The following is a 68,900-nucleotide window of genomic DNA, read 5'->3' on the forward strand; positions in this document are numbered from 1 at the left end:
GAATGTCTTGAACTTCATATTTTATACAGAAAGATAAAACTGCCCTTGGACTTGGAGCTGAGATATGGCACATGGATCTGGGTAGGGTCCAAGCACCTCTTTTAATCCCTAGGTGACAGCAGTCAGTGTTTTAGGTGCTACTTCTCTGCTTCTCACTTTCTCCAGCTATAACCATGGTCATAATTCTAGTCACATGTAATTTCACCCATGGAAATGCATAAATCCTGAGGGGAGTGGGAAAAGTCTCATGGGGTGACACTGGAGAAGCTCAGGGATGCTTCCTTCCCTCTTTCTGGTTGGAGATGGGTGATGCCAAGCTGCTTCATGATTGTAGAACCAACTAGGACGTTTATTGTTTTAATTCATCTTAGTAAGGATAGATTATATCCAGATCAAGGCTATGATAAAGCCAAATACACAAATATCAGAATTTACACCACTGGGTGAACTTTTATGGGAAGGATGCTCCTGAAAAACAAATGACAGCAAATTCTCCACCACGGGAATTTTGTTCTCAATTTTGATGAATAAGAACAATTTGAAAATACAATGGTTGTTGTTTTTGTCTTGTTAGAGAGCTAAAAGTGCCCAGAATCTCTTTTCAAAAAGCAGATTCTCTCATGTTTTTTTTTATTTGTTGTCATATTCTTTTTACATCTTCTGACCACTTATCCTCAAGTTGTACCTCCCATGTTTTATAATGACAAGCTGGATCAACATGGGAAAAGGTTGAACTGGCAGTGATTTCACCAGCCCTGACATCCTTGCATCCACCAGCATGCTCCTTTAAGTTCAGCCCATTCCGTCAACTCATCTTCAAGTGTCATCCTCTGCAAAATTTTCTTCAAGACTTCCTGGAGCCTCTCTACAGAATCAGCTAGGTTTCAAGGGATAATTAAATGACTGGAGAAAGAAAAGGGCTTGGTAAGCCTCCCTGCCCACTTTCACTTGCATTCTTTGAGGTGATTGAAACAGTAAAGAGCCATTTAATCAGTTTTGGTTGCATCCTGAGTGGGTCTAGGTGAGACTTGCCCTAGGAAATCTGTTGGGCTCAATGATTGCTTCTGTTGGATGGAATCAAAACTCTTCAACCTAGCATTCACCAACTAGTTGTGCATCTGCAGCAAGTTACTTAATGTTTCTGTGCCTCAGCATCCTCTCTGTAAAATGAGAGCATTAGTCTTGCTCCAACTTTGAGGGCCTGGATAGCTCTGGGATTTCATATCCAAGACCCTTAAACATCCCACAATTCTTCCCCCAAAGACTTCTCCTCCTAATATGTCCCTCAGTTTGGGTCAGGCCTGTAATAAAAAGGCATAAGAAATGGTAGAAAAAGTGTCCATGACTACTTCTGACTTAGATGAAGAGACCAATGAAAATAGTAATGACTCTGCTTGCTTCAGCAGGGCATATACTAAAATAGGAGCTATACAAAGAAGATTAACATGGCCCCTGTGCAAGAACGACACACAAATTTGTGAAACATTCCATATATTAAAAATAAATACATAATAAAGAAAAAAGAAAAAATTAAAAAGAAAATAGTGATAGCTGTGTCCATCTCAAAGAAAAGCCCAGGAGATTTCCTTTAATTAACCCCCTTTTAAGATAGAACATTAGGAGACCAGAACATATGATACAGGAGGTACTGGGAGGGTCCCTCTTTGTCAGTGTTTTGTCTTGGGGTGGGGAATCGATGTCTTCTGAAAGTTTCGGAAACACCATCCACTTACTGAGCATTCAAGGAGGAAGAGGAGAATGGCAGCCACATTTGTCGATTGGGTGAGTTTGGGGAGAAATAGATACACAAAGGTCAAACATAACTCCCCTCCATTCACGATTCCCTTCTCCCATTCTTCTCTCCTTTCTTTTACTGAAAAGAAAGGTAAGATTTTAAATAGCTTAAGGATAGTAAACCCAGTTTTTCCTGAAACTATAAAAAGACCCCAGTATTTTTACATAATTTACACCTCAAAGATTAGAAACCAGAAATAGGGACCTTTTTCAACCCTTCCTGAAGCAAAGTGCATCATCCCTCTGGCCACATGTCTCAAATCTTGATGCATCAGAATCATCTGGGTGCTTTGAAATTCAAGATGATTCCTACGAGCCACCATAAATCAACTCAGAATCCCCTGGAGTGGGGCCCAGGGATCTGTATTTCTGACAAGTTCCCACAGGTGATTTCTTTCCCCATAGCATTTGAGAACTCCACCTAATCAGAGTCCTGCCATTGCTAATAACTGGTCTCATTTTTTTTCATATATATATATATATATATATATATATATATATATATATAGTATTTTTAGTAGAGATGGGATTTTGCCATGTTGCCCAGGCTGGTATTGAACTCCTAAGCTAAAGCGATCTTCCTGTCTCTACCTCCCAAAATGTTGGGATTACAGGTGTAAACCACTGTGCCTGGCCAATAGCTGGTTTCATATACTCTATTTTTTGACCACTCTGATCCATTTTGAAGAAAAAATGCTCCAATTATTATGCTGTTTTAGAACACGGTAAGCATGTCATGTGCTAATTATAGCCAGTGACATCATAAAAGAAAAGTGCGTTAGTGAATGCTTTCAATTTCTTATAATGATGGTAAGGTGGCATGTCATGGGGCCTTTTTAGCCCCAGACATCACTCCAAAGAATTCCAAACAGATATAGACAAGTGCCCTTAGGGCCCAGATCCCTTCCCCTCAGGCTGTTTACCCAGAGAATAGGATGTCCTGAGGCAAGTTTCCCCTAAGAGAAGTGTTGATAAGTCTGCTTATCGGAAAGATATTACTGGGGGTGTGATATGTAGGGCATCTACATTTTCTTGATAGGTAGTCATATGAAAGCTGACAAAAAAAAAAAGGGCAGTGATGTGGTGCAATGTCAACAGACAGCTGTCCCCTGCCTCTTGACAAATAGGATGACTTGCATTGCTGAGCGGTGTGATCACCACCAAAGGAATGGCCCTCTCACATTTCTTCCTGATTCACATATTCAGCGGGGTTAGCTTGTCCTCCCCTCCCTCTTCAGCTTCCCAGACACTGAGTCTGGAATGAAAATTCACCTGCCTCTGAGTTGGCTCCTAATGGGGGCGGGAGTGTTACTTGGGTTCCCAGGTTGGAAGATTATCTCACCCGGCCCCAGCTATATAAGCTGACCGGTGTGGAGGGGTCCAGCAGGGCCAACTTCAGGGATTCCTTCCACGACAGAAAAACATACAAGACTCCTTCAGCCAACATGATGGTACTGAAAGTAGAGGAACTGGTATGTAAGATGCATTAATTTTATAAAATGAAAACTGGTTCATCTTCGTTTTTATTTGAAAATTGAAATGCCCTTTGCTTTCAGGTGTAATGCAAGGGAACTCTGAAAATGTCATATATGGAAAAAGGTTGATGTGATGAAACAAGTGAAATTGGAAAAAAAATGGAGCTACCAGTAATGAATTCTCTGCATATTTCCTATTTAATATCTTCTCCTTTGGTTTTATTACTACAGTGTGGAATCACATGTAGTCATCAAAATGTCTTAGGGAAGAAGTGTTATTGAAAGAATGTAAGCCTGGAAACTTTACAATAAGGCAAATCTCATCAAAAGCACCTAAAGTTGAGTTTTAATTAAGTAGAGAAGGTTTGTGATTTTCCTAAAAGAAATGTGATTAAGCAGATTAAAAGTAGATGTAAATATGTCAACCTAACCCAAGCTTTGATTTAACCAAGAGAGTAGGACAAGCACCTGAAGGTAATTCTGGGACAATTGTAGCAGTGTGCGTTGCAGCTTGAGATCTGAGAGTGCATTGCTCAAAGGTGGCTGTTCCCAGGGGAGAAGAACCAAGCGCCTCCTGCAGCATTGTCTGTGAAGAATGACCCAGGACGAGGCTGCTGCTTCTTACGCTGCCATCTTCTTCCCTCATAGGTCACTGGGAAGAAGAATGGCAATGGGGAGGCAGGGGAATTCCTTCCTGAGGATTTCAGAGATGGAGAGTATGAAGCTGCTGTTACTTTAGAGAAGCAGGAGGATCTGAAGACACTTCCAGCCCACCCTGTGACCCTGGGGGAGCAACAGTGGAAAAGCGAGAAACAACGAGAGGCAGAGGTGAGAGCCATCTGTGGAATCCACTAGTAGGATGTTGGGGCTGGGGTAGGGAATGGAAATGTTAGGGAAGGAGAAGAGAGAAACAAACCCAATCATTAAGATGTTTCTTTACCAGATTCTAACCCATAAAGAGGCAACCTGCATGGAACAGGTTATGGGAAATAATTCTTTGACAAGACTATGACCTCTAAATTCTGAATCAATGAATAAATGTGCTGTGACCATGTTTTGATTGAAAGATACACATGTCCAGTGAATTCCTGATGTTACACACCATGTAGTTAATCCCAAGCAAGGGAGATCTCTTTTTCTCAGTAACATGGTCTGTGGTCCATAGATCATTGTTTAACTCTCTGCTGTCTGTGTTGACACAATCTGTGTTTCTGGGTGAATTTTCCTTAATTACTAACACAGATAAAATTTGCTTTAGTTAGCTGCGGTCCCTGGACAGTCTGTTTTAGAAGGCTCTGCTTAGTGAAAGAGAATGACATTGGTATTTCAGAGCTTAACATTTATTGTTAGATTCTTTTTATCATGCTCAAAAATTAAACCAAGTTTTGAGCATAATTTTAAAAATCCTTTAAAAATATAGGACTTGCTTATGACATTAATTACAAAGTCATCACTTAGAGACCAGATCATGTCCTCAGTTAGTCAAGGGCTGATTCTACATGCAACAGAAGTAAAGATGATTGCAATTAGCTGAAAATTAGACCCCCAGATAAATATCTGAATAAGAAATCCCTAAAATGAAGTCAAAGATTTATATAATTTTTTAAAAATGTTTTTGCTCAAACTGTTCACATGTTTATCTCAGACCTTGCAGATTTAGTTTAGATACAACCAGAATGCTTGTCAGTAGAACTCACCATATTTTTGAAATACAAATTTCTTTTTTAGCTTAAAAAGAAAAAACTAGAACAAAGATCAAAGCTTGAAAATTTAGAAGACCTTGAAATAATCATTCAACTGAAGAAAAGGAAAAAATACAGGAAAACTAAAGTTCCAGTTGTAAAGGAACCAGAACCTGAAATCATTGTAAGGGCTTTTTTTTTGGTTTCCAGTAATACATGTCCAGTGTTGTGCTACAGGGGAGCAAATATCTGTGGAGGGTTTGATTGAATGTTGGCAAGCTCACGGTAACTCTCATGCTATATATGTATCTATATTTTTTTGGCTTTAGACAGAACCTGTGGATGTGCCTACATTTCTGAAGGCTGCTCTGGAGAATAAACTGCCAGTAGTAGAAAAATTCTTGTCAGACAAGAACAACCCAGATGTTTGTGATGAGGTAAGACTCATGCAAAGCACTGCAAAATCCAGCTCATTAATTTTATGTTTCTCATGCGTTACTCTAGTCTTGCTAATATAGTGCCAAAGTCCTTCCACCTGAAACAGTTTCCCCAGCTGTTGCTGTGTATGCCAGGAGCCTAATAGGAGAGTTCAGTGGTCCAAAAAATAAATAGATATTGGACCAGTGCTACGGATTGCATTGTTTTTTGCACTCACATACATCTGGCTGGTTTTTCAGTTTTTCTTTAACTTCTTAGATCCTTGTGATAAGACTTTTAATGTGGGCCAAAAAGTCACATTTAGAGATATATTATTAGCATCATCTTTGATTAAAACCAAACACATCAACACTAGACAAGAAATCTGGAGATTGGAGTTCAGGGGCCAGTTGTACCACTACTTGGCTGTTTGGTTTTGAGCAGCTAATTTGCATCCTCTGGGCCATGGTTTCCTTATCTGTAAACATGGGGCATTGGAGTGAAATAATGCCTAAAGTTGTTCCAGCTCTAATAGTTAATTGGCCCATTCAAATAAAGCCAACTTATCAGAAATCACTAATCTTTTTGTATTCTTTCCCCCATGAAGTGAAATTGGGGATCACTTCTGAAGTTGAACTAAAAACATGTCTCCCATTCTCCTAAAAATGAATGGAAACTTTTTGATAGTCAGTCTAGCAACAGTCCCAGATGCAAGAAAACTGTCTGATCTGCATGGTAATGCTACATGAACAAGGAAGGTGCAAGATAGAAGAAACGGAGATGTCAGCATTTAGATAGTTTTGAGCCTTTAAGTTCACACCCCTCAACGTAACGTAGGCCTTTGAGCCCTTAGAAATGCATGTTGAAGGAAGCTCAAATATTAGTTGCAGGATAATTGTTTTGATTCTGCAATTTTAGTTAACTTTGACATTTCTATTCATAAAGAAGCACTTGAGTTTCTATCAGTTAGGTCATCAGAATCTCCAGCTTCATAGCTCTTAAAAGGGTTTACGCACATTTTTATATTTATTGCTATCTCTGTTTAAAATCTCTGTTCTGATAGTATAAACGGACAGCTCTTCATAGAGCATGCTTGGAAGGACATTTGGCAATTGTGGAGAAGTTAATGGAAGCTGGAGCCCAGATCGAATTCCGTGATATGGTAAATATATTTCTTTGCTTGGGAATGAGCCAAAAGAAGTAGACTATATGAAGCTCCGGAAAACCTCCAATGCAAAACCGAGCTGATTGGATTGAAAATTGATCTGAGAGAACTAGGCAAAAGCTCATTTCTCCAAATAAAGAAAAGTTGGGAGATGAGAGTAGGTCATGTGAAAATATTTTCCATACAAACTGAAAATAGAGGAATATTTCAAGGAAAAGAAGGAAGTGAAAGTTGTTAAACTGAATTCAATATCCTCATCAGTGAGTTAGTCATTCATTTTCGACACTTGCCTTTCAACAGCCTTGTCCCTCCATTGTTCACAGGGCAGCTGGCTCGTGGTTGGCTGCCAGCAACATATACAAATTCTCTAGCTGCACACTTTATATGATAGATGCCAATTGTTACCAATGAGATTTGGGGCTAGACTGCATATGAAATGAATTGCATCTATGGAAAGTAGCTGCTATTCAGACCTCAATAATTCAATCACTGTGATTTCTACAAAGACCAGTATGCAGCATATGAACTGAAGATTGAGCTGGGAAAATTCTTTATGTATTTAAATGCAGCTCATTTTGACTTTATAGCAAAGCGGAAATGGGATATCAAAGAAATCCAAAAGACTTGGCCAAAATTGAATCCAAAACATAAACACATTGAAAAAAAATCAAGAAACAAAATATGAAGTTTGCATGGAAACTAAAAATCATGAGTGTGGGATTAAGGGCAGGGGCATACCAACCACATAGATCAGTGAGGAGAGGGTCTCCTAGGGGTAACTATACACGTTACAACTGTAGACACAAGTGACTACAGTTGAGATACAGAGGCTGTGCTAGCAAAAATAAGAGCAGAAAACCCACAGAGGTAGAGAAAGAGTGACAGGGACCCTAGATGAGTTATCAGATCCAGATTAAAATATTTTGGAAGGGACTACTTTTATTCTGCCAAAATTTTTAAATACATGTGTTTAGAACTTTGGCGTACATTTGACAAAAGAAGTTAGAAGTTCCAGGCAGAGGGGAGTTTGACTATGTATTCTGCCTCTTATTAATTGTGTTTCCTTGGGCTAGAAACTTGAACTTTTTGGAACCTGGTTTCTCTTATCTGCAAAATGTGCATAGTAACACCTACCTCAAAATGTTGCTGGAAGAATCAACGTGTCTAGAGTGTAGCACCATGTCGGCATGAGAAATGTCTCAATAAATGGCCATTCTTATTCTTTTAAAACATTATTAGATTTATTAAGAGCCTCCTAATAAGACGCACATATGCACACACACACACATGTAATTTAGCTAACACATTTGGTAAGAACCTTCGACTCCAGTTAGAATTGTCAATCTAGATGGGGACAACTCATTATTATCACGGATGCCCTAGCAACCAGGTTCTAATTCCCCAGACCACATTCTCCTTCACATTGTCGGGTCTTCTTCCTTCCCGGTATAGCTTGAATCCACAGCCATCCACTGGGCAAGCCGTGGAGGAAACCTGGATGTTTTAAAATTGTTGCTGAACAAAGGAGCAAAAATTAGCGCCCGAGATAAGGTATTTCTTCTTCTCCTTCTCCCTTCATTCACCCCTTCCCCCTCCCTGCCCCATCCTTCTCCACTTCTCCCACTCTTCCCCCTCCCCCTCCTCCTTCTACCCCACCCGCCCTCCCCTCCTCCCCGACCCGCCCTCCCCTCCTCCCCCACCCCTCCATCTCCTAACTCGCCTCTCCATTAAAGTCATCTGGAGGCCTATGCTGTATGAAGGCACCCTAGTGACCACTTCTCCCCCTCGCACATGTCTTGGGGTCTGGGACAGCCTCTGTCCTCATTCCTAGCGAATCAGCAGCGTTTTCCAATTTTCCAGTTGCTCAGCACAGCGCTGCATGTGGCGGTGAGGACTGGCCACTATGAGTGCGCGGAGCATCTTATCGCCTGTGAGGCAGACCTCAACGCCAAAGACAGAGTGAGTAGCTGGACACGCTCGGGTTTCCCAAAGCTTCATTGCTTTTGTATTTGGAATCACTCCCCCAAGCCTGGGTGCCCTTGCAGGACCCACTTCCTGGCCTCAGACCCACTTTGAACCTGTTGACTCTGCTTCTCTAGGAAGGAGATACCCCGTTGCATGATGCAGTGAGACTGAACCGCTATAAGATGATCCGACTCCTGATTATGTATGGCGCGGATCTCAACATCAAGAACTGTGTAAGTACTGGAAACAAGAAACGCCGCTTGCAAGCTTTCCAATTTCCAGGAGCATTTCTTAAATAGGTGAAACGACTCCCACAATGGCAGTATTTGAGGGGTCTTCGATGGTCTAAATGCCCCTACCCATTTCCCCGAGGACAGTGTTTATCTTGGCTAGGACTCAGGTCACATGGCCAGAGATGGGGGAAGCCATAGATACTGCTATGACCTCAGTGCCTGATACGGTGCATAAAAATTATTTTACAATTTGGTCTTGGAAATGAAAGATAGTCAAAATTTGCTCATCCCCACAAACACCTAGAAGTCCAATCTGCCTTGGCCATTTCTGTCTGTGCAAGCCTGAGGAAGTTAGAAATAAAGGCATCCACCGTTTCCAAAATGTCCTAAAATTCCACAAGGGTCAGTGCAGCCAGTGAACTAAGGTTAATCAATATCCAATCTGAGTAATTCAGAAAGTCCCTTTCCTCCTTACAGCAATGTGAAATGTCACCATTTTCTTCCAGGGGTAGCTGTGCTTTTGCCTGTATTTTTTTCAGATAATTTCTATCCATTCTCCACTTGGATTTGTCTTCACATCTCTCAAAATAATTTCCTATATTTAGGCCCTGAAAATTCTTGTATAAGTACATATTAATTTAACTTCATCTGTAAGCAGGGAACATAACCAACTTTCCCTCATGGTCTCAATTTCCAGACAAACACCATCTAATATAAGCTTAAAAAATATTGCCCAGAGGAGCAGGTATAAATTTCTGAAGAAATAATTTTGAAGAAGCTTTTGAAGAATCACTACAAAAAAGAGTGGGGGGAGGGTAGGGAAACTCAGTCATCATATAAATGCAAATAATTTTCTCCCTTTATTTCTGTTGCAAAGACTAAGAAGAATATCTTATCATTTAAAACAAATCTGGCTTGGTGACAGGATCAAAGAATGGTGATAAATGAAGATTGCTTGGGATGGGAGTGTTAACAGTAGGGCTTCCTCAGTCTAGATATTGGAATTGAGCCTATCTAATAATTTTTTAAACTATCAGAAAAAGAGCAGGTTCAATGAAGTCTTGAAAGCTGCAGAAAATGTGAAGATTTTTTTTCAGGCAGTGAGACACTACCAGCAGAGACAAATAGCATACAGGTTTAGGGAGACTGTGTAAGTAGCCAGAAAAGTCACAATATAAATTTCAATGGAGAGAAGTGCAAGGAATTTATGGAAGAGTAGCCCAAAATATACAAATAGGGCTCAGGGTTCTGAATTATCAGTTAGATCTTAGCATCAGGTTTATGGAACTATTAATGTCATTGACCCAATGGATTGATGTTTCCCTCAAAGATCAATAACCTATTGATGCCATCTTAAGGAGATTGGGAGCAGCATACAATATTTTCTCATTATCCAAAACTGTATATTCATGTCTAGTGATTATCGTTCCTAGAGAAAGACACTACAGAGGTGGGGAAGTTCCAAAATGAAGGTTATAGGGCCACTAATTTAAATACCTACAGGTCTCATAATCTGACTGCAGACTGACCTCACCGTGCCGGGCAGATGGCATAAGTGACTTCAATGTGTGGCTGTCAGGGTCTGTGCACATAACTCTTTTAAAGGTGGCCCTTCTCCAACCCAGTCTATGTTGCTCTGTGGAACCATGGGTACCATATTGTTAACTCTTCCAATTTTTTCATAGAAGTCACAAATTCAGTTGGGAAATCTCTTGGTTTCCAACTGTTGCCAATTCATACTAATCTTAACAAAAATCTAAGTTCTGTTTGGGTCAAAACAAAACAGGTCTCTATTCTGGTTTGCATCTCAAAGCTGCCAATTTGCAGTCACTGGGTTAAAAAGAAACTTCTCAATGAATAGAGATAGAAAAACTTAGGACTTCTCAGATCTATAGATAAGAATTGAGAGATGACATGGTTTTAATATTTTTAAATCTTGAGACATGTGCATAAGGGAAATCAAAATTTCGTCTCAAAAATTATTTATTCACACATATCATTGCCATCAACTCCAAGAAAAATACATTTCCTGGGAGAGTCCATTGAAAATTCTGACAAGTTATGAAAAATCTGCTCCCAGGAGCAGTAATAGTACCCAAGCAGTACCTGAGTCCTTAAGCCAAGTTATTGATGCAGCTCATTTACCATCATTTCCTGTCAAATAACTATTGTTCAAATGGATAGGCACTGTCTTGGTCCAAGAGGCACGCTCCCACCTCCGGGAGCTCATTCCACAGGATAGTGGAAGATGTATGGAGGCATTTTATAAATTTCAAAATGACTTGAGGTGCTCTTGACACTTAGTGTCTCGGGCAAGGGATTTTACCAATACCTGGGATGGTCCCGCGTGAAAAAGATTGCTGCTCTAAAATGGCAAAAGCATCCCTCTGAGAAACAGTGAAGGGCTGGTTTGAGTATAAACTGCAGATCACTCCTAGTGGAAATCATAAAACACTGTTATAACATATACCTAATCCTTATCTCATGAAACACACACAGAGAATGTGAATTTACAGATGTCACCCACCTGAAAGTCAAGTTTCCTTATCTCATTTGATTAGGCTGGGAAGATGCCGATGGATCTGGTGCTACACTGGCAGAATGGAACCAAAGCAATATTCGACAGCCTCAAAGAGAACTCCTACAAGACCTCTCGCATAGCTACTTTCTGAGGCAAACATTTTGAAGGCATGGCCCAAGAGAAGAGACACTAGCCATAAAATCTAGTTTCTATTTATCAACATGTTGTGAAGATGTACCTAATGAAGTTCTGAGAAAGCACAGGGTTATAGGTGTTAAAATTTCCTTTAGTGAAACTATTTATTTTTATGTATTTCTGTTTATTTATTTACTGCCACACTACTGATATTCAGACCTTCATGATCATCCATTTGGTGAGCAGAGCTTCATTTGTATATAACACTTTCAGAGCCTTCCCACCCATAGGTAGTTCTTAAACCAGGTGAAAGAGCAAAGTTCAAGTGCCTAATGAGTCATTCGCTCATGTAAGAGTTTTTAAGAGAGGGCTGATTATTGCAGCCCTCTTCTCCTGAATTTTTAATGCAGAAGTTTGAATGAAGCAAGGGAAGGCATGTAGGGACAGGAAAGGAAACAATGGAAGGAAAGTGATTCTGTGAAAAGGACAGTGAAGCCAGCTATTTTACCCCCAGGCTGGATTTTTTTTTTTTTTTTTTTTTTTTTTTTTTTTTTTTTTTACCGAGTACACAGAGTACCCAGGTGAAGAGAACGTCATGAGTGTAAGTGCAAGTCAGTGGAAGCAGCGGCAAACTGGGACATGCAGAATTGAATTTGCTCAAAAAAGATGAAAGGAAATGCAAACTGTAAATGTATAAATGTATATTGTATTGTACGTACATTTTATATTCATAATAAAGGCAATGAAACTCTAAACCTCTAAGTCCTTCTATAAGTGTGGTGGAAACGTCCTATGTGAAAAAAAAAAAGCTACATAGGAGGGTTTTTTTCCCATTGTTTTCCAAGTTTTCCAGATTAGAAATGTCCCGTACAACAGCACTCCCAGTATTTAATATGTATACAGATCACCTGGGGATCTGGTTAAAATGCAGATTTCTGATTCAGCTGGTCTCAGGTGGGGCCTGAGATTCTGCTCTTCTGATAAGCTCCCAGGTGACAGGCCACGAAATGCCACCACCACACTGAGCAGCTAGGCCGAGAGCCATAAAGACACAAAGGAATTCTAGCGAGCTTTCAGTCCCAGTGGTGTGTAGAAAGAGACCCCTGGTGGTCAGAATGATTTCTGCATGGTAAACCCGCATTCCTTAAGCAGTTCCCATTAAGGCTTAACCAGTGATTTTTTTTTTTTTAATTTAAATTTAAAGTTCTGGGGTACTTGTGCAGTATGTGCAGGGGTGTTACATAGGTAAACGTGTGCCATGGTGGTTTGCTGCACCTATCAACCCATCACTTAGGTATTAAGCCCAGCATGCATTAGCTATTTTTCCTAATGCTCTCCCTCCTCCCACCCCACTCCCCATACAGGTCCCAGTGTATTTTGTTCCCCTCCCTGTGTCCGTGTGTTCTCATTGTTCAGCTCCCACTTATAAGTGAGAACATGCAGTGCTTGGTTTTCTGCTCCTGTGTTAATTTGCTAAGAATAATGGCCTCTAGCTGCATCCATGTCCCTGCCAAGGACATGATCTCATTCTTTTTATGACTGCATAGTATTCCATGGTGTATATCTACCACATTTTCTTTATCCAATCTATTATTGATGGGCATTTGGGTTGGTTCCATGTCTTTGCAATTGTGAATAGTGCTTCAATGAACATATGCATGCATGTATCTTTGTAGCAGAATGATTTATATTCCTTTGGGTATATACCCAACAATGGGATTGCTAGGTCAAATGGTATTTTTGGTTCTAGATCTTTGAGGAATCACCACACCATTTTCCACAATGGATGAACTAATTTACATTCCCATCAACAGCGTAAAAGTGTTCCTATTTTTCTGCAACCTCGCCAACGTCTGTTATTTCTTGACTTTTTAAATAATTGCTATTCAGACTCTATCCATCTGACGAAGCTCTAACATCCAGAATCTACGAGGAACTTAAATTTACAAGAAAAAACAACTCCATCAAAAAAGTGGGCAAAGGACATGAACAGACACTTCTCAAAAGAAGACATTCATGCGGCCAACAAACATCTGGAAAAGAAAGCTCAATATCACTGATCATTAGAAAAATGCAAATTAACTAGAGATTTAACAATTCTTGTGGACAGGGACTGGCAATGTCAAAGACCTCCCAGGAGAGAACACACAGGTCCATGATTTTTGACCTCCAAACCACCACAATAAAACTAATATCACAATAAAGTGAGTCACAATTTTTTTTTGGTTTTCTAGTGCATACAAAAGTTATGTTTACATAACTGTGGTTTAATAATTGTGCTATAGCACGATGTCTAAAAAACACTGTACCTACCTTAACTTAAAAATACTTTATTGCTAAAAAAACTGCTAACGATCATCTGAGCCTTCAGTGAGTCATAATCGTTTTACTGGTGGAGGGTCTTCCCTCCATGTGGATGGCTGACTGATGAGGGTGGTAGTTGATGAAGATTGGGATGGCTACGTCAATTTACTGAAAGAAAACAACAATGAGCTTACCACATCAATTAACTCTTTCTTTCATAAAAAATTAACCTGTAGCATCTGATGCTATTTGATAGCATGTTACTATCAATAGAACATCTTTCAAAATTGGAGTACATACTCTCAAACCCTGTTACTGCTTTATTAACTAAGTTGATGTAATATTCAAAATCCTTTTTTTTTGTCATTTCAACAATGTTTACAGCATCTTCACTAGGAGTAGATTCCATCTCAAGAACCACTTTCTTTGCTCATCCTTAGGAAGCAACTTCTCAACTGTTCAAGTTTTATGACAAGATTGCAACAATTCAGTCACATGTTCAGGCTCCACTTCTAGTTTTCTTGCTATTTCCACCACATCAACAGTTACTTACTCCACTGAAGTCTTGAACCCCTCCAAGTCATCCACACAGGTTGGAATTAACTTCTTTCAAATTCCAGTTAATGATATTTTTACCTCCTCCAATGACCCATGAATGTTCTTAATGGCATCTAGCATGGTGAATCCTTTCCAGAAGGTTTTGAATTTACTTTGCCCAGATCCATCAAAGGAATCGTTATCTACGGCATATAGCCTTATGAAATGTGTTTCTTGGTAAGACTTGATTCAAAATGACTCCTTGATCCATGGGCTACAGAACGGATGTTGTGTAAGCAGGTATGAGACTAAGATTTATCTCCTTGTACATCCTCATCAGATGCACATCTCCATCAGAAATCTTGGGTGACCAGGTGCATTTTCAATTAGCAGTAATGTTGTGAAAGGAATATTTTTTTTTTTCCTGAACAGTAGGTTTCAATGATGGGCTTAAAATGTTCAATAAACTATGATGTAAAAAGATATGCTATCATCAAGGCTTTGTGGTACAATTTATACAGCACAGGCAAAGTAGATTTAGCATAATTCTTAACAACCCTAGGATTTTCAGAATGGTCAATGAGCATTGGTTTCAACTTAAAGTCACCAGCTAACAAGGGAGTCAAAGTTTGAAGCTTTGAAGCCAGGCATTGACTTCTCCTCTCTAGCTATCAAAGTCCTACATGGCATCTTCCAGTAGAAGGCTGTTTCATCTACATTAAAAATCTGTTGCTCAGTGTAGCCATGTTAATCAGTTATCTTAGCTAGATCTTCTGGATAACTCGCTGCAGCTTCTCTATCAGCACTTGTGCTTCACCTTGCACTTTTATGTTACAGTGATGGCTTGTTTCCTCAAATCTCATGAACCAATTTCCGCTGCAGTTCTCCAACTGTTTTCAGCAGCTTCCTCACTTCTCAGCATTCATAGCATTGAAGAGTTAGGGCCTCTGGATTAGGCTTTGGATTAAGGCATTATTGTAACTGGTTTGGTGTTCTATCCAGACCACAAAAACTTCCTCCGTTCAGCAAGAGCTGTTTTGCTTTATCATTTGTGTGTTCACTGGAGTAGCACCTTTAATTTCCTTCAAGAACTTTTCCTTTGCATTCACAACTTGAGTGAAAGGCATAGTTTTCAGCCTATCTTGGCTTTCTACATGCCTTTCTCAATAAGCTTAATCATTCCTAGCTTTCGATTGAGAGAGATGTGTGGCTCTTCCTTTCACTTGAACACTTAGAGGCCATTGTAGGGTTATTAATTGGCCTAATTTCAATATTGTTTTGTTTCAAGGAATGGGGAGGCCTGAAGAGAGGGAAGGAAATGGGGAAAGCTGGTCGATGGAGTCAGAACACACACAACATTCATGGATTAAGTTCACTGTCTGATATGAGTGCAATTTGTGGCTAAAACAGTTATAATAGTAAAATCAAAGAACACTAACCAACAAGACACATATAATAATAATGAAAAAGTTTTTAATATTGTGAAAATTACCAAAATGTGACATGAGAGAGACAGGAAACAGGCACATGATGTTGAAAAAATGGCACCAACAGACTTGCTGTTTACAGAGGTGCCACAAATCTTCAACTTGTAAAAAATTCAGTATTTGCAAAGCACAATAAATTTAAGCATAATAAAAGGAGGTAGGCCAGTAGTTCTTGGCCAGGTGCTAGGCCAGGTCCTAAGACCTGTGGTGAGAAAAAGTGATTGTCCATGACTTGCCCTCCTGGAAGAGATGAATATTAAAGGAATAATGAGGAATAAATACATAATCATGTGCCACAGAATGATGTTTCAGCCAACAATGAACCACATATACAAAGGTGGTCCCATAAAAATAAAATGAAGCTGAAAAATTTCTATCGATAGCGACATCCTAGCTGTTGTAACATCATAGTAGTGCATTACCTTTTCTATGTTTGTTTAGATACACAATATACTTACCATTGTGTTATAGTTGCCTACAGTATTCAGTACAGTGACATGCTGTACAAGTTTGAAGCCTAAGAGCAATAGGCTGTATTGCTCATATAGCCTAGGTGTGTAGTAGGCTGTATCATTTAGGTTTGTGTAAGTAACATTCCGTGATGTTCACACAACAAAACCGCCTAATGATGCACCTTTCAGAACGTATCCCTGTCGTTAAGTGAGGCATAAGTGCATAGTATCCGTCTGTTGTAAATACAATGAAGGAAACAATACAGAGTACTGAGTGTCTAAGATGATGAGGATTCTATAAAGACTTCTTTGAGGTGGTAACCTTTAGGGTTTGTCTGAAAGGTAAACAGGAGTTATTCAAGCATTAAGTGTTCCAGGTAACAGGAACACTGCTCTATGGAATACAGCAAAGATATGAGAAATGTTTGATACTTGTGGAAATACATGAAAGCCAATGAAGTCTGATGTGTAACACTAGCACCGAGACCCATTTCAGATAAGATCATATATGTTAACCTCTTAGATATGCCTCTAACCATCTGGGAGAGTGTATATGCATAGTCCATAACCAGAAGGTCTTCCAGTTATCTAGTCATAGACACATATAGAGTTGTGAGAATGGTTTGAAATATTTTTGTACCTTTTCTATCTAGTATTTTACCAATCCAGGGAGTCCACCTCCCACAGGCATTGGGGGATTTCATTGTTATCTCTCTGACTCCCAATCTTGTTTGTACGCCCCTCTACCTTCCCCACAGGTGTCCTGGCTTAAGTTTGTCAGACTTTTAAGGCTCAGGGTCCTTCAATTTCTTCCAAGTGAAACACGTACAACACAGACATTTCTCTTGCCAGTGCTGATGTCTCATGTGGCATAACTTCAATGTGTTACCACCATGTGACCAACTTTTCTTCATGGTATCTGCCTCAAATCCACCTCCCGTAAAGAGCTGGGAGGGTACATGAGAGAAGAGAATAAAGAGTTAAAAAGTTTTGTGTTGCCACATAAAAATATTTGCACTAATAACTAGTTAGAGGGCATGAAAGACAATATGGAATAAATCCCATTAGAATAAGACAACTCTTAGTTATCTCTGCTAATGGAAAAGATAAACACATTAGGGGAAATTTTTAAGTTTTTAATCACAGTCATTTTTTTTATAAGGTTCTCTCCTTGCCTTCTCACTGACTCAACTCTTTGCTCACAATCTTTCATTTTGTGTTTGCTCTTCAGTGAAGGGCACATCACACTGGCCAATGGAGAGTCCTAGAAGTTGTTTTTGACCTTCTTTCCCTCACCCTTCTCTTTTAATCAACCACCAGGTCTTGCCAAGTACACTACATAAGTAGTGCTGTGATCTGTCCATGTTTTCCAATCCTAGGTGCCTCTGCCCTAGTTCAGGTCACCATTACTTCTCATCTGGATCACTCAAACAGCCCTCCCAGGCTCCTGGCCTCCAGGCTTGCTTACCTCCAGAATGTTTTTCGAGTTGCAGTTAGAGTGATTTTTCTAAAATGCAATGCTGATCAACTCACTCTCTCTCCTTTTTCAACCCTTCGATGGCTTCACATTTCCCTCAGGATGAAATAAAAACTCCTAAAAATGTCTTATAAAATCCTTAAAATCTGGCTGCTGTTAACTCTTTATTCTTATCTCTCATTACTTTCCTAGCCAAACTCTAAATTTCAACTCAACTAAATTTTCAGTTCCTTAAAAAATACAGGCACTTGCTTTACTGTTTTCACATACTGTGCCAGCTCCCTGGAAGACTCTTCTTCCTACTACAGCCCACTCCACCCCATCACATCACTTCTCGTCATTCCTCCCCTTTGGTCTAGCTGTATTTCCTCCAGGAAGCCATCCTTGAGTCCTTAGATTCTATTAGTTCCCCCCAGGTGTCTTCCTGTTGTACTTTGCTTTTTCCCCATAACATCTGTCATACTTCCTTCCCCCTCTTCTTGAACACCCAATACTCATTATGCCAATACAGAAATGAGTAACAAAGGAAGCAACACATCACCAATAATCCTGGTTTCATGACATTCTGATTATTTCTGTGCACATTATGGGTATTGTGTATTTAGCTTTACAACTTCTTCAACTGAACAACTTATTCTAGACATCTTTATAGACAGTATTCTTTTGTTTTAATGTACAATGAATTATTTAATCCTGTTACTATTGGGTATTTAGGTTGTTTCCATTTTCACATTTAAGACATTGTTGCAGTGAATATCCTTATCCATCCACCCTTTATAATTAACCAGTTATTTCTGAAGAATAAATTGACATAAAAAGTATGACTTGCATCAAATTGTATCTCCCTCCACATCATCTTGAAAATATCCACTTTATAATATAATCTTTCTTTCTTTTAACTTTCAACCTGATCAGCCAGATATATTTGTGGTGATTTTCCCCTAAATGACTCGGAAAGTTCAGCATCTTCATGTTACTGGACATTTAAAAAAATCAACTTTATTTGTCCAGTTTTCTAAGTCAGGTCTCCCGGAAGCAGCATTTCAAATTAGGATTCTTGTGCAAGTGACTTACTGAGAGTTCTCTATAAGGGAATGAGGAAAAACAGAACAGGGCAGAAGAGGCAAATATGTGGTTTCAGGAGAAATCCACACACAGCGTAATCCCATGGGGTGCTCAGGAGCATAAATTGTACCACCGAGGCCAATGGGCCAGGCTGTAATGTCCTGCATCAGTCACTGGCCATGGGCCAGCCTCAGAGGAGACAAAACTTCCCAGGTATCTTCAGGTAAAGTGACTCTCATCAGCCCAGGACAATCCTCTGGAAAAGGGTGAAGATAAGTCATTAGTACCCAAAATCTGAAGCACTGGCAAAATAGGTACACCACCCTGGGAACAGGGATCTGTGTGGATGCTAACAGCATGTTATGTTGGGTATTTAAAAAAAAAAATTCTTAAAAGCTAAGCATATGAAACCTTCCTGGAATATGCATTGTAAATGTACTTTCCTAGTTGTTGTTATGTAGAGACAAATCAATCAAACTTTGTTTTCTGGCTTTGATGATCATGCTTAGCAGGTCTATTCCAATCCAAGATTATTATTTTTTTAATTAACTTACATTTTCCTCTAGTACTCTAGTATTTTATAAGTTTTTTAAAAAATTTAAATCTTTAATCTACCTGGATTTACTATGGGTGTGTATTGGGTGTGAGATAGAGATTTGACTCAGTTTTTTCTTAAATAATAGCTGACACTTCAATATTTAAGTTAACATAGTCAAGTAATAAATAATCAAATAGTTGGTACTTTCTTTTTTTTAGGCAGAGTCTCACTCTCTCGCCCAGATTGGAATGCGGTGGCACAATCGCAGCTCACTACAACCTCTACCTCCCGGGTTCAAGCAATTTTCCTGCCTCAGCCTCCCAAGTAGCAGGGATTACAGGCACGGGCCACCATGCTTGGCTGATTTTGTATTTTCAGTAGAGACGGGGTTTTGCCATGTTGGCCAGGCTGGTCTTGAACTCCTGACCTCAAGTTATCTGCCCTCCTTGGCCTCCCAAAGGGCTGAGATTACAGTGTAAGCCATGGTGCCCGGCCGTAGTTGGTACATTTTATATGATAGGCCCTGTTCAAAGTAAGCCTTCCACAAATACTAACCTACTTAACCCTTGCAATAATGTCACAGGTAGGGAGAACAGATGAAGTGAGGCAGAGAGGTTACATAATTTGCCCAAGGTCATAGCTAATGAGCACTAGCAAGTTGGGCTTTAAGTGCATTTAGTTTTTCTTTCCCCTATGCACTTAACTGGTATGCTGTACTGCCTCTCCCAAATAGATAACCAATTATTTCAGTATCACTTACTGAACAATCAATCCAGCATTTCTTCTTATATCTAAAGTGTGATCATGGACTTCCTGCTCTTTTCACTATTCTTTCTGAAGTTCTGCACCAATTAGTTTTAATTACAGTACTAGAGTTTTGTTATACTCTGTAATATTCAGCATTGTAAGTCCCTCCCATTAGGTTTTTCCCTGAAATTTCCAATTCTCATATTTACTCTTCCAGAATACCAAGTCCAAAGACCAAACACATAAACAAGAAACAAAAAATACTTCTAGGTATTTTGATTTTAAATTTTGTTAAATGTGTAATTTGGGGGAGAATTTGATTTATAATTTGTCTCATTCAAGAAAACAGAATGTCTCTCTCCATGTATTCTAGTCTTTATTTTCCCTTTATTCTCTTATTACTTTCATTTAAGTTTTCTTTATAGAGGCCCTATACATTTCTTGGTAATTTATGTCTTTGTGAATAGTGTCATCTTTTAAAATTATTTAACAGGTTATTAATCAAAACTGGTCTTTGTGTATTTATACATAATTGGCCACTCTGCCAAACTTCATCTTGGTTTGGCAGAGGTATTGTCATCTTGCAGCAATTAAATTAGTGGTTCATTCTAACGAAAGTAAATATTAGAAGGAAACTTGCCTCTGCTACTCACTGGTGATCAGCCATCATGCCCTACTATTGTGAACAATGGCATAAACATGTATGAATAGAAAGCAGGCACAACTGCAAACACATACTACACAAATGTGTAGTAAATGGATGTAAGCTGAAAGGTACCTATATTTCTATTTTTTCCCATTTATTTCACGAGTTTTCCAAGGCAGTCATATCTGCAAATAATTTTACCTCCTTTCTATAACATGAAAATCTTACTGTATCTGGTGCAACTGTAGCTGGTACATCACTAATTCATAAATTAAGGTGGGACATCGCAAAAAATTGAACATACATCCTGTGAAGCATTTTGAGCTTAGAATAGATAAATGTATACTTGGGTACCAATCTTTTAAAGAAGGGTCAAAGCCTGTTCTTGCGAGTATGAGCTCTCTGATGAGAGATCCAAAGTTGTCTTTCTTGAATTCTAGTTCCTTTAAAGCAGAAAAGGAACTTGACATTAGTGAAGCAATCCAAGTGCAGAGTTTTTACTGATCACCCAGAAATTTGTTATCCTTCTCACACCTAATTTGACAGCAGTTCTTTGTAATGACTCTTTTCCAAACCTTTCCAAATTGTTGACTTAGTTTTCCCAGGAATTCTTCATTTGCCCCCAACAGCTCATCAATTTTCATATTTAAAAAAAGAATTTACTTACAATGCTAAATACAGCTGGCATAAACAGATTTGTTAATAAACACAGCTGACTTTTGGTGAACTTAAGCAGGGTGAAGGAAAAAAGCAAACTGGCACACAAAGAAGTGGCAGACTTTTGGTGTGTGGCATCAGCAGCACCGGCCTCAGTTTTACAGAAGGAATGGGTAGGTTAATCCATCAAATTGGCCAAGTGGTCGTCAAAAATGCTTTTGGAGCCATCACATTTAATATACACAAAAAACAGACACATACGAACATATATATGTATGCATACAATATTCTTCTACTTTAATTTTGCCACGGGTTATTGCTGTCATTTTAAAAATCAGGAGTGGATTTTAAACTTTATTAAATGTCTTTTTGGCATCTATTAAAAATATTCTGATTTTTCTCTTTTGACCTATGAATATGATAAAGGATACTGCATTAAAAAGAACTGGAAGGCTGGGTATGGTGGCTCATGCCTGTGCCTGTAATCCCAGCACTTTGGGATGCTGAGGCGGACAGACTGCTTGAATCTGCCAGGAGTTTGAGACCAGCCTGGACATGGCGAAACCCCATCTCTACAAAAAAATACAAAAATTAGCCGGGATGTGGTGGTGCATGCTTGTGGTCCCACTTACTTGGGAGGCTGAGGTGGGAGGATGGCTTGAGACCAAGAGGCAAAGGTTGCAGTGAGCCGAGATTGTGCCACTGCACTCCAGCCTGGGTGACAGTGAGACCCTGTCTCAAAAGGAAGAAGAAGAAAAAAAAAAAGAATAAATTTCACCTGGTCATGATGTACTTTGTTTTAATGTTTTTTTAATCAATATTTTATTTAAACATTTGTATTCATTGGTGAGGTTATAAAGCTCTCTCTTTTTAAAACTGTATTTTCTCAGGCCGGGCAGTGGCTCACGCCTGTAATCCCAGCACTTTGGGAGGCTGAGGCGGGTGGATCATGAGGTTATGAGATCGAGACCATCCTGGCTAACACGGTGAAACCCTGTCTCTACTAAATACACGGTGGGCGCCGGTAGTCCCAGCTACTCAGGAGGCTGAGGCAGGAGAATGGTGTGAACCCAGGAGGCGGAGCTTGCAGTGGGCAGAGATCGCGCCACTGCACTCCAACCTGGGGGACAGAGCGAGACTCCATTTCAAAAAAAAAAAAAACAACAACTGTATTTTCGCCAGCCCGCAGAACAGTTGTCTTTCTCTTGTTTAAAAAAATTTCTTATTCAGTTATATACCTCTGGCTCTACTCCATTGTGTTTTAGAGCCCTGACATTAATATTGTATAAATGTACATATTTGCATAAAAAGCTACTTCTACTTAACATGATCCCACTATAAAAATAAATTATTTCCAAAGTTGGTTCAGTCCGATGCTTTGCTATTTTTAATACAGCTATTAGGAAAATCAGTATTAGGGTTTTAGGGGTTTCTAACTAAAAGTAAGGAATCCTATTTCAAAGACCTCACGTAGGTATGAAGCAGTGAAGGAAGAGGCCAGGTGTAATTTTACATGTGTATCCTCTCTCCTTCCACAAATTCTATAGCAATTTCTTTTAGAAAAAAATGCTGATTTGATGAATACATGAAAGAAGCTTAAAACAAGATCAACTAAAGTCACTTCTTCAATATAAGTTTGAATATCTTCAAAATAACTACTATTTGAGCATGAACAAGAAACTTTCGAAAGAAGCTCTTAAAATATTCAAACATCTGGCTGCATGTGGTGGCTCATGTAATCTCAGCACTTTAGGAGGCCAAAGTGGGAGGATGGCTTGATCCTAGGAGTTTGAGACCAGCCTCAGCAACATAGTGAGACCATGTCTCTACAAGGGAAAAACAAAAAAAAAAAAACAAAAATAGCCAGGTGTGGTAGTGCACACCTGTAGTTCCAGCTGCTTGAGAGGCTGAAGTGGGAGGATCACTTGAGCCCAGGATTGAGGTTGCAGTGAGCTGTGATTATGCCACTGTACTCTAGCCTGAGCAACAAATCAAGACCCTATCTCAAAAACAAAATGAAACAAAAATATCTGAAACATCTTATTCAAGTATATTTGCTGTTATTTATCACTTACACAAAGGAGAAATAACTAGTCTTTCTCTCTTAAAGTACATCTAAATTCATTAAGCTGGCAGCCTTTTAAAAAGATGCTTTCACTAGGTTTCGTTTGTTGTTTTAATGGATTGCAAGTAAAACTGTTTTTATAGACTATTGATTTCTAGCTCCAAATGAAAACAGTAAATCACACAAAGGTTTTATTTTTGTTGTGGCTGATGAGCTATAAAAGGGAAGAAGGGTGTGCTGACAGAGACTGGGGCATTCTTTTCAGCCCTCACACTTGGCTTTCTTGGAAGCTGGAAGACAATCTTCATCTCCTTCTGATGGCCGAGGTTTCTTCACTGTAGAAATAATTCCAAAAGCAGTTTTTCTAGTTTCTGTAAAACAAACAGGGAAACCATTGTGCTTGAAGTTAAGACATAATTTAAAACGAGGTGGTTTAACATATTACTTTGGCTTACAGCAATAGTAAATGATAAGCCATAATGAACTGCTATGGGTGCTAGTGCCATTTACTGTCATTATCTTTTTTCCCAACATACACAAATATCAGTATATTATTAACATCTAATTCATTCCTAAAGATTACCTCATGGGTAAAACTGCAGGACAGTGTTATCTCTAATGGTCTGTCCCTGGCATCTTATGTAGCCAGAACCCAGTCACAGACATTGGTGTAGCAGACACTTTATATATGGTAAACAGACAAATCAGGAGAGCAAACACAGCAATCAAGTGTATGGCTCCCATGTGGAGCACATGCTTGCCTCATTTTACAGCATGTACCCTATCTCTCTCATTAGAACATCAAGGTACCTCTGAAGAATCAATTGCATTATATTGCCAACACTCAACAATGGCCTGGTTATGCAAAATGTGTTCAATACTAGTTGAGTTAATGAATAAAATCAAACTCATAAATTTATTGATCTCTTTAACTGGTGACAATGAACAGAGAATAAATAGAAATTATTAAATGCTTAGATTAGGTTGGCAGCAGAGTTCCACTTAAATTTAACCAATTTCTCCTAGAAACCTACTAATAGGCTAGGCACTGTGTCCAAATACAGAGGGTATTAAGATTCCTAACAGACAGTGCTTTTCCCTATAATACATGCATGCGAGAAGTACAGTAGGAGCAAATATAATAGGAATGGAGGCATCCACAAGAATTAACTATCTGGTTAAAGCAATGAGGTATTATATAAAGGTGACACTACTTGGAATAGGGTAAATGGAATAAGAAAAAGAGAAGTATTCCTTTACAAAGGCATGGAGAGGAAGGTAAGAAGAACCTAGGTAAAATAGTTTAGGGGACAATATGGCTGATGTGAAGGAGGAATACGAAAAAATTAGGAGAAAATGAGTTTGGAAGGGTAATTTATGAAAGGCCATAGTGTCATGAAAACAGACTCAAACTCTGTCCTTAGAAATGGAAAGGGATTATGGAGGAGAGAGATACCCATTAGCTACAAAGGTGGCAGAATCAAAAGAACTTGAACAGAAATTTAGCTATGAATTATTTCTTATTTCAAGTAATAAACGTAAAGTCAACCATAAAGTGTTAAGCATTATTTTCCCATTTATCAAGATTAACTTAGTAAATCTACTTTGCCAATTATTTTAAAACACTTTTATTATAAAAGGGATAAAACTACTCTCAAGGTCATTAAAATGCCAACATAATAAGAACCTCAAAATAAAAACTGTCAATGATTTCCATTTCACCAAATGAAAAACGTCACACTTATAGTTATTAATTTATATCACTGATTCTGTACCCATAGTCTAAAAATCAACTGAAATAAAACATTATGAAAATCAGCACTTTTTAACAAAATGCATTAATTTCTTTAGTGTCTTTTAAAAATAAATGCATTTCTTGGTAACAGCAAGAAGTTACATTTGTGTGTGCTTTAGTTTATAAAATGTTTTCACATACAGTATTTCCTTTAATCATCTTGCCAAGGAAAATCTAAAAGATTATTTACGAGTGAATAATTTTGTTCACGAGGGGCTAAGGCAGGTGTCCCCAACAGGTTCATTTTGGTCCAGGGGCTGACTGAGGGCATGAACTTTATCAATCACAGGCCAAAGACTCTGACCTTCGGCCTCTTTCCTCTGTCCTTTCCCTACAACCTCCTCAGAATTGCTACTCATTGGTTTCTGGACCCCCAAAGAACCTAATTCTGATTTCCTGTGGCAAGCCTTCCAAGTTGAAAGCCAACTATTATGTGTCCCAAGTCTTCTGCTTGCCAGGTATCCATGCCTGCACCACCCTCATGATTCCTCTCATCATGAGGCTTCCAGACCCTTTAAGGACCGAGTAGACATTTTCCAATAGTGTTTCAGTGCACTGCTGTCCTTCTTAAATGTGGCACTCAGAATGATACAGATGCTGGCTGAGATTTCATCAATGAGAGTATAATAATGAGGCTTTGAATTTCCTTGCCTCAGAATCCTTTATGTCTTCTAATATTACCTAAGCTGAGTTAGCAATCTTAAGAACACATCATAGTACCATCTCATATTGATCCCAATGGCAACGAAAACCAGGGTAAGCATATTTTATCATCTAGTTTAGGACACTCTTCAGGGAAAAGAAGTGCTAATAAGGTCACAGAAACAGCAGGCATAAACTAGAACTGTCCTGGGTACACTGGGGTGAATGGTAATGCCACCTGAAGTTCACAAGTCTTCTTTAAGTTTAGCTTCTATAAAAGCCTGATTTTAGACACAGAAAGACAAACATCACATGTTCTCACTCGTTCATGGGATCTAAAAATCAAAGCAACTGAACTCCTGGAGACAGAAAGTAGAAGGATGGTTACCAGAGGCTGGGAAGGGTAGTGGGGGGCTGAGAGGGAGGTGAAGATGGTTAATGGGTACAAAAAAATAGAATGAACAAGACCTAGTATATGATAGCACAATAGGGTGACTATAGTCAATATAATTTAATTGTATATTTAAAAATAACTAAAACAGCATAATTGGATTGTTTATAACACAAGACAAATGCTTGAGGGGATGGACACCCCATTTTCCATGATGTGATTATTATGCATTGCATGCCTATATCAAAATATCTCAGTACCCCATAAATATATACACATACTATGTACCCACACAAAGAAATTCTAAAAAAAATACTTTACATATTATGTATTATATGCTGAATAGCTGAGTTCTTAAAGTCAAATGCAGGACTTCCTATTTTCCTATATATAAAATTATATATGTATTTATATTTTAGTTTCTGTTTCTTGTTTAGTCCATTTTGGAACCCCAACTGTTACTCAAAATCCTGATGATTGTTTATTTAAAATAGATCAAAATAATCACAAAACTACCAAAGTGTCAATCAACTGTTCCCTAATTTCAAGAAAATCATTATTAAAAATCTCCATTAATTTGATCACTCCCAAAGCTTATGTGATGAGTTCTAGGCTACATAATACAAAAATCTCAAACTAAAAATGTTGGAACTAAAAGCAAAATCATCTAATTTATGGCAAGCCAATACATAAGCAGTTCTCTCAAGTGGAAATCAGATCAATAAAGCCCAACACACAAGCCCTCAATAACCTAGCTATTCATATGACAAATAACTCAGTCTATATGTAGCAATCTACTTTGAAGTTTAAAATTCATTTGGGTGATAGCAATGAAATTGCTTCTTAACCACTACAATTAGTCCTAAGAATTATAAAGATAACGAAGACAAAACAGTGATCAAAAGCTTAAGTTGTTTTAATAAAATTTCACTTTCATTTTCCAAAGTTTCAGCATACTTTCAATTTTTAACATCTGATGAGCAGGAAGCTCAGTCAGTGAAAAGGTACATATACAAAACGTGAGTAAAAAATGTACAGTCTGGCCGGGCATGGTGGCTCACGTCTGTAATCCTAGCACTTTGGGAGGCTGAGGTAGGAGGATTGCTTGAGCCCAGGAGTTCAAGACCAGCCTGGGCAACATAGTGAGACTCTGTCTCTATTTAAAAAACGAAAAAAAAAATAAAAAAGATACAGTCTGGACACAACTTGACCATGTAAGCAAACATGGGAAAAGAAACATTCTGAGTTATAATAAATGTAAAAGTTACAGTCTATGTTTTGTTAGTTGGATTTTTAAAAATGTATTTGCTGGTTTTGTTTTCCTAATAAATAGTTTAACATATATTTTTAACATATCAGTTCTCTAAAACAGAGATTTTCAACAGGGAAAGCATGGCCTACTGGTGAGGGAGAAGAAGGAAGGGAGATTAGAAGCCTATCAAAATGTGGGCAGGAGCACACATGTGTAGCTGGAGGAACTATTCAATACTCATTTCTGTAATGAAAACTATATTCATTCCACAAACTTTAGAAAGTAAAGCCTGAAGTGAGGGTGAGAAAACTTGATGACTGTGGTTAGAACAGGTTGAGAAAAGATGACCCCAGAGGAACTCTGTAGGGTAGGGCAATAAAAATAGGTATGGCTGTAAAAATGACTTGCTTTTAACATGACCATTCAGTTTGTATTGGAAGAACTTGCTTACCTCCATGGAGAAGCGCTGCTCGGCAGTTGGTGGACACCGCAGCCTTGGCATCACTTTCAGAGAGCCCAAACAGCAAGCCTCTTGGGGGAGCATTAAAGATTTCAACCCAGAGTCAGCCAAGGACACGAGACTAACACAAACATAACAGAAAGTGTCAGCTAACCTGGTCATCTTGGGAGGCTAGTTAATTCAACAGCAGTTCTTAGTCCAACTGGAACACGCATCTGAGAAAAGACTCATTGAACTCTAAGCTTTTATCATATGAAGTCCCTCATTCCCTCTTTTCTATCTCACAATTAATTAAAAAACAGAAGCATAAAGCTCTCTATAATGTTATATAATTTATTTTTGAAGTTATTAATTGGTAAACTTACAGTAAAAGGTTGAGAAAAACACATGTTCAACTATAATACGACTTTAAATTCAAAATTTCCTGAAAGACAATGTCAACAACTTTTTACTCAGAAAAGGATACAGGTTTGCCACGTCATATGGCCCTCTTATTTCTAAAGGCTGAAATAAAATGAACAAAGAGTAGATATGAGAAAATTATTTATAACATTTCAATGACTTATAGCAAATTAATAGAATATTTAAGTATCCAAAAATAAAAAAATTACATAAATTTAAGTCCTTATAATTTTGATGGGTTTCATAGCTTTTGAAAATATAAGAGAAGCTTGAAAGGCGTTTTGTAACAGTATAAAAGAAAAACTAATTATATAAACAAAAGTTGAAGCCTAAAGAAAGTGGGGATAAATTTTACTATTTAGCAATTACAATGAGCAAGTGCAGTTAAAATAGAAAAAAATGCAACAAATATTCATTTACTATTTTAATTTATCCCCTAGAAACTGCAAAGTTTTATAACCTGAAAGATGAAAACAAAGTACTTCATGCTAGACTTACCCTTTCTGCAGCACTAGATACAATTACATTCTACAAAATAGAAAGTGATTAATATTAATCTTAGATAAATGCAAAAAAAGGAGTTTCATAATATAAATAGCCAGTAATCATATTTTAACATTTAAGGCTCAAATACCAACTTCTTTTAAAGATAAGGTAAATAATTAAGGGGAAAAAAATGAAAGACTTCATGTCAAACTAAAGGCAATCTGTAATTAAAAAACAAAATATATTTTCCTAACAGATCTTAGTAAAGATGAATTAAGTTTAAAAAACAAGATGAAAAGGTCACATATCTTAATTCAACTCAGTGAGGACCACTGTTATTCTAGACTTTTCTTTCACAGTATGTAAACTGCAAATTTTTATCAAAAGATATGGCTTCCAACACATCTTTTTCTCCCTTACATTATTCTTCCCTTGGTATTTTTCTTTCCCTTAAAACTTGCAGAGCTCACTGAAATGGGAGAATTTGTTCCTATGCTATGAGAACATTCTGCTTTAAGGAAAAGGAGTGTTTGACAATTCCAGTGTACTACTACTAATAAACTGCCAGATGCGAAAAACATCCTAAAATTATAGAACCATACCTTTCCTTTGCAGATTTGCATCAAATTGAGGGCATTGGAAATTGTATACCTTCTCATTGTGGAGTCTTTGATAGCAGGGCTATAGACAAGTTCAAAAGCCAGGCCTCGGTCAATTGCCTTCACAGGAAATAAAACTGTCAGAGATAAGCATGCACTGGCCTACTTCATTTTCACTGATTCTCTCTTCACATCCTTCCTCACTCCCTACCACTGACCCCTTACATGTCAAGGTACAGCTTTATGAAAGACAGATTAACACTCAAATGGCACCACCCACAAGGAGAAGAAAATAAATCCGTGGCTCTACTTGATCAAAAGAGTTTAACTTGGCTGCGGGGAAGCTGACTTTACATAAACAGGAATTACGAAGAGGCTAAGAAGAACAAAGTCCCAATGGGGTGAGAGAGGGGCTACTACTCCATGAACTATCAAAAGGAAAACAGAAATGTACTCCCTACATTTAGAGTAAACTGTATACAAACATAGTAAACCAAGTAATCTGACCTATGAATGCACAAAGAGACAAAGAAATGAAGAGCTGAAAAAAGCCCAAAGAACCAAGGGTGGGAAGGTCTTACAGGTAAGTAATTTATTACCTATATGTTGAAGAGAGAATAACAGCCATAGTTAATTGAGTGCTGACTATATGCTAAGAAAGTCTTATATATAATATTTAATCCTTACTACAATACCTTTATAAAGCATTACTGCAAAGCCTGCTAATTGCCCGGATATCTGTCCTCTCCTTTTTCTTTAGTAATAAAGCCCCTGATTTTTCACTGGGCTTATAGCCGCACAACAAAAAAGATGGAAGTGCCCTTGAAGATTTTGCCCAGCTCACCATATAAGCTTGGCTTTTTTCATGAGAAACAGAAACTTCTTTATTTAATGTACTCTTACTACGTAGGGATCCACAGGTAAGTAGATGAGTGGAAATGAGATTGAAATTAACCACCATACTGTTCAGCTTTCCTAATGAGCACCTAAATGTCTGCATCCATTCACAAAAGATGTTTTAAGCCCACTATGTGCAAAAGCTGAGATGGTTTCTCCCTTCTAAAAGCTTACATTTTGTGGGGGAGATGATCAATAACCACACAAAAATACGAAACTTCAACTGTGTTAAGTGCTATCAAGGAGAAGTTTGGACGGGGTTGAGGAAGAAATTAAGCAGTTAAATAGTATAGGAAGGTGCACTTTCAGAGGGAGGTCAGAGCATGCAAAAGTCTTCAAGGTTGCAGCATGGCAGCACGTAGGGAAGGTCAAATGCTGGAGAAAAATAATGAGGAAGACAGGCTAAAGAGGATGGGAAGGGCCAACTGTGCAGGCCTTTAGAGCTGGTGATGAGGATTATTCCTAATGGAGAAAACATCTGAAGGATTTTCAGCATAGAGATGATAATCAGACTCTCAATTGCAAAAGTCACTTGAGTGGCAGTACTCTTTCAAAAGAATAAAGAAAGAATGGCAGGCATGTTCTAGGCAGTATGGTCCAAGTCTCTGCTTGGCAAGTGAGTTTCGATTGCCCAGAGTATGAGTTGGGACTGGCCCAGCTGTGACTACTGGGGTTTACTCCTGAGCATTTACAAGGAATGGAGAAACTTGTCTTTTTCTAGAACTGGCAGTCCATCTTGATTTAATTCAGTTGTACTTGAAGGCCCCTTCTGCTTTTCCCTCCCAAACACAGATTTCCTTAATTCTTCCTCTGGCTTCAAGGCTCCCAGATTTTATTTTAGATTTTCCTATATGTCTGATTCTAGTTTGGTTAGAATTTAAATGCCATTTTCCACACTGCAACCTTCCCCTCTCTCCTTTTTTGACTTTTCCCCATCTCTAATTCTTTCACCTGTGTTGATTATTTCCGGGAATGACATTTGTTAAGATAGTATTTCTGTCCTAGTTGAACGTGTATCTCGTTCTCTCTGCCAAGCTTGTACACTTCTTGAGAGCTAGACTGCCTTTTACATAAAAGGTGTATAATATATTTATATTTTGAGTGAATAAATAGCAGCTTATGGAGAAGATGTCCTGTGATAACGTTGTTCATTATAGATGATCCATCATCAAAGGAACCTCGATGCACCTGGCTAACCAAAAGCCACAGATAAGTAAAAACATCCCTTTTAGCCATATTATCAGCCATCTCCTTGGCTATATATTTTACCAAAACTACTAATTAGCTGAAGAGGTTGACCTGTATTTCTTTTCCTTATCCTTCTAGTTGTGGAACAATAATACAAGGCAACAGGATGATGAAGAGGGGAAATAAATGAAAGAGGTGAATGATATATAGAGTTGGATGGTTAGATCTCGAAATATTCCTAATTGACTGAATCTAAATTTCTAGACCCTTGTGGGGACCAAATCAAAATAAAAACAACTTTTGCGGGGGGAGGGGAGAAGAAAGGGATATTATCAGCATAATTATTTTTTAAGGAAAAAGTTCTGATTTTCATCTTGGTACATTAATCAAGTTCACTTTAAAACTGCTATAGGAATTCTTGAAAAAGAAAAATTAAAAATAATGTGCTATTGAAGGTTGTGAATATTTCTTTCATGGCATCTTATTTTAAATTTTTAGATGGATAAAATACAGACTCATTACCTGGAATCTTGCTGTAAGACCATTTTGATGCAAATTGCCTAAAGCTCATCAAATGATTGTTCATAACAGTCTCTTCCTAACAATGCCTGCCTGATTAGCTTTTGTTCTCATGCCTGACCAAAGGTTCTGGCATGGGTGGATGATCAGATTTCTTTACTAATGAGAAATAATGGTCATAAAGATGCTACTAAGGATAGGTGTGTGACAGTTGAATCAAGATACATTGGCACTAAAATTCCAAATATTAAGCAAAGCCTTAGAGATAAAGATGAGAAGAAAATAAGGAGCTGATTACTGGGACAATATACTGATTCCCTGTTAATTTCATAAAAATTAGTTCTTTATTCAATCCAAATGAATGAAACCCTTTCAGTGTTTAAGATAGGTAATTTGTCCACATGACTCACAAAGCAACATAAGAAAACAATAAAAAGTACTACTTGCAGCTCCGATCCTATCTGCCCTATCCCTTCCTCCAATAATCACTTTTATTAATTTCTTGTGTCTTCTTCCAGAGTTTCTTCATACAACTATAAGCAAATATGAAGAGATACTATTTTTCTTTCTTATCCAAAAGGTAGTCTGCTGCATTCCTGTCCTAACATGAAAGCTTTTCCAAGTCAGCTCATAACTTCCTCTGTTTTACAGTTGCAGAGTATTATATTGTAGAGGTATAGCATGTATTTAACCAAACCTCTACTGATAGCTTTTGGGTTGTTTCTGTGTATCTGCAGAATAACACTAAAGTGGGATTGCTAGGCATAATGGGTTGAATTGTGTCCTCATCCACAAAAGATACGTTGAAGCCCTAAACCTCAGTACCTCAGAATGTAATCTTATATTTGGAAATAGGGTCACTGTAGATGTAATTAGTTAAGATGAAGTCAGATTGGAATAGGATAGGCCCCTGATCCAATATGACTGGTGTCCTTATAAGACGATGGCCATGTGAAGACATAGAGACAAACAGGGAGAACACACTGAAAACAAAGGCAGAGACTGGAGTTGTGTAGCTGCAAGCCCAGGATTACCAAAGATTGCCAGAAAATCACCAAAAGCTAAAAAGAGGCAAGGAAGGTGGTCCTATAGATTTCAGAGGGAACAAGATCATGCTGACACCTTGATTTCAGACTTGCAGGCTTCAAAACTGTGAGATCATACAGTTTAAAACTGTTGTTTAAATCAATAAATGTATTTGTGATTTGAATAGTTGTTGCCAAATTACCCACTCTCCGCATAGGGATTGTTCCCATTTACACAGTTATGAGCAAAATATGAAAATGTCTGCTTTCCTGCAGCCTTACAACGGAGTGTATCTCTAATCACATAGGTGATTTTAATGTGAAATCTCTTACTATGACAAATTTAATCATCTTTTCATATGTCTAAGGCCTGTTTGCATTTCCTTTACTGTGAAATGCCTTTTTCATATTCTTAATCCATGTTTTGGTATTGTTCATCTTTTTTTTTTTAAACTTATTAATTTCTAGGCACTCTTTGGTCTTTATGTGTTAAGGGAATAAGCATTTTGTCTATGACATGAGTGAAAATTTTCCACCAGTTTGTCATCTGTCTTTTAACTTTGTTTCTGCTGTTGTTTCTGTTTTTTTTTTTTCCACAGAAATTTTTAATGCTGGCACTGAATGGACACAGTAATTAACACATTAGATTCATGTGTGATAAAACAAAGTTTACAGAACACACATCCAAATCAAGTATTTATAGCATGATTCATGGAACTACCTCACTGCTTTAGATATTACTTACTAAACATCTCTCAGTGGGGAGTAATCGGACCATGAAGACAGAAATGGATTAGGGTTAAAGGAAGGACTGAGGGGAAAACATCAGAGAGTGTAAAACATACAAGATCCCTTAAAATAACTCAATAAGCTTGAAGTCATTGTTAAGTGACAATAACATTGAAATGGAAATAACATTGTAAAAAAATCAAAGGGAAAGTAAAGGGATACGTGCTGCTTTAAGAACATCCTTCTCACAACCTGAATTCATATTTTTAAAATATGAAATTACTCTGTGCTTAACAAAGAGTTCTGCTGTACAGTACCTTTAAAAAGCATTTCCCAGTAGGAAATGACAGTAGATTTGGAATCAAAGCTTGAGTACAAATCCCTAGTTAACCCCTTGAGAGAGTCATTTAACTGTGTGAACCATGAACTACCTAAGATTCTACTGTATTACCTGCATATGGAGATAATTAACATCTACCCCATCCCAAAGCTGCTGGGCCAAAGCAGGTATCAAACTGCTTATGTCATAAAATGCTAAATAATCTGAAGTCATGTGATTATTCAAGAAAAGAAGTGGAATCCAGTTTTTTAGAAACACATCTATCACATGACAGAAATGCGATGACAAGTTACTTAGACTCCAGAAGAGGTTTGTGGGAGATTTTAGAGGAAATTGCACAATTGAAATTATGGTGCCCTAAGCATGCAGTGAAGATGACAAAAGGGAAAAGAGCTGCAAAGTACACAAATGGAGTGTTTGGTATGCTATAGAGCTCCTGGGCCCTCCTTCACAATCCCAACCTTCCAAGCTGATGATTCTCACATGGCATCTGGCCTATTGGTAAAAGATGAATGATTTACCTTTCTTAATACTGCTTTTCACCACAACCAAAGAAAAGGGCCTAAATCATAACAAAATTAAGATCTGTGCTTAAAGTAACCTTGGCCAAGGCGGGTGGATCAGTTGAGGTCAGGAGTTCAAAACCAGCCTGGCCAACATGATGAAACCCCAACTCTACTAAAAATAAAAAAAAAAAATTAGCCAGCTGTGGTGGCGGACGTCTGTAATCCCAGCTACTTGGGAGACTGAGACAGGAGAATTGCTTGAACCGAGGAGGTGGAGGCTGCAGTGAGCCGAGATCACATCACTGCACTCCAGCCTGGGTGGACAGAGCGAGACTCCGTCTCAAAAAAAAAACAAACCAAGTAATCCTTATAAAGTGATCCTTTTAAAGCCAATCTATGAACTTCTCAAGGCCAAAAACAAGTTTATCCTCAAAGCCAAGGGAACATGCAAGGACCAAGACTGTGCTCTCACAATGTATACATTTCCATACTTTATGTAGACAAACAGCTCCACAGCCAGACTGGATATTATGTTACAAATAATACATACATACCTATACCACAACTATTATTCACTCTGAACAACAAGCTGGACACCTGTATGTTTCCAACTTTCTCTCTTTAATAAAAAATAGGTGAATAAATTAACAGGGACTCTTCTGCTTCCTGACCAATTCACAGTGCAGCCTACTCCTCTACTAGATGAAGACTAAAAATAATCTTGTGCAGCCTTTCTTTCCACTCCATCATCTAGTTTTTATTAAACAACATATGCAAAATGTTCACACCAGATTTTTCTTTAAAGCAGACACTGTGTTAAACTGCATATCCCTCTCACTTGACAAAATTTTTTACTTTTCAGAATTCTTAAATTGAAAAATGTAGGAATTAAGCCAAAAATGCCCATCAAACGAAAGGAGCTTTCCTGAACTTTCCAATGGAATCAGGGGGTGGGGTGTCCTGGTGTCAACTGTCTCGAGTGCCACTGTCCTCCTCATGTTGCCCCACTGCTCCGCTTCCCTCACGGCATATACTTCCTGCTGAATGTGGACATCCAGCTAGTGACTAACAACGAGCAGAATTTGGCTGGGTCCCCTATGCTGTACCCTGATATGCTAAGTTCAACATGTACTTATTCACTCAACAAACTGTAAGGAGGACTCATTATAGGCAAGATAGTGGAGTACTTAAAAAAGGACCATGACACAGCTGGTGTTCTCTAGGAGCTCACACTCCGGTTTAAACAATAATACAAGTTCCTAAGAACCCCAATTAAAAGCTCTCACCAAAGCAGCCACTGGGAATCTTACCATTGTCGTGAGACATGAGGAATTATCTGTTGTGCATTGCTGTCCATTCCATGGACTTGGCCTTAGCATCACATGCTAGGTCCTCCCAACCAAGGTCACAGAATCGTATGTGGGCTTATTCAGGCAAAGCCATCTAGAAAATGACCTTCCTAGTTCATTAAGGTGAAGAAAAAGGTGAAAAAGTTGTAAGTTCACTAGCAATTTGCTGAGTGGCTATAGTGCCCAACTCTGGGGTTGCTACTTCCACAGAAACTGTATTGGCAGTTTGAGGCTGGTAAAAAGGTTAGGCAAACTTCTAAAGACAGAGATTGCTACCTCTGGAGAGAAACAATATGTGAGGCCAACAAGACTGCCATAACCTTGAGTGCTGTATTAATTTGTGGCTTTTATCATAGGTACCTGGGGCACATCAGAGATCTTGACAGACAACCAATCAGAACTTTCCTAATCCTGTGTGACTACAGAACTGAATGACTTCTTGTAGTTTTTCATTTCCCCACATTTGACAAATGAGCTGTTGCACAACATAGATTTGCAACTCGAAAATGTGGTGATTCAGGGGTTTTTCACTGTTTACTTATTTATTTATAAGTACTGGCAACAACACAAGGAACCAATGATTTGAGCTCAGCCAATATTGTTATGTTCACTAGTACTGTCAATATTTACCCTAGGCTGGGTGTGGTGGCTCACACCTGTAATCCCAGCATTTGAGGAGGCTGAGGCGGGCGGATCACAAGGTCAGGAATTTGAGACCAGCCTGGCCAACATGGTGAAACCCCATCTCTACTAAAAAGAAATACAAAAATTAGCCAGACATGGTGGCATGCACCTGTAATCCCAGCTACTCCGGAGGCTGGGGCAGGAGAATTGCCTGAACCAGGGAGGCGGAGGTGGAAGTGAGCCGAGATCGTGCCACTGTACTCTAGCCTGGGCAACAGAGCAAGACTCCGTCTCAAAAAAAAAAAAAAAAAATTTACTCAACAAGAGCTTTTATGTTTTTCCCTTGAAATATATGATCATATATTTTTAGTTTGAGTAGCATATTTTTAGGGGTAGAACATAAGCTAACTTAAACTCTTCCCCATTGGGTGGGTCAGGCATGGTGGCTCATGCCTGTAAGCTGAGCACTTTGGGAGGCTGAGGTGGGAGGATTGCTTGAGCCCAGGAGTTTGAGACCAGCCTGGGAAACATGGTGAGACCCTAACTTTACAAAACATAAAAAAATTAGCCAGGTGTGGTGGCATGCACCTGTAGTCCCAATTACTCAGGAGGCTGAGGTAGGAGGATCACTTGACTCCAGGAGGTTGAGGCTGCAGTGAGCTATGATCAAGCCACTGCACTCTAGCTTGGGCAAGAGTGGGACCCTGTCTCTACTACTACTACTACTACTAATAACTTTTGCCACATTGAATTTTCACATACCAATTTTCCATTTTCTCCTCTTACTGTCTCCCTCTAATTCTCAAGCCAATTCCTTAGCACCAAAGAGAATTAAAATTGAGAAAGTTATGATTCTACAGAGGCAAAAGAGCAGGGGAATTATCCTTTGAAAAGCTTCTTAAAAAAATTAATCTTCTGATTCTGATAGGATTGGATATGTAATTTTGGACTGTATTTGCTAAACTTTTTTTTCTTCTTGGACACCATTTTTTGAGAACAGGAGACTAAGTAGGGTTTTGGAAGCCACTATTCTAAAATAGCATCTCAACTCTTCCTAGGATCTGATTGGCAAAGCAAATAGTTAACAGCTGTGCTGACCTTATGCTACTAAAATAGTTACTGGTGTGAAATAATATTACCTTATGATGAAAATAGGAGGAAATTAAGACTTAGAAGAAGGCATGACAGATGGAAGATGAAGGGTTTGGGAAAACAAGAGAAAACTATAGAAGGGGAATGAGAAAAATTCTATAGCAGAGGGAGAAACAAAAAAGTTTTCTGAACACATGGCCATCCTATTAGGTTAATATAAAAGTAATCCTGGGCTCTTTGTGAATAAGCATGCTTCAACACAGATTTTAATTTTGCATAGACCACGTCCATGTGATGCCATGCCTTGTTCCCTCTTGACTCTCTCTTTAGCTTGCTGGTGCCTCAAGGCACCAGCTTTTTATTTTTTCCCTTCCTCTTCTTTTTTGACTGCTCTGTTCCCTTAATAATCGATGTTCAGGTTATAAGTACCCATGATTATTAGCTATCCTCTTAAGAAATATCCTCCATAAATTTTGGGTTCTATAGCCTTTTAAAAACATCTTAATAATTAACTGGATATTTTTAATTTTAAGCTTTCTTTCTCCCTTTGTTCAGCTTTCAAAACGAAAATTCTTTTTTCTAAAACTGCCTCCTATTCCCTAGCCTTTGTTTTTCCTTCTAAGAACACTGATTTCTTCTGCTTCTTTTCCAATTTGCTAATGTAAGCTTCTAAGATTCAAATACAGAATGGAAAGTATAACACTTACCACATTAATAGGAGGTCTTTTGAAGTAAAATGGTAGTTTCTCTGTTACAGTTATGCAGACTAAATCCACATCTAAATGTGTACAAGCAATCTGTAAAGAAGAAAAAAATAGGTAAGGCCAATAGGAAAATTGGCACAAGTAAGAATGGGAGATAAGGTCAAACTCGATATAAAGTATGGTTCACTCTATAGGTGTTTTGATGGTTCTGTGTTGAAATACATCTGACCTTTTACAAAGTCAACTGTTTTACTACTCTTAGGTTTGGTTTAAATGGTTTAACTGTAATCCAGCAAAAGCGGAATATGCCCATAGACTTTCTCAAAAGATAGGGCCTGAAGACTCTCTAACTCATATGGTCTTCTACATAAGGATGGGTTGTGGAGTGAGGCTCAGTTTCTGGAAGGTTACTTCAGACTGTCCCAGAAAGAAGAAACTGACTATTCTAAAACCCAAGGAAAAAATAAGCCAAATGGAATGTATGCGTGGTCCATTTATCCCACACACTATTTACTGAGCAACTCTGTGCCAAGAATTGTCCCAGGGCTGTGGCTCCTATCAAGCCTACTGAGTAGCTAAAGAAATATGAACACAGCACCTCATGACATTTGTTCAAATACTAATAGAAGGAATCTACATAAATAGTTAAAGCAGAGCTATTACAAAGCAAATGATAATGAATGCATTTTCTCAACTTTTTCCCTTTCCGTTGTTTTAATTTTTGCTATGACTTGAGTAATACTCTGCATTTTCTTCTCAAAGAGATTTGAAACTGCTTATGAAAACCACATACAAGATAAAATAGACAGATAAGAAAATCAGGATAAATGGAAAATCAGGGAAGAAAAATAAAGCTGGGAAAAGGTTACTAGTGTAGAGGGCAAGCCAGAAGACACTGCTGGAAGAAACATACCTGGCTCTGATTTTGCCATTATTTGATTTATGGTGATAAAAATATTTGGCTGTTATGTATTACATTAAAAATAAAGCTTACTGACAATGCTAGTGTGTACAGGCTTGACAGACAAATTCAAACTTCCAGGATGGCTACGCTGACAAACAACATCAGTGGCATGTACCAGGGGAAAGGGCAGAGTAAGGAATAGTGGAGAAAATGACCTATAGGATTGGTGTCAACCTTCAGCAATGACAGGAATACCATATCTTGCCCTTTTTCTTCAGAATCCCCACTTCAGTCATTCCTATTCCAACCCCAGGGCTTTAGGAAGTAGAGATCAGAGGCTGGCTAGCTTTAAGACAGTCATAGTAACTTAGTAAGCCTGGGAAGCAATGTTGTTTTGGCAGAAATACTTGGCTCATAAAGAATCTGCCCCATCCCAACTGCCACAGCTGTCCAACTCATAAAAGAGTCATTGAAAATTTAATAAGAGTGGATGAAGAAAAGCTCTGAATGATAGCTGAAACAAATTCAGCTCTGTTCACCATTTTTTATCTATCATACTGGCAAAGATAAAACAGTTTGGTACTACCTTGCTGACATGAGAATGAATAAACAGGCACTCACAAGGTCTTTAAATCAGTATAAGGTCTTGAAAAGCATTTTAGCAATGGCTACCAAAATTTTCAATGCACACACCAATAGTTCTACTTATAGGTATGTAGTAGGTATAAGTGGAGTCTCCTATAGAGAAGTCTCTGTAAGTATAGAGACTCTAAAAATATATTACGTAGCTATATACCCTACAAAGGCTCAGGGGACATTAGTACAATGACAGTCATCGCAATACCAATCATGAAAGACTAGACACAATTAAACATCCCTCAATTTTACTTAAATAAATTATGATCCCTTTATATGATGGAATATGCCAACTCATTAAAGGAAATGATGCACATCTCTAATGGATATTATGGAACAACCTCTAAGAAACTGTAAGGTAAAAGAAGCATGGTGTTAGGTAGGAAGGAAAGAGGAAGGGAGAAAGGGGAGAACAAAAGAAAAAAAGGTGAGGTAAATAATATTTCTAAAAAGATACACAAAAACTATTACTAGTGGTTGCTTCTGGAAAAAACAGGGAAGGAATTTTAGGTGGAAGTAAGGCGTACTTGTCAGTACCTTTGTACTGTTTAAATTAATCATTGTGAATGTAAATTATTTCTTCAGTTTAAAAAGCTGATTAATTCTTTAAAAGCTTGTTAAACATTCTTCCCAGAATAAAGCTAAATTAGGTTACTTTTTACTTACATATTGTTCCTTTCGTCCCTTCTCCTATATAAGAATGGCCAATTAAACAATGGCTCTATATTGGTTTAAGTACGTGCAAATACATGCATTATAATAAACTTTTAGTTACAAGGGACAGCTCCACATGGCTCCCTCTGACACTTCAACCTTAGAATGCCCCAAACTGAATTATTGTTATTTAGTTTTCTATTAACCAAAATGTTCAATCAATACTTTTAGATAACTACAAAATAAGAGTTAATGTTCACACTACAATGAAACGCTTTCTATATCATTTTAAAAGATTAAATTATGCCCAATAGAGCCTTGGGGTTAAGAATCTTATAATTGTTTTCTCTGAAAACTAGTAGGTTACATAATAATTCACATCAGTTGTCCATACCAATTTTTTTTTTTTTTTTTTTTTTTTGGCCAGAGACTCCTATGACAATTTAAAGAAAACGTATTCCCATAAAAATGCACACATATATACACATCTTTGCCTCTATGGCACAAAAGGAATAGGACTGTAGGGGTTCATATTCCTCCCTGAATCCCTTTCAAAGATTATCAGGTTGATAAATTGTGAAGAGACAATCAGGCTTACCAAGGAAAAAGAGAGATGCCCATCAACAGTGGCGCTCAACTTTAATGTGTGTAAAACTCCCCTAAAGAATGTATCAAAAATGGAGACAACCAGGCCCTACCTCCATTGATTCATTAAGTATGGCCTAATGATCTGCATTTTAATAAATATCCCAGGTAATTCTAAAGCCAGTGGAGGCAGACCATACTCCAAGTAACACCAGGACACTCCCTTCCTCAAGATACTACAACAGTTCTCTGCAAAGGAAAGGCATGAATTTCAGGAGCAGGAAGAAAATAAAACTTTTATTTCCATTTACTTTTATTTTTTAAAAATAGAGACAGGGTCTCACTATATTGCCCAGGCTGGTCTTGAACTCCTGGCCTCAAGCGGTCATCCTGCCTCGGCCTCCCAAAGTGCTGGAATTACAGGCACAAGACACTGGATCCAGCCTCCATTTACTTTTTTTTTGAGATGGAGTCTCGCTCTGTCATCCAGGTTGGAGTGCTGTGGCGCAATCTCGGCTCACTGCAAGCTCCGTCTCCCGGGTTCACACCGTTCTCCCGCCTCAGCCTCCTGAGTAGCTGGGACCACAGGTGCCAGCCACCATGCCTGGCTAATTTTTTGTATTTTTAGTGGAGTCGGGGTTTCACCGTGTTAGCCAGGATGGCCTCCTCCTGACCTCGTGATCCGCCTGCCTCGGCCTCCCAAAGTGCTAGGATTACAGGCGTGAGCCACCACGCCTGGCCCATTTACTTTTTAATTCACTATCTTAAGATCTGTTTTGTGGGTATGTAGTTTTTATAAGGCACACTGGTATAATGAGAGATGCAAATAATTTATAAGAAACACATATATATTTGGAAGCAGGCTCAAAAATTTTTTAAACTGATAGGGTGCACAATCAAAGCAGGTTAGAGACCACTAGACTAAATAACCTGAATTCTCTTCAACCTGCTCAGCTGCTTTAAATCCTAAATGGGAATAACTAATTGGTCCAGGAGCTCTGGAAGCTTCTATGCAACTCTCTGTGTCATATTCCACAGCTCTCCCCCATCCCAAGGAGCCCTAACCAATGGACCCCCTCAAAATCTTTAATCTCTGCCTTATCTCCTTAAGTAGCTATGGAGAGGGAGTTTCTATGAGACATCTTCCAGATACTCTGAGTAGAAAATATAATGGTATGTTATGTCCCATGGAAATAATGCTATTTAAGGTGGTTAGATTTTATACTACTATTGACATAAACATGTGTCTGTGTGTGTGTGTATGCTTGATGACTCACCTTGGAGACCTAACTTAGTTTTACAATACCATACCTATAGAGAGAGATACCTTTTAGAATTCTAGATAATCAACTTACAAACAAAACAAATAAAATCACTTATAGAATGTAACTTAAGACACAAACTGCTTGCATTTGACCTGATTCCAAACCATGATATACCTATAAAAGCTTTAAAAGAAAGATGTCTTTTAAAATTGATTTCCTATAGAAAACAAGGAGAACTCTAATTTCAATTTCATCTTAAGGAATGGGTAATATTTGGATAGAGAAGAGGAAGATGTTCCAATTTTTAAAACTGCGTTTTCATATAACTTTTTGAGTGTATGTGTAAAGTCAATACTTTGTGCTTTCTTCCATCTTCCAAAGTATTTTTGACAGGCCCATCTACTATCATCAAGCATGTGTTCACCAAATTCAAACTTTAAGTCTGAGAAAACAGTAAGATAAACAAGTAAAACTGTTATATGAAATTACAATATAGTCTAAAACCCAAAGTCCTATCTTTAGAACACACTTGCTAGGAGATTTAGAGCAAATCACTCAGTATGAATCTCAGTTTTCTCCATTATAAAATGAGGATAGTAATAAATATCTGTCTCAATTATCCTACAGGACTGTTGTAAAAGTTAAAGGAAATAAATATGTAAACGTTTTTGAAAGGTTTTACAAATGTATACCTTCTTTCGTTTCTCTAATCATCAGTAAAGGGATATGGAAATGTAAGTTGCATGATCTTCAAAATTAATCCAGAAATCAAAGGTACAACAAAATACTTGGTACATCAACAACTTTTATTCTAAATCACAACTGAGTTGCTATTATTTAATAAGCAAACTAAGTTGCTGTTGGTTAACAAATTTGGAAATGCCCACGGTCTTCCTTATATGAAACATTAGTGGTTTCAGCACTGAATTATACTTTCTTACAGAACATGAAAAAACAGATACCCAGAATCAACCCCAAATGTACTGGACCAGAGTCTACAGTGGTGAGGGCTGAATGTGCCTGATTTTAAAAAGTTCTACAGGTGTCTTTTATGACTAAAAATCACTTGCTTCTACTTACCCCTTTAATTGAAACAAAATTATTGAGAATATCTATAATTGCATTAAAAAAATTTTTTTTGAGACAGAGTCTTACTCTGTTGCCCAGGCTGGAGTGCAGTGGCACAGTCTCAGCTCACTGTAACCTCTGCCTCCTGGGTTCAAGCAATTCTCGTGCCTCAGCCTCCCTAGTAGCTGGGATTACAGGCGCGTGCCACTACACCTGGATAATTTTTGTATTTTTAGCAGGGATGGGGTTTCACCATATTGGCCAGGCTGGTCTTGAACTCCTGACCTCAAGTGATCCACCTGCCTCGGCCTCCCAAAGTGCTAGGATTACAGACATGAGCCACTGTGCCCGGCCTACAGTTGCATTTTTTAAAGTAACAACAACAACAAAAAGAGTCGGCACCCATAAATAATTTGTGCTGTTTCTCTCTGTTAATATAAATAATTAAGAATTGATAGTATGTCTTGAAAACTATTAATGTTTACCACACACATTAGCATCCTTAGTCAATAGCTCCATCTACTGGATACATCTAGGAAAAACATCTTTCTGCAATTTTAGAACGAATTTTGCTTAAAAAAAAAAAACAACTGATGTAACATTAAAACCTCAAAGACCAGGCTGGTCTGAAGGTAGTCAGTTATCTTAATTGACTGTTCACAGTCAGTTATCTTAATTGACTATTCACAATCAGTTACAGATTGAATTCCTTGTTCTACTCTTTCCCCTCTTCTTAATAGGACACTTGACTAGTCTTTAAAAAAAAATCAAAGAGTAGTACCTTTGGTGGTTATATTTTTGGCAGATGGACATTTTAGTGAACCTAGAAAAAGGCAACTTTCAGAAGTTTCTAAAAGTAGCTATACCTCATTTTATACTTTTGGCAGATGGACACTTTAGTGAACCTAGATAAAGGCAACTTTTGAACTTTCTAAAAGTAGCTATACCTCATTTTACACAGTAAAATGCATTACAGTTGTTTTTTCCCTACTGTAATCATTTAAAATGGCCAAGGTGTTCTGTCTCAAGGTGACAAACATGCATACATGTTAAGCTCCTTTCCCTTCTGCAAAGGCAATGAAATGGCAATTTTACAAATACAAAAGAAATTCAATTCATAAAGGCTCTCAAGATAAGAGGGATTATACTAGCAAATGGCTGATTTTGAAGAATTTCTGAAAGAGTAAAAGCTGAGACAATCATGCTGGCATATGGGCTATACCTCAGAGCATGCAAAGGAGGAAGCCGAAACAGAGGTAGAAACTTTTATGCTACAATACAACCTTGCTCCTTTCCCTCCCAAGGAGCAGCAAATGGTAAGGGCAGAAACTGAAGTGATTTTAGAGCTAGAAAGAGATGGATCAACACTTAGCTAAGAGAAGTTTTGAATGAATGAAGCAGAGATAAAGAAACAGAAGAAAACGAGCTCTTTCAAACTGAGCCCATCAAAGGTTAGCAGGATGAAAAAAACAAAACAAAACAAAAAAAACGCAAACACCAGTTATATATACCCTTATGGGGTTCTAGAAACTCCAAGTATAAATAACAAATCCTAAAAGTTTCCAGATGAGTCAAAACAGGTCATCTACAAAGTCAGCACATCAGACTTCTTATATAACATATCACAACCTACTCATCTGACAAAGGGTTAATATCCAGAACCTACAATGAACTCAAATTTACAAGAAAAAAACAAACAACCCCATCAAAAAGTGGGCAAAGGATATGAACAGACACTTCTCAAAAGAAGACATTTATGCAGCCAAAAAACACATGAAAAAATGCTCATCATCACTGGCCATCAGAGAAATGCAAATCAAAATCACAATGAGATACCATCTCACACCAGTTAGAATGGCCATCATTAAAAAGTCAGGAAACAACAGGTGCTGGAGAGGATGTGGAGAAATAGGAACACTTTTACACTGTTGGTGGGATTGTAAACTAGTTCAACCATTGTGGAAGTCAGTGTGGCGATTCCTCAGGGATCTAGAACTAGAAATGCCATTTGACCCAGCCATCCCATTACTGGGTATATACCCAAAGGATTATAAATCATGCTGCTATAAAGACACATGCACACGTATGTTTATTGCGGCACTAGTCATAATAGCAAAGACAACCAACCCAAATGTCCAACAACGATAGACTGGATTAAGAAAATGTGGCATGGCTGGGCGCGGTGGCTCATGCTTGTAATCCCAGCACTTTGGGAGGCCGAGGCGGGCGGATCACGAGGTCAGGAGATCGAGACCACGGTGAAACTCCGTCTCTACTAAAAAAAATACAAAAAAATTAGCCGGGCGTGGTGGCAGGTGCCTGTAGTCCCAGCTACTCGGAGAGGCTGAGGCAGGAGAATGGTGTGAGCCCAGGAGGCAGAGCTTGCAGTGAGCCGAGATTGCACCACTGCACTCCAGCCTGGGCGACAGAGTGAGACTCTGTCTCAAAAAAAAAAAAAAAGAAAGAAAATGTGGCACATATACACCATGGAATACTATGCAGCCATAAAAAATGATGAGTTCATGTCCTTTGTAGGGACATGGATGAAACTGGAAAACATCATTCTCAGTAAACTATCGCAAGGACAAAAAACCAAACACCGCATGTTCTCACTCATAGGTGGGAATGGAACAATGAGAACTCATGGACACAGGAAGGGGAACATCACACTCCAGGGACTGTTGTGGGGTCGGGGGAGTGGGGAGGGACAGCATTAGGAGATATACCTAATGCTAAATGACGAGTTAATGGGTGCAGCAAACCAACATGGCACATGGATACATATGTAACAAACCTGCACATTGTGCACATGTACCCTAAAACCTAAAGTATAATAAAAAAAAAAATTCAAAAAAAAAAGGAAAATGTGGCACATATACATCATGGAATACTGTGCAGCCATAAAAAATTATGAGTTCATGTCCTTTGTAGGGACATGGATGAAACTGGAAACCATCATTCTCAGCAAACTATCGCAAGGACAAAAAACCAAACACCACATGTTCTCACTCGTAGGTGGGAATTGAACAATGAGAACACATGGACACAGGAAGGGGAACATCACACTCCGGGGACTGTTGTGGGGTGGGGGGAGGGGGGAGGGATAGCATTAGGAGATAAACCTAATGCTAAATGACGAGTTAATGGGTGCAGCACACCAACATGGCACATGTATACATATGTAACAAACCTGCACGTTGTGCACATGTACCCTAAAACTTAAAGTATAATAATAATAAAATTAAAAAAAAAAAAAAAAGAAAAAAAATACTTTGTTTTACTTATCTGTTACTCACATGAAAAAGCTTTTCTGTCTTTGGAAAAACTGCAACAACATCATAGAGCCGGGCCCTTGAAGAAGTTGCTCTCTAGGAATACAAAAAGAATGTTATCATACAATAACAAAATCTGTACACATGAAATTCTGTCTAGTGATTGACTCACACTTATATTTCAATCATGGAACACTTCTAATATACTATTGACATTTCTGCTTTGCTTTGTATGTTGGCAGAAAAGACATAAGCACATGAGAATTTAGATACAAATACCCATCTCACCAATCATTCTCCTTCCTTCCTACATTTGTTATACTTTAACCATGTACCAAACATTGTGTTTGAGATGTAAAAATCAAATTAGGCTAGGTATGATGGCTTAAGCCTGTAAACCCAGCACTTTGGGAGGCCAACGTGGGAGGACTGCCTGGGCCCAGGAGTTTGAGACTAGCCTGGGAAACATTGTGAGACTCCATCACTGCAAAAAAATTTAAAAATTAGCTGGGTGTGGTGGTACACACATATGTCCCAGATACTTGAGGTGCCTGAGGCAGAAGGGTCTCTTGAGTCCCATAGGTTGAGGCTGCAGTGAGCCGCGTTCATGCCACTGCACTCAAGCCTGGACAACAAAGTGAGACCTCATCTCAAAAAAAAAAAAAAAAAAAAAAAGAAGAAGAAAGAAAGTATCATCTCAAACCTAAATTGTGTGAGTCTGTATATGAAAAGACTAGAAAAAAATATATTTATACACAAACATACAATCTCTGAATTATGGAATAAAGTGTAGTATTTCTTCTCTGCTTGTTGGCATCTTCTAAAATTTTGCAATCTCTTATTTTGTAAAAAGAAAAAGTATAATAAAAGTTAGGAAGGTATAAGAGAAGCAGCAGGTGCTGTGCTTGAGCAGGTAAGAGGGCCTGCTAGGCAGACTTGTGCTGAGATAGGGCAGGGTCCAGGTCTTAGAAAAAGCCAGGATCTGGGATTTGCTCTCCTTCACCTGCCCACTCTTACTTGTGAAGGAGACAAAAAGGAACCACCAAGATGTTCATGGTAACAAGAGTAAATGAAAGTCTTTACAACCTATCAAAAGTCAGCTCCATTTATGTCTACCCGGGCCTAAGGAACCAGAATGCTGCCTTGCAGGTGTATAAGACATCAAAAATTGGCTTTTCACAATTTCTTTAGCAATAGTAACTGTTATAAAGGGGGTCTTTCCTTAATTACTTCTATTATATGATGGAGATGTCCATCCCAGCTAAAGACAAAACAGTTCACCTTCTCAGGGAATCTCACTTTCTCTCTCCCCTGATAGTAGGCATACCCAAACCTCTCTCATTTAAGAAACAAAATCTCTTTAGGCAGCAGATTCTTATCCACCAACCACCCTATGCCTCCCATTCTCCTATGGAGTCAAATTTCTTAAGCAAAGTCAGCAGCACAGTCTGCTTTTTTTCACATCCCTATTATATCCATTGAAATGGTTTTTGCTAAGGCAGCCAAGGACTGTCACATCAATAAATCTGACAGACTTTTTTTTTTTTTTTTTTTTTTGCCTGTCTGCTTGACTACACAGGCATACTGACCCTGCTGACCTTTCATTCCTCCTTTTCTGTTTTCCCTTTGCTTGCTGTCCTTCTACTTCTAGGGTAGTCCCTTCTCAGTCTCCAATCCTAGCTCATCCTCTTTCATACCATTAAATGGTGAAGTTCCTTAGGACTCTGTACCAAACTTCTTCTTCCCACAATGCACTTTGGCCAGGGAGTCTCATCCATTCCCGTGATTTCAATTACTCACTGCAGGTGACCACTTCCAAAGCACCATTTTTAATTGGGATCACTCTTCTGAAGGCCACATCTTTTTTTTTTTTGAAATGAAGTCTGGCTCTGTTGCCCAGGCTAGAGTACACTGGTGTGATCTCACTGCAACCTCTGCCTCTCTGGCTCCAGTGATTCTCCTGCCTCAGACTCTTGAGTAGCTGGGATTACAGGTGCCCACCACCACACCCTGCTAATTTTTGGATTTTTAGTAGAGACGGGGTTTCACCACGTTCACCAGGCTGGTCTTGAACTCCTGACCTCAAGTGATCTGCCCGCCTATGCCTCCCAAAATGTTGGGATTACAGGCATGAGCCACCGTGCACATCTTTTTTGATGGGCTCTTTTGAAACTCTCACAGTAACTCATCAGGATGCCCCCAAACCTGCTTGTTTGTATGGTCCGTCTCAGGAAATGGTACACCATTACCTACCTGGCTGCTCAAGCCACCTGGGGAGTAATCAGCCTACATCCAATTAACCAATAAATCCCATCAAGTCTCTCCTGGATGCCTCTTAAGTCCCCTCCTTGACTCCCTCTAATCCATTCTCTGTAATTCAAACCTCATTTCACTCCCTTAGTTAAAACCTTCAAGGGCTTCCAACTGCTCTTGGAATCCTCACCCAAGTTTATATCTTTAACCTTATGCCACGTAACTGGCTCGATAGGCTTAGCCCTATTGTTTTGTTTCACTTCTCAGAAAATACCATGTTTTCCTTAGCTTCAGGAACTATGCATAATCCATCCTATCTGGGAACACTAGCTCCCTGCTTGTCACCTATATAACATTTACTGACTCTTCTGTCTCCCAGCTTGAATATCAACTCACTCAGGTTACATACTCCCAGAGCATCCTTTATTTACCACTTCCCTACCTTGGAACATTCCTTACATTTGTAATTATTATTTGTTCAGTGCTTGTCTTGCCAATTAAACTTTAAGCTTTATAAAAGTTCAAGGATTGTGCTATTATTCATGGCAATACCCCTCAGCACCCACCTTAAGTCTGGTGCACGTGAGTTCAATGAATAACAGTTGCCAAGGGATTCTTTAATTGTGGTATCACTACACATGTGCCATGAGTAAGTAAAACAGACATATTACACTGTGTGAATTCTGAGGACAAGGAGAGCAGGCAGGTGTCATGGTTTGCGGGGGCGAGGGAAAATGTAAAATGGGGAAGACAAAATGCAACATTGTTCAACATTAATCAATACAACTTACAAGGCCAAAAGGAGAGAAGAAAAATAATTAACTTACCAAAACATTGCAGTGAGATGGATCCGAGACAATAATTGTTAATCTAGTTAAAATTTTAATTGGTCTTGATTTTCCCTATTTAAAAAAAACATGATGTCAAAAAAGCACAAAAGACAATAATTGATTTTCCTTTTTACCAGTGGAAAGTATTCATTAAAAGGTACTGGCTATAAGGGATAGTGAAGATCAATAAAACCCAGTCCTTGTTCTCTAGGAATTTACAATACAGCCACAGAAAGAGATGTAGGTATCTTAAACTATATAATGAGATAATTTAAAAGTTGTAGGACTTCAGGAAAGAAGATCATCAAAGCAGTACTGAATTGATAGTAAAATAATGTTTCCTGAAGAGTTGAGCCTTGAGGAAAACGTAAGACTGGTACTCAGAGTAAGGTGCAGCTCAAGCTAGAGAATAACACAATAATTAGGTACCTTTTAACTGAATAAATAGATATTATGCTTCTTAAACAACAAAACACCTACCTGTACAATTGGCAAAGTTGTGAAGAGTTCAGAAACAGCTACTGGTTTTTCAATTTCCTGCAACAAACGATAAATAGTTACTGCAGATTGTATCCATTAATAGCACAAGGCATAATGGAAAAATTACGAGGGATTCTCAGAAAAAAATATGCATTTTTTTTAAAGAAAGCAAGGTGATTTCTGGTATTCAAAAAAACTTTTTAAAAGAATTTTTAAAAGAAAGCTAAATAGAGAAGCAACTGTAAACATCAGTGAATAGGAAGAATGAAAACTTATTTTTAGACTGAAATAATCTACAGGATACAGTTGTTCGCCTAAAGAGAAATATACATACTTATTAGTAATGTTTAAGAGAGAACGTAGTTAATAAGCCCATGACAATAAAATAAAAAGGACTAAATATTTTGATTACAGTCTAGCCAATAATAATGCACTTTTTCAACAGTGAAAGTAACTTAATTTCAAATCAACTTTAAGAATCCTGAACACTATGTCATAGTACCTCACAAAAATCTTCATTGTTTATATAAATATGCATCAGCTCAACTGTTAACATATAAAATAGAAAAGTAATAATGCACAAAGGGGTGCATTTAAGAAATATTCTAATCTGTAGCTTCCAAATTACCAATATAAACACAATTACAAATACTTATTTATGAACTTAACTTTAGAAATATTATTTTACCTGTTTCTTTTCCTTAAAGTCAACGATATGATTGATAGCAACCACTGAATAGCCAACTGAAAAAGAAAAATCGAACACTTTTGTTAAATATAACAACCTCTCCTTCCTGTAACACAGGTCCATCCTGACTCTAGATGTCAAGAGTAGGAGGCCATTTGAGGAGTGGTTATGAATGTGAACTCTAGTGTCAGTCTGCCTGATTTAAAGTCTGTGCACTAAACACTTACAAGTTACTTAACATGAAGTTTCAGGTTCCTCATCTGTCAAATGGTTAAAATAACAACACTTACTTCATATACCTGTCATGAAATTTAAATGAAATAATACACATGAGGTGTTTGAGAACAGTGCCTGGCACACAGGTCTTTGTTTAACCATTATGAATTATTATTAAAATGATACTAAAGACTCTTAACTTTGTGCTTCTCCTTTTCAAATGTCATTCTCTTTCACGTCCCTGTATTCATTTTTATCCCATCAAGTTCCTACTTTATCACTGTCACTTTTATTCTCATTCATTTCTTTTGCTTTTTATCCTTCTACTTCCTTCAGAGAGACTCCTTTCCTAAGGAGAAATGGAGTGATAACTCCCTCACACCACTTCCCATTTTAAGCTGCACACCATCGACAGACTGGGAGCTCCTTGAGGTCAAGGGCTTGCTTTATTATCCTCATCAGTTAGCACTGTTCTGGACATTTGGGCTACCAAAAAAAAATCTAAATCATGACTTCCATCTTTAATTTTTAAAAATACCAATGGGGATGAAAGGATATTAATATTAAAATACATATCAATGCCAAACTCTCAACAGTTTGTCCAACTTCCTTCTTCCCTTCCTCCCTCAAATATTTACTGAGCATCCATTACTTGACAAGCCCTAAACTGGTGTTGAGCATACAGGATAAATAATATAATCCTTCTCCACAAGAAATTTACAGCCTAGTCTGTTGGAGAACTAAGGCAAATAAGGCAATTAAGCAAGTCATTGTATTTAAATACATGTCTTTTATAAGTAAGGATTCTATGGAAGTACACAGCACAGTGAAACCTGGTGTAGGGGTCACAAAAGGCTCCCTGGAGAAAGTTACCCTTAAAAACAAAAAAATCACAAGTATGCCTGTACCTTGGGCTTCACTTCGCACCCAGTTAGTCAAATCAACCAGCCACACCTCCTCCCTATTCTTCTTTACCACACTCCCAAATATGCTCTAAACTTCCTTGTTATACCCATTTAGGATACCCTTTTGGCTACTAAACAATGTCCCTACCGTTCTACAGAAATGTCAATTAGGATCTGTTTCTCCACAAAACTTTTTCCTAGACTACTCCTCATCTGGCAGCTTAGGAGTACTTACTTCCCCAATCAGGCTTTAGGGTATTTTAATTTACACAGTATATTTCTGAAGCTTATTATTGGTTTCTTATATCACATCAGAAACTAAGAACCAGGGCTCTGTCTTCCCTATTCTTTGCAAATGTCCACTATTTATTTCCAGACTCATCAAATAGCAGAGCAGTCCTTTGCCTTTGACTTGTAAGTTGAGGCAACTTTGTCATATGCCATGAATTCCATTTAATTTATAAACAAATAACCACTAACAAAGTACATATATTACCACACCTCTTTCAAGTGTATTTTAAACTGGGGGAAATTCTCTAAAGAAATCATTATTAACTTTTCTTTTTTGTATTAATTTTTTTAATGTGTTCAGTTTATTCCACAAGCATTAACTGAGTAACTGCCATGTACTGGTGCCTGCAGAGCGAACGTGTTAAGCACAGTAAATAAAAGGATAAGACATGGCAATTCTCTTAAGCTCATGATTTATTCAAAAATGGGATGGCATCAGGAAAAGCCTCATTGAGGAGGTAATAATTGCGACGAACTGCACCCAGGAAAACTTATTTTACAGGATCAAAGAACATTAGCGCTAAATGGCCCAGATCATCATGTCTACTTTCCTCTTCGTGCTGATGAGCCAAGTACCACAGAGATAACGTTCATTTAGTGGCAGCAGTGGAAAGGGACAGTCATTTCGCCACGGATACTTCATAAAGAGAACAATAAAAATGTGCTGTGATTCACTTTGCCAAGAAGTGGTTGTCATTTCTAGCACCACCTCTGAACAGCATCAGTAATCAGAACTCACAATGAGCTGAAAACTGTCTCTGAGGAGCAGATGTTACTGCACGAACCTCTTGATTCTTTTTAATCTCTCTATTCCCACACTTTACAGTCTACGGAATACAGAACCCATGACTAACTCCAATAGTTAAAACAGGTTCTCGTCTCTCAAGGCTTTCGCTTCCCTTCGATTTGGGCCATGCTGTCCTCCTCCTCCACCTCCACTCCGCCGTGTATGTCCTCTGCCCCCACCTACCCTCTCTCTGTCTAGATAGTATTGTTTCAACACTCCCACACCCTCCTCCTTCTCCGAGCCTCCACGGCGCTTCCTGTCCGTGCCCCAAATTCCAGCATTTGTTTAGACACTGTCGTGAGAGTCAGGAAGGGCTGATAGTAACTTAGAAGCTTAGAAGATTGTACCCTTGGAGTCCAGCTCCGGCTTCTGTCATCTATCATCTGTAGGCCCCTACGCAAATCCCTCGCCCTCGTTGGGCTTCAGTTCCCTCATTGCAGGAAAGTAGCTGAACCAGATAACAACCCCCAGAACCTTCGAGTTTCCCGCGCTAGGAATCAGACCAACACATCGGCGGGCATCAGCCTCCAGGGACATCCCAGAGACTCTGGGAGACGTGACCGAGACCCATCAAGAAATAGTTCCTCCCAAGTGTGGCCCGATGGTCTGGGTGGCATGAGGTTGGGCAGGTGCGAAGCCGGGGGCAACTCACGGTGAGCGGCTGTCTCCACAAGTCCGCGCAGAGCCTTCAGGTCAGAACCCGCTCGCAGGTCCAAATCTGCAAACACCGCCATGCTGAAGTCCCATGACCGCCCGCGCGCGCCACTCTGCGCAGCCGCTGAGCTCACCCCTCAGGCATGCTGGGAGCTGTAGTTAACCTGCGCAGTCCGTCTCTACCTCCAGGTGACTAGGGATTCGGAGAAACTTACTTGCTTTGCTTTCAACTACTACCAGAATTTGTGTGTTGAAATCAACAGCTTCATTTCAATCCCTCTTTGTCTTCTTCTGAATGACAATGTTTGGTTCCCCCTGGAGGGGTTCCAATTCCCAACTATTCAATACTCCTATAAAATAGTGTAGAAATAAATTCATTCAAAATGCACGCACACGGTATCTACTTAGCGCTGCTCATGAATCAGAGAATTCTGCTCATGGGTGAAAACGCTATTTAAAGAGTCCTAAAGAACACGTTTTCCTTTCCTTTCCCTAAAGTCCATTCCGTTGTTTACAATGGACTTACTGGGAAGAGGGCGTTTGTGTGTGACTGACTCTAGGACTTCAAAAGAGAACTACCCCAAGACGAGGGTCTTTTTACCCAATCAGAACTGTTGATGTTAAAGCCCGCTATTCTCTGTTGCAGTCAACATCTTCAACCACAAGATGGCAGGACTCACTCTAGGACGAGCGGTTAGAGCCAACATTGATTTAGCCAAAGACACGTTTGAAAAGGCAGGCGCAAAATTGAGATGTTTTACACTTTTCCAGCTGAGAAATGTACAAGGTGACGCATATCCCACATATCTGATGTTTCCACTTTTTTCCGACTTAGTGTAAATGACCTATTGAGGATAATAATCAATTATACTACAAAAGTGGGACTATAGTTTACATCAGTGCTCTCAAACTACCTGTGATGAAGGATCAGTTTCTCCCTCCTTCTCCTCTACCCCCAAACTCTTCGCGAACCAGGATGTGGTCCTTTATGCATTACCAGTAAGCAGCCTGGCCTCATGGGAATCACAAATTTGACAACACTCGAACTGCCCTTAAATAGAATAGAATAGAATCTGCTGATCAGGAGCTTGGATATCAGGACAATGCCAAAGTACTGTAAACTTTCTAAACATCTTCACTTTTTGTTTGTTTGTTTGTTTGTTTTAATAACGTGCGCACAGCAACAACAATCACAGAATTAGAGGCTCGGTCGTTTGACCTGGGGAGTGTTCCGGTTGGTGGCCTGCTGAGTTTTCGTTTCGTTTTGTTTTGTTTTTAGAGAGAGTATCTCGTTATTGACCAGGATGGACTCAACGCAAGCAATCCTCTCTCCTAGCTGTGATTACAGGAGCCCACCCACATGCTCCACCCATCAATTTCTCTATTTACTGATCACAAACATTTCACAGATAGTCTCTCGTCTGTGGACCACACCTTAACTAGTACTCCTTTATGCGATTTTCTTGCCGGTCTCAGAAGGGAGGAAGGATCTGTTCCATGCAGTAGCATGCAATTCTCTTCTTGCTTAACTTTTGTAAAGAAGAGATATTTTGCCTTTTCCAGTACTTGATATTTCCTAAATAGGAGTAGAAGAGAATATTACTTCTGCAAATAGAATAAGGTCATATGAAGCAAACCCTTTGCTTTTCATGAGAATATCTAGTGTTAATTTTGCAGGGTCACACAGGTATCTTCACCTATGACCATAACAATCTAGATTGGTCAGAAATATGACCAATGTGTGGTGAGGGTGAATAAGGTGATAGTTCAATTATTTTTTCATTTTTAGTGGACACATTTTAATTATACATATTTATAGGGTAAAATTTCATGTTCTGATACATGTATATGTTGCATAATGAACAAATCAAGGTAATTAGCATATTCATCCCCTCATGCATTTTTGGTGATAACATTAAAAAAAACTCTCTTCTAGCTGTTTCATGATATATAAACCTTACTGTTACTCATAGTCACCTTCTGTGCAATACAACATCAGAACTTATTCCTCCTATCTAACTTTGTACCTGTTGACCAACCTCTCCCCATCCTCCTCCCCCAATCCCTCCCTAGTCTGTTAACCATTGTTCTACTATTTACTTTCTAGACTTCTATCAAATTAATTTTTTTCAGATTTCACATATGAGTGAGATTATGCAGTATTTGTCTTTCTGTGTCTAGCTTATTCCACTTAAGATAGTGTCATCCATGTTATCCCAAATGACAGGATTTCATACTTTTTTAATGGCTGAATAGTATGTCATTATGTGTATACCACATTTTCTTTACCCATTCATTCGTTGTTAGACATGTAGGTTGATTCCATATATTGGCTATTGTGAATAGCGTTGCAATAAACATGGGAGTGCAGATATCTCTTTGACATACTGATTTCACTCTCTTTGGATTATACACCCAGTAGTGCAACTTTCAGGTTATATGGTAGTTCTATTTTTAATTTTTTGAGGAACATCTACCATTTTTCATAATGGCTATACTAGTTTACATTTCCACCAACAGTAAGTGTTCCTTTTTCTCTACATCCTCACCAACACTTATTTTCATTTATTGTTTTGATAATAGTCATTGTAACTGGAGTGAGGTGGCATCTCATTGTGGTTTTGATTTGCATTTCCTTTATGATTAGTGAGGCTGATGATTTTTTCATATACCTGTTGGCCATTTGTATGACTTCCTTTGAGAAATGCCTGTTAAAGTCTTTTTTTTTTTTTTTTTTTTTTTTTTTTTTTTTGAGACAGGATCCTTTGTCACCCAGGCTGGAATTCAGTGGCTTCATAATGGCTCACTGCAGGCTCAAACGCCTGGCCTCAAGCAATTCCTCTACCACAGCCTCCTGAGTAGCTTGGACTACAGGTATATACCACTGTGTCCCGATAATTTTTTAAAATTAAATTAAATTTAAGTTCCAGGATACACGTGCAGGACGTGCAGGTTTGTTACGCAGGTAAACCTGTGCCATGGTGGTTTGCTGCGCCTATCAACTCATCACTTAGGTATTAAGCCCCACATACCTTAGCTATTTATCCTGATGCTCTTCCTCCCCCTGCACCCCCAACAGGCCCCAGTGTGTGTTGTTTCCCTCCCTGGTCCATGTGTTCTCATTGTTTAGCTCCCACTTATAAGTGAGAACACACAGTATTTAATTTTCTGTTCCTGTGTTAGTTTGCTGAGGATAATGGCTTCCAGCTCCATCCATGTCCCTGCAAAGAACATGATCTCATTACATTTTATGGCTGCATAGTATCCCATGGTGTATATGTACCACATTTTTTTAATCCAGTCTATGATTGATGGGCATTTGGGTTGATTTCATGGCTTTGCTATTGGGAATAGTGCTGCAATGAACATATATGTGCATGTATTTTTATAATTGAATGATTTATATTCCTTTGGGTTTATACCCAGTAATGGGATTGCTGGGTCAAATGGTATTTCTGCTTCTAGGTCTTTGAGGAATTGCCACATTGTCTTCCACAACAGTTGAACTAATTTACACTTCCACCAACAGTGTAAAAGCCTTCCTATTTCTCCTCAGCCTCACCAGCACCTGTTGTTTCCTGACTTTTTAGTAATTACCATTCTGACTGTCATGAGATGGTATCTCACTGTGGTTTTGATTTGCATTTCTCTAATGATCTGTGATGTTGAGCTTTTTTTCATACATTTGTTGGCCGCATGAATGTCTTCTTTTGAGAAGTGTCTGTTCATATCCTTTGCCCACTTTTTAATGGGGTTGTTTTTTTCTTGTAAAATTGTTTAAGTGCCTTGTGGCTTCTGGGTATTAGACCTTTGTCAGAAGAATAGACTGCAAACATTTTCTCCCATTCTGTAGGTTGCCTGTTCACTCTGATAATAGTTTCTTTTGCTGTACATGAGCTCTTTAGTTTAATTAGATCCCATTTGTCAATGTTTGCTTTTGTTGCAATTGCTTTTGACGTTTTCTTCATGAAATCTTTGCCTATGCTTATGTCCTGAATGGTATTGCCTAGATTTTCTTCTAGGGTTTTTATAGTTTTGCATTTTACATTTAAGTCTTTAATCCAAATGAGTTAATTTTAATAAACAAACAAAACAAACAAACGAGTTAATTTTTGTATGAAGTGTGAGGAAGGGGTCCAGTTTCAATTTTCTGCATATGGCTAGCCAGTTTTCCCAGCACTGTTTATTAAATAGGGAATCCTTTCCCCATTGCTTGTTTTTGTCAGGTTTCTCGAAGATCAGATGGGTGTAGATGTGCAGTCTTATTTCTGAGATCTCTATTCTGTTCTATTGGTCTATGTGTCTGTTTTTGTACCAATACCATGCTGTTTCGGTTACTGTAGCCTTGTAGTATAGTTTGAGGTTGGGTAGAGTGATGTCTCTAGCTTTGCTTTTTTTGCTTAGGATTGTCTTGGCTATATGCATGCCCAGATAATTTTTTAAACTTCCTTTTATAGCAATACTCTTGATATGTTGCTGAGACTGGTCTTAAACTCCTGGCCTCAAGTGTTCCCACCTCAGCCTCCCAAAGTGCTGATATCATAGGTGTGAGCCATGGTGCCTGGCCAAGTTGCCCATTTTTAATGGGTTATTTATTTTAGCTTTGTTGTTGTTGTTATTTCAGTTCCTTATATATCTGTATATAAGCCCTTGTAAGATGCATAGTTTCCAAATATCTTCATTGTCTGTTGACACTTTTAAAGTTTTCCTTTGTTGTGCAGAGACTTTTTAGTTTGATGTAATCCCATTTGTCTATTTTTGCTTTTGTTGGCTGTGCTTTTGAAGTCTTATTTAAAAAATCTTTGCCCAGCCCAAGGCTTGTCATGAAGCACTTCTGTTTTCTTATAGTAGTGTTATAGTTTCAGTTCTTACATTTAAGTCTTTGATCTGTTTGGAGTTGATTTTTTAATATGGTGAGGGGTAGGGGTCTAGTCTCATTCTTCTGCATGTGAATATCCAATTTCCCAGCATGACTCATTAAAGAGACTGTCTATTCCCCAATGTGTGTTTTGGGTATCTGTTTAAAAAATCAGTTGGCTATAGGTGCATGAATTTATTTCCGGTCTCTCTATTCTGTTACATTATGGGTCTATATGTCTGTTTTTCTGCCAGTACCATGCTGTTTAGGGTACTATAGCTTTGTAGCATATTTTTAAGTCAGGCTTTGTGATATCTCCAGCTTTGCTCTTTTTGCTCAGGACTGCTCTTGCTGTTTGAGGACTTTTGTGGTTCCACACAAACTTCAGGATTTTAAAAAATATTTCTGTGAGGAATGTCATTGGTATTTTCATAGGGATTGCATGGAATCTGTAGATCATTCTGGATAGTATGTCTACTTCAACAATATTAATTATTTCAGTTCATGAACATGGGATATCTTTCCACTTATTTGTGTCATCTTTATTTCCTTAATATTTTATAGTTTTTATTGTAGAGATCTTTCACCTTCTTGGTTAAGTTTATTCCTAGGTATCTTTTTTGTAGCTATTGTAAATGGAATTGTTTTCTTGATTTTTTTTAGATAGTTCCCTATTAGCATACAGAATGCTACTGACTTTTTGTATGTCAATTTTGTATCCTGCAACTTCACTGAATTTACTTGCTAGTTTTAAATGGTGGAGTTTTTTGGTGGAGCCTTTAGGGTTTTCCATGTATAAGATCATGTTGTCTGCAAACAGGAATGATTTGAGTTCCTCCTTTCCAATTTGGGTGCCTTTTATTTCTTTTTCTTGCCTAATTGCTCTGGCTAGGAGACTGTTTAATTATCCGATGCTAGTATGAGACTAAAGTGGGCTTTGAAAGTCACAGAACTTTTGCTGTACCATATAAACTTATTTTCTTCTCTGCACCCTAAGCCTGGGTGAAGAGGAAGAGAAAAGGTAAGACAGAATAGGAATAGATAACAATCAGTATTTAGCACTATACTGAGAGCCAGCGAACTTGCTAAGTACTTATGTATGTATCTTATTTTCAAAGCAGCTGTGTGTTAAATACTGTTTTTTATTTTTGTTTTATTACTGTTTTCAGATCTAGACTTGCAGAAGTACTGTTTTTTACTTTTTGTTATTTTGTTTTTAAAATCAATATCCATTTTTTATATCTGAGAAAACTAAGGCATTAGTAGTGGTAGAACTACATGTGGATGAAGGCAATTTGTTTCAGTTCTTGCCTAGTGTACTGCTTCCTGAGCAAAGCAAGCAGAGATGAGAGTTGTTGGGGAGGGAGGAGGAGAAGAAGAGAAAAGAAGAGAAAGGAGACCAGAGAGGAGAGTGGAGGAAAGGAGAAGTAGGAAGAGAGAAGGAAGGAAAGGAAAGAAATGGAAGAGGGGAGACAGAAGTGAGAAGAAGAAAAAGACAAGACAGAATAGGGGAGATGAACAGGGAAGAGGGGTCAGAAGTTCGCCTGAAGGGATGGCTATGGCAACAAGTATCTGCACCTTGAAGAAGACCATAGAAATTTCTGACTGGAAGATAATAGTACTGTATGAGACTGGGAGCGGTGGCTCACACCTGTAATCCCAGCACTTTGGGAGGCTGAGGCAGGAGAATCGCTTGAAGCCAATTCAAAACTGGCATGGGCAACAAAGTGAGACCCTGTCTCTACAAAAAATAAATTAGCCCAAAGTGGTGGCACACACCTGTAGTCTGAATTACTGGGGAGGCTGAGGTGGGAGGATCCCTTGAGCCCAGGAGTTCCATGTTATTATACAATGAGCTATGGATTGCACCACTGCACCCTTGTGTGGGTGACAGAATGAGACCTGTCTCTTAAAAATCCCAGCTACTTGGGAGGCTGAGGCAGTAGAATTTCTTGAACCTGGGAGGCAGAGGTTACAGTGAACAGAGATTGCACCATTGCACTCCAGCCTGGGCAACAAGAGTGAAACTCCGTCTCAAAAAAGAAAAAAAGTACTGTATAATTATGATAAGCATTTTACATCAGTTATCTGATTTGATCCTTACAATAGCCAATAAGAGAGATATTGTTATTCCCATTATATCAAGGAGAAGTCCCGGGCTCAGATAGGATGTCTCTTGAGTCATTTCTTCTTCTGCGGGAAGCCTAGAAAAAGAGGATGGTTTTTCACATCCAACGCAATCATTGGGCGCTTCTCATCCTCCCAGAAGAGCTCTCTTTTTTGGGCTGTGTGTGGGCTTGGGTGTGTGTGTGTTTGATTAGTCTTTGGCCTTATCCTACTTTTATTTCATTCACCCCTCCTGAGTGAACTGAAAAATGCCCCACCCAACCCCTGTCCTCTTGCAGCTTAAGGCTGAGGGGGAGCCAGGCAAGAAAACCGTATTATAAAATGATTTAGCCAGATGTATTGGGAGCACAAAGCAGAGATTTATCTCCCAGACTGAGGGGGGAAGTTTGGGAGATCTGAAGAGGAAAAAGGGCAGTTTCCTTGAGGGAGTAATGCTTGAATTAAATTTTGACACACGAAGTGGAAGAGGAACATACATGAGGCAGAGATCTATGGTGTTGAGGGTATATCCAGAGCTGGCACAAAGTAGGTAGTACTCAGCCAAAAGTAACTGATTGAATAAATGAACTCATGGCCTCACGTTTGACTTTGTTCCCATATCAACAGAATTGTAGCACTGTTGGATGTATTATTTAATCACCTGGGCAGAAATTCACTGAACTGTGCACATGGTGCACTAGTATGATACACCAGCAACTGAAACAGAACCATCCTCTGTGTCCCACATGATGGGACACTTATAGGAGCTCCTGGGGAGACTAAAAAGAAGATGCCTTAACTCCAGGCTGACATGACAGTTGCCCTATTCATCACATATCTGGAAGTTTGTGCAGTGAACCATCTGCCCAGCCTTTCCCAGAAGCCCTCATAAAGCAGACTAGAGGGGTTAATTGCTAAGCCTAGAACTCTAGTGGCACTCCACAGGACATCACCAATCCAGGGAGCTGCTCACAGCTCACAGTAATTCCTTCCTCATCTTCTTACCTTCCCTCAGAAACTCTTGTTACTGACCTGATATCATAAAAATTTGTCCACTTTCTGTGCTGGGGTAATCTGCCCCTGCTTGCAATACTAGTTTTCTTTTGAAGTGCGGATAAATGAAAGTGAAGTTTTTTTACACCCATGCTTCTATTAAAAATTGGAAAATGAAACAGATGTAGGCTTGTATTTACAAAAATTTGCAAAAGAACATGCTCGATTGTCAAAATAAAGAGTAGTTCTACCTCTTTAAGATGCAAAGTGTGCCGATTTTTAAAAAAAATACAATTTAAGGAGCCATTATGAAAGAAATCAAAGGAAGAATTATGACTGGTATAGGGAAAAGGTGCATGATGATAGACTTAAATGTAAAGAAGAGGACTGAAATTTCAACAGGATTTTTAAAAAAGAAATAGAATAAAGGATGGTATTAGGATTCTCCAGAGAAAAAGAATCAACGTGTGTTTGTGTGTGTGTGTAGAGTGACAGCAAGAGACAGAGATTTATTTTAAGAAATTATCTCAAGTGATTCTGGAGGCTGACAAGTCCTAAGATCTGCAGTCAGCAAGCTAGAGATCCAAGGCAGCTGATGGTGTAGTTCTGGTCTGAGTTTAAAGGCCCAAGAACCAGGATTGCTGATGGTGTAGTTCCAGGTAGGCTGGCTCAAGAAAGAGCTGACATTTCCATTTGAGCCCAAAGGCAGGGAAAAGCTGACGTTCCAGATCAAAGGCAGTCAGGCAAAAGGAATCTTCCCTTTCTCAGGGGACAGTCAGCTTTCTGTTCAGGCCTTCAACTGATTGGATGAGGCCCACCCACATTAGGGAGGGCAATCTGCTTTTCTCAGTCTACCTATTCAAATGTCAATCTCCTCCAGAAACATGCTCACAGACACATCCAGAATAATGTTTGACCAAATATCTGTGCACCCCATGGCCCAGTCAAGTTGAAACATAAAATTAACTTTCACAGTGATGCTGTCTAGAAATGGTTGCATATTAAGTGAAAAAAAATTGCTCAGGCAACAAGAACTTTGTATCAAGGGCAAGTTTAAAAAGAAAGTTTATTGGAGGCAAAAGAAAGCACAAGTCCTAAACAGAAACTAACATTTACAAATGTAATATCTGTAGCTTTTACTGCTCAGTATGTTGTAAATATGGCTTAGAGCTTGCAAGACAAGTTATATGAAAAAACCTAAGTTATTTCTGGCATTTTTTCATTGCAGCTGATAAGTGTATAGAAACCTAAAAGCTATTTGTGTTGGAGAGTATTTTGAAATGACTAAAAATTTTTTTTTGGAAATGGTGCTTCAAAAAGGCACATTAGGAAGTGGCTTATTTTTGTGTATGGAGAAGAGGTTTTTTTTTTTTTTTTTTTTTTTTATAACTTTAAAGTACCCTTTTCAGAATTGGTAACCATGGCTACAGATGGGACTCCAGTAGGGGTCAGTGTTACCATCAGACTTATGAAATATAAGCACGATGTGACAAGATTTTGTCAAGACACAGAATTTAAGCCAATTTATTGTACCATTAACAAGAAACCACTTTGAGCTCTAAATTTAAAAGCTATACAAATAATAGCTAAGGCATTAACCATGGCCCACACAGTTCATGCTCCAAATAGCTATAGTGGATGTTGAGAACTCAATTCTGAGCTGCTGAAAGACATTTGCTTATTAATATCATCAAGGTTAAAATATCCATCTTGGCTCACCAGTGATGGCTGAATCAAAGATTTGGTTCTTGTGGTTGATTATATAACCCCTGTCCCTTAAAAAAATAATATAAACAGATTTATTCATATATAACAAAATTATATCTTTGGGAAACTCATCCGGGTAGGAATGATCTAGCTCATTTTTTGCACTGAAACTGGTTTCCAGATATGAAACTTATGAACTAACCGTATATTACAGCACAAAATTGTGAAGTCGAAGACTATGATCCAAAAAAGACACTCTGATTTAAACCCTTAGACTTGATGATGATATTGCTTAATTTGCCTTTTTCAATTGCTACTGCTAGTACGAATAAAAATTACAAAAGGAAGTTTTTGAACAGCAGTGCATTGTATTGAGAACTTGATAATATTGGAACACTAGAATTTTACAAATATCTTGCCAGTAGTTAGTCTAAATTGGAGATTAGCAAACTATGGTCCATGGGTGAAATCCGGTCTGCCACCTGTTTTTGTATGCCTCGCAAGCTAAGAATCATTTTTAGATTTTTAAGTATTTGAAAAAACATTTAAATGTGTTATTGAACAATTAGTGCCAGTCAACAACTTATTTTAGAAAAATAATGTGACCCTTCTTGCGCAGAGTAAAACTCATACCTACCTTGCATGGCACACAGGTTTCTTTGTGATCTCCCCCAACAAGTCTACCCTTGCCATTTTCCACAGCTATGGCAAGTCTTCCATGTGTTTATGGACCCTGTTAGCATTGCATTCTCCTTTCCTTCAGTCTTCTAATGAACTTTCTACTTAAGCTGATATGTTAGCTCTGTGAATTTTTTGGTCTTTCCAAGCAGGGCTAATACCTCTTTCCTCTGGGCTCTCATACCTTTGGTTCATACCTATATTAGGAGACTTTCACATTGTACTGTAATTATTTACTCGTCTGTCCCTTCTACCAATGAACATCTGCAGAGCAGATAACCTGCCTTATTTATCGACCCCAGCACTTAGCACAGTGCCTATTAATATGTAGCTAGGGCATGCTTATTGAATGACTAAAAGAATGGATCAGGCTGGGTGCAGTGGCTCACACTTGTAATCCCAACACTTTGGGAGGTCAAGGCAGGTGGATCACCTGAGGTCAGTGGTTCAAGACCAGCCTGGCCAACATGGCGAAACCCCATCTCTACTTAAAAATACAAAAATTAGCCAGGTGTGGTGGCAGGAGCCTGTAATCCCAGCATCTCAGGAGGCTGAGGCAGGGAGAGGTGCTTGAGCCCGGGAGGAAGAGTTTCATTGAGCCAAGATCACACCACTGCACTCCAGCCTAGGCGATAGAGCGAGACTCCATCTCGAGAAAAAAAGTCTCAACAAATAAAATAAAATAAAATAAAGGATTAGGCATAGTTTTTCCTAGAAATGGGATATGACTGTGAATGTAATTTTACTTTAAGATATCATTTTGTTGAATATAGAAGGATTCATAAAATTCTAAAACTGTAGAATAAGATGTATCCTATCACTTCTTCAATGAAAGCCTACCTTCTATTTTGATTATCTTGAAATACCATAAATCTCTCTAGATTTTGCCCCAATTACTGGTTACCCTTTTGAGTAAAACTACTCCAAAAGTTGTCCACCTTCTGAATTGCCACGTTCTCTCTTTTGATCTCTCGAATCCATTCCAATCTGTTTTACCCCTACCATTGCACTGAAACAGTTCTTGCCTTACTTTGCACTTAACTCAGTCAATTTCTACCCCCTTGAAACATTTTCTTCCCTTGACTTCAAATATCCAATTTATCTTGGTTCTTCTCCTGCCTGACTGCCCCCTCATTCTCAGTCTTTGTTGGTTTCTTTTCCTCTCCAAGATCTCAGGATGTTGGTGCATCCCACGGTTAAATCCTCAGGACTCTTCTGTAACTACTTTTCCTCTTGGGAGATTTTCCCCTGAAATTGTCTGCATATCTGACATCTCCACTTGAATAATCCAATAGTATCTCAAACTTAATGTGTCCTTTTAAAACAGAGCTCCTAAAACAATACCTGGTTTGCATTAGACACTCATTAATTAATGTTGACCCAATGAATGATTGCTACTTTAATCTACTTTTTAATTGAGGAATTTAAATTTTCTTCTCATTAGAACTCTTTCAGGAAGGATTGGGAGCTGACAATGTCAAATTTGTTCATGTATAAAAACTTTCCATGAAAGTTGTCTCTGTGGAATTTGCACTGCTGAATAGATTCCCCACTAGGGGGTATGCATGCACCACATACATTTCGAAAACAGTCCTGGTTAAGAAAAATTGAGTGATTAATAAAACAAGTAAGGGCTCTTGGATGTAGCTGTTGTCTGATTTTTCATTTATCTTGTTTGGAGGAAACTTTTTAAAGGTTACATTTATTTTGTAAAGAGAATGAAAATTTTCTAAATGGAAAGAATCAAAGAAAAAAATGTACTTATTTTTAGTATGTCTAAATTAAAACAAAACTCACAATTCACTTTTAGGCTGAAGAACTACCTTAAAACATGAATGATTCTCGGTTATAGGCATTATTCTACACTCAGTTCAACTGACTAATGTTTATTGAACACCTAGTATATGGCAGGAGTAAGGAAATATCCCTACCTTTGATAAGTTCACAGTCTAATGGGGAAGACAGTCATGGAAATATGAAGCATGATGCAACAGTAAATACTATAATAAAGATAATTTAAAAGTGCTTTAAAAGCCTGGAAAGAATGAAATTAACTATGGCGAGGGGTGCTGTCACTGAGGAGACATTCAGGTGTCTCAGACTGCTTTTATCCTAACTGGGCCTCAAAAATATCTGTGTTGATGGATTTGAGTCCCTGTCTCTAGCATGTGTGTTCTCTGTATTAGTGATCTGTAGCCCCAATAATGGCCACAGGGTAGTATCTGGGTATTTATATACAATACTCTTAGTGCTATACTGTCTAAGCATTCTAGTTTTCCTAGTCTTTTCTCACCCAATTCTGGGGGCAAGAGACACCCAGATAATTAGTTTAGTTGAGTGAGGAAATGGGGTACAAATGTGAGAGACTGAAAAATTTGGAGAAATGAAAGAGTAGCCCTTTGGAAGTCCACTGCACTGGGCATGGGAGGCCATCAGACCCCTAATAGACATGATATCAGCATGCTTGAGTGACTAGTGAGTTGCCAATGAATGCTATGGCTTAGGAAGCTTTATTCGTGCTTCTTAAAGTACATCTAGGTTGTCAGGGTATGACGGTTTATGGGAAAACAAACTATCCTAAGCTTATGTCCTATGGAGGGATATGTGTGGGTTTTCATAGATGGGATTAAACATATGCATTTAGATGAGCTAGATGAGTACCTAGAGGGAAGAAGGGCTGATAAAAAGACAGTAACTATGCTGTAGGACTCCACAGCTCTTCTGCACTCCCCCAGAGCAGTTCTTAGAGCAGGAGATTGCCAGTTGGAAACCTCAGAAAGCTGTATTCTCAGGTGCCCTCACTGACAATCTTATGAGAATGCTATTGTAGGCAATGAGAGTATAGATAATAATTAGTACTTCTAAATGCAGTAATGTTTTTAAATGCAAGGAATAAAAGGGATAAAAACTAAAGACATGATTTGATTTAGATGCCAACACTTTACTTACTGTCTCTGGTATAACTGTCGAAGAGTGGGTGGGCAGCAGGAGGGAAGAAGGAAGCAACACCTTGATACGGCTTTTAAACACCAGAAAACTAAGGGCAGAACAAACAACAAATTTAGATGAATATTTAGATATTTTATGAATATTTTGTGAAGCTATATCTTTAGCATTTCTTTGTGAGAAAATTATGGAAAAGTATACACTAGATTTTGGCATTTTTATGAGGACACAATTATTTGTTAGTGAAGGTTAAAGGGAAACTGAAAGAATTCCAGATTGCTCTGTCAGGATTTTGGAATAACACAATGATAGATGAAATTTAAACTCAACATAAGCAAAGTAATGCTGCAGAAGCCGAGATTTTCAATAACTATGTTTATGCATTGTGACAGCTTATAAATTAAAAACCTAGCAACTCTTAGGAAATACACTCAGCCATCACTAGGGATAATATAATAGAGGTGACTGTTCTATAAAAAAGGGAGCTTGGACTTGATGCTATATTGACAATGAAGGAGGTAGTAACTTAAAAAATAGTATTTTAATGATTATTTGTTGTATTTATATGTCACACAATTTAAAAGTTGTTATGGAATAAACATTTGTTTCCTCCAAAAAATTGGTATGTTGAAATCCTGCTCCCCATTGTGATGGCATTAGGTGTGGGAGAGCATCTCATTGTGGTTTTGATTTACATTTGCTCTGATGGTTAGGGATGATGAGCATTTTTTCATGTTTGCTGGCCACCTGTATGTCTTCTGGTGAGAAGTGTCTGTTCGTGTCCTTTGCCCACTTTTTAATGGGGTTATTTGTTTCTTGCTTGTTCCTTCATTTAAGTTATAGATTCTGAACATTAGGCCTTTTGTCAGATGGGAGAGGGAAGATGATTCAGGAGATGATTAAGTCATGAGGGCAGAACCCTCCTGAATGGGATTAGTACCCTCATAAAAGGGAACCCTAGGCCAGGCGTGGTGGCTCACGCCTGTAATCCCAGCACTTTGGGAGGCTGAGGCAGGCGGATCACTTGAGGTTAAGAGTTTGAGGCCAGCCTGGCCAACATAGTGAAACCCGGTCCCTACTAAAAACAATACAAAAATTAGGCAGGTGTGGTGGCATGTGCCTGTAATCCCAGCTACTTGGGAAGCTGAGGCAGGAGAATCGCTTGAACCTGGGAGGTTGAGGTTGCAGTGAGCCGAGATCGCGCCATTGCACTCCAGCCTGGGTGACAGAGCAAGACCCTGTCTCAAAAAAAAAAAAAAAAAAAAAAGAGACCCAGAGAGCTCTCCTACCCCCTTTGCCAGGTGAGGACACAGCAAGATGGCTGTCTATAAGCCAGGGAATTGTCCCTCACCAGACACTGAATTTACTGTTGCCTTGATCTTGGTAAATGTTTGTTGTTAAGCCACCCAGGCTATGATATTTTTGTTATGGCATCCCAAAGGGACTAAAACAAGACAAAAGCAAAAACTAGAAGCTGTTGTGAAATATAAATGGGCTACGTGAGGGCCGTAAGAGTGTAGGTGGTAAATCATATTGACTAGAGGTTTAAATATATTAAATAAAACAATTAATTTTCAAAATCTGTGTGTAATTACTGTGGAATATTATTTGACAGAGCCAAGACAGAATATATAAGCTGAACTGATTAGGGTATTCAAGGGGAAGAATACAAAAGTCAAAGTAAGTTAAAATGAGTTGAAAAGTTAAAATGAAAAAAATGTCAAAAGCATCTTGGGGAATATACGACATGAAGGAATTTTTA

General features: G+C 38.5%; 2 protein-coding genes and 1 non-coding gene across 5 annotated transcripts; 2 read left to right on the top strand and 1 right to left on the bottom strand.

The window, feature by feature from the left end:
* The first annotated feature begins 1,392 nt into the window (after positions 1-1,392).
* LOC115834507 lies at positions 1,393-1,497 on the top strand. The gene has a single exon (XR_004029455.1). It is a non-coding gene; the product is annotated as a U6 spliceosomal RNA (small nuclear RNA).
* Positions 1,498-3,186: 1,689 nt separating this feature from the next.
* Positions 3,187-11,403, top strand: ANKRD1 (ankyrin repeat domain 1). Its single transcript, XM_030809279.1, has 9 exons — positions 3,187-3,266; positions 3,918-4,097; positions 4,998-5,135; positions 5,281-5,388; positions 6,432-6,530; positions 7,986-8,084; positions 8,394-8,492; positions 8,633-8,731; positions 11,293-11,403. The coding sequence occupies exons 1-9, from the start codon at positions 3,240-3,242 to the stop codon at positions 11,401-11,403; spliced, it is 960 nt and encodes a 319-aa protein (XP_030665139.1). The 5' UTR covers positions 3,187-3,239.
* Positions 11,404-19,669: 8,266 nt separating this feature from the next.
* On the bottom strand, positions 19,670-54,399 carry RPP30 (ribonuclease P/MRP subunit p30). 3 transcript variants are annotated; one of them, XM_030809281.1, is made up of 13 exons: positions 53,849-53,960; positions 50,998-51,053; positions 50,310-50,366; positions 49,827-49,901; positions 46,771-46,842; positions 38,366-38,455; positions 29,393-29,509; positions 28,803-28,832; positions 28,369-28,406; positions 27,894-27,973; positions 23,637-23,733; positions 21,930-22,033; positions 19,670-21,083 (listed from the first exon to the last, which is right to left on the bottom strand). In XM_030809281.1, exons 1-13 carry the CDS (start codon positions 53,928-53,930, stop codon positions 21,013-21,015), a joined length of 969 nt encoding a protein of 322 aa, XP_030665141.1. In that variant the 5' UTR covers positions 53,931-53,960; the 3' UTR covers positions 19,670-21,012. The 3 variants fall into 3 exon arrangements, with proteins under 3 accessions (XP_030665141.1, XP_003255260.1, XP_030665140.1); XM_003255212.4 differs by lacking the exons at positions 19,670-21,083; positions 21,930-22,033 and adding an exon at positions 54,377-54,399 and having other exon boundaries at positions 22,095-23,733; positions 53,849-54,200; XM_030809280.1 differs by lacking the exons at positions 19,670-21,083; positions 21,930-22,033; positions 29,393-29,509 and having other exon boundaries at positions 23,328-23,733; positions 53,849-53,949.
* Between the last annotated feature and the right edge of the window lie 14,501 nt (positions 54,400-68,900).

This window comes from Nomascus leucogenys, chromosome 3 (genome assembly GCF_006542625.1).
Source record: "Nomascus leucogenys isolate Asia chromosome 3, Asia_NLE_v1, whole genome shotgun sequence".
NCBI classification, from domain to species: domain Eukaryota; kingdom Metazoa; phylum Chordata; class Mammalia; order Primates; family Hylobatidae; genus Nomascus; species Nomascus leucogenys.

Coding starts and splice junctions, on each gene's coding strand:
- ANKRD1 (XM_030809279.1), top strand. CDS start 3,240: ATGATGGTACTGAAAGTAGAGGAACTG. Junction 4,098..4,997: donor AGAAACAACGAGAGGCAGAG/GTGAGAGCCATC, acceptor TTTCTTTTTTAG/CTTAAAAAGAAAAAACTAGA. Junction 8,085..8,393: donor AAATTAGCGCCCGAGATAAG/GTATTTCTTCTT, acceptor CCAATTTTCCAG/TTGCTCAGCACAGCGCTGCA.
- RPP30 (XM_030809281.1), bottom strand. CDS start 53,930: ATGGCGGTGTTTGCAGATTTGGACCTGCGAGCGGGTTCTGACCTGAAG. Junction 51,054..53,848: donor TGTGGAGACAGCCGCTCACC/GTGAGTTGCCCC, acceptor TTTCTTTTTCAG/TTGGCTATTCAGTGGTTGCT. Junction 49,902..50,309: donor CAACTTTGCCAATTGTACAG/GTAGGTGTTTTG, acceptor TTTTTTAAATAG/GGAAAATCAAGACCAATTAA.